The sequence below is a fragment of the Ptychodera flava genome, unplaced genomic scaffold (assembly GCF_041260155.1).
Source record: "Ptychodera flava strain L36383 unplaced genomic scaffold, AS_Pfla_20210202 Scaffold_85__1_contigs__length_474606_pilon, whole genome shotgun sequence".
NCBI lineage: Eukaryota > Metazoa > Hemichordata > Enteropneusta > Ptychoderidae > Ptychodera > Ptychodera flava.
The window spans coordinates 399912-472000 of NW_027248407.1; the positions used below are offsets into that span (position 1 = coordinate 399912).

The 72089-nt window shown below is 38.4% G+C and overlaps 1 protein-coding gene and 1 long non-coding RNA gene across 2 annotated transcripts; one reads left to right on the plus strand and one right to left on the minus strand.

The window, feature by feature from the left end:
• Positions 1–43162: 43162 nt before the first annotated feature.
• Positions 43163–46632, plus strand: LOC139129029 (uncharacterized). Its single transcript, XR_011551489.1, has 3 exons — positions 43163–43245; positions 45418–45510; positions 46559–46632. It is a non-coding gene; the product is annotated as an uncharacterized lncRNA (long non-coding RNA).
• A 4979-nt stretch (positions 46633–51611) lies between these two features.
• LOC139129018 (uncharacterized) lies at positions 51612–57167 on the minus strand. Its single transcript, XM_070694696.1, has 5 exons — positions 56881–57167; positions 54768–56165; positions 53789–53951; positions 52769–52948; positions 51612–52339 (listed from the first exon to the last, which is right to left on the minus strand). Exons 2-5 carry the CDS (start codon positions 55004–55006, stop codon positions 52073–52075), a joined length of 849 nt encoding a protein of 282 aa, XP_070550797.1. The 5' UTR covers positions 55007–56165; positions 56881–57167; the 3' UTR covers positions 51612–52072.
• Between the last annotated feature and the right edge of the window lie 14922 nt (positions 57168–72089).

The window sequence follows — 72089 nt, forward strand, 5'->3', positions numbered from 1 at the left end:
TTAAAACTGTCTACTGATTACTGATACACGCCATTTCTGTGGAAATTTACGTTATTTTAACACCCTGAGAGCGAAAAAGGAAGCATGTTGTAAGTCGCCGATGAAATAGAGCGCATGCTCTGTGCATTGGTAAATGCTCGCTAAGTTCGTCATGGAAACAGTCCATAGCGTCATTAATTTGACCTCCTTTATTCGTCCGCTCGGGTGACTCATTGCGTCAATCTAGAAGTAAGTTTGATTCAATTCCATGAAATGTCAACAGCGTATTTTTGACTCTTCGTATGATACCCTCTTAAATCACTTCTCAGAACCAAACAGGTCAATTAAACAGAACTCCGATGAGTTTTTTGGAAATTTCACCTGCAATTGCGGGCTTCATGCCAAATGCCTGCAAACCAAGTGCTAAAATAGAAAAATTAATAACATTTGCGGGTAGAAATGAAACCATTTTGGCGAAGTCTTAGACTTTGTTCCCTGTGCCGTAAGCATGAAGAAAAATTTAAAAAATGATAAATATATGCTATTTTCGTACAAATTTTGAGTCGGAGTTTTCAAGAGAAGTGTTAATACGTGCATATTTCTTTTCGTTGAAATGTAGAAGTCAATGTTGGTGTTTGTATCGAAGTCGTACTCGTATCTGTTGTCTTTACGCAGCAGAGTATCGCAGAGAGAATCATAATGAAAGTTCCGTTCAATGACCAACTTTATTTATATCTGAGCATTTTAAACAATTCTATCCATACGCAGGTAAATGTTCTGGGCAATAAAATGCTCAACATTATCCCTCCGTCTTGACTTGCGTTTACCGGTGAACAAGGACGATATTTTGAAGTATTCCGCGTACTGCCACTACTCACCTATGAGTAATGCAAGGTTTGACATGGACCATTTGTCCGTGGCGAGCATTTTTTAAACATTGGCCTGGTCACTTCCGGTCAAACTGAAGTCGTAGGGTCCGGGAAAAAAGTTTTCTGTACAGCTCTGTCCAGCGCTTTATCCGCGACGAAGCTCAGTGACATTAACACATTATTTTTGGCAACGAGGTTCACGGTTACGCGTTACACAATGCGCGTGCTCAAGCCGAGTCTGACGTTTTCCTTGTTTCTCTTCGACCGCGTAACTGATCATTGAAAACTCGGCTTTTAACCAAGACAACCTGATAAGACTCGCGGAGAAGAAACGAACAATTTAGGAAACACGATAAAAGACATTAATTATTCTGCTGGCCTCTATCTCTCGAAAATTTATTTTTTTCCAGTTTTCATCATAGGTAAATTTGAATGATGTACGCTTTTGTGAAGGCCTACATGGAAATCAAAGCAGTTCTCAACGCCGGTATTTTCTCTACTGACAGCTGTTTGCAAAGTCATTCAACGACAAAGTGTCATCGAGTGAGCCGATGGATCATAATGACGTCAGTTACGTGAACGTGGGTGTAAAGTGGAATGTCATATTATTCCGGGGATCAAAGAAAAAACTTGAATAAACCTAGAACTATGGATTCACTTCGTACTGCGGAACAAATCAATCATTGTGCCGGAGAACGGACGCAGCGATGCGTGGACGTGGTGGGCGTTCATTGGAATGAACGTTGCCTGCCAGCCCGCCCACCGACCACGCATCGTGGTACACGAATAAAAAACCCTGACTAGGAACAAGAGAGTGGCATCCCATAAAAACCGCACATAAATCCCTTTGAAATCTTGAAAAATAAACGATTTATTTAATTGATTGCTCGGAGCAAATTCCTATGAACATATGTAACTTGAATGTGCAGATGGCTCTCTTTGTAACCCGAACTGGGTCAAATTAGCGTGCAATCTGTGGAGTATTTTTGCGATGCTCTTCCACAATCACCCATTACTGTCGCATGGGGGCGCAAGACATAATTTGCTACTCGGGAGAGGAAACTACTTGTACGTAAATATCAGTTCAATGTGACACATTTCATTACAGAAACACATTGTCAGTCAATTTTTGAAAGCTTTTTCACATAGAGAAGAATCTCTAATTCAAATTTCCAAAAACAACAATTGTTATAAAGTTAGACTAGTCCCAAGTCGCCTGGCTTTTCTCGACAGCTGAGTTACTAGCTGGCCAAGGCGTTCACTCTATGATCTACGCAACAGCCTCGGTCTGCTGATGTTTAGTCCTTCAATTTATTATATGTTTTGATACTTATATGCCCACAGACTTGGAGAAGGTCCATTACAAAGTAAGTGGAACAAGCTACGTTCAAAGGTGTGGCCTTGTACCTTAGATTAGTTCTGTGTGTCCATATGTCGTTCTTTTCCTGACCTGAAGTCCTAGACCTTTGCAGCTGAAAATATCGCTCTTAGATTTATACAAATGCGCAAGTATACATACGATAATAAGGTTTCAATTGCTCACATTGCTTTGTCTTTGTGTTCAAAACCAGGCCCATCGTTTATTTTTGGCATTATTATCTTTCGCCTTCCTTTTTGACTACTTTGCATGTTTTAACCGTACAAGTAGCCGTATTTGAACGGTGCGGCTGTGCGCATGCGTTCGTTACCGTCCAACCACCTGTTGATTCTCGTCATTGGAGGATAGAATCGTTGACTGGTGATGCTGGTGGATTGTTTCGGATTATCGGATTTTGTATTAATTTAAATGTTTTCATTAGTTTGTATGATCAAGATGTGGACAAACCAGACTGTAGAACAATAATAATATATTTGGACGGATTAAATGTCTCCAGTCGGCGGTTGTTCTTGGATACGGATAGGTGGCAAGGCATGCTGGACGCTTTGGTGGGAGTTAGCACCGAAACCTTGTCAGACTACAGTAACGAGTGGTGACGGCCTGTGTCAGACCAAATTTCAAAAATATGCAAAAGAAAACCTTCAACTTTGGACTTTATCAACAAAAGATACGCAAAACGAAAACCTGTTGCGTTCTTTCTAAGCTAAAATATTACCGTGCAAATCCAAATGTCTGACGTAAATTGCACAACTCGTGATATTTATAAAGTTATGACTTTCTTGAAAAAATGACTATGATTCAAATTGTGAATATATTTCCGAGATGTAACAAATCCTGTTTCTCTGTCTTCAAACCCCGTCTTTCTTCAAAATCTTCGGAGATTGTTGGCTTTATGACACTATGTTGCTATAGTCGCCGAGGGGTTGCGATATCGACCTGTTTACCTATCAAAGGTCGGAATTGTTCCAGAAATATCGGAAAACACGGAATAAACAGTCTCTGTAATCTATTCAAACACGCTGTTCCGTAATCTGTTAATTCTCCAAAACATTGTATAACACAGGATTTTCGACGCTAATCTATTTATCAATGTCTGTCGCATCTCTCAAAGCCGGCGACTTATTACTTGACGTAAAGGTGGGGACTCGATCCCAGGGATCAAGTTTCTTCTAGTCTGCAAGAGCATTATGGAGGTATCACAATAGCCTTTTTTCCCACTGAAATTGTAATCTTGTGGGCAAATTCCCTGGCAAGACAATCTCAACGTCTGACACAAGCCTATAGGTTATAGGTGTGTAATAGATTCCACTTTGTTTACACGTATTGTTATTATTGATAACACTTTTTGAATTTTACGGCAAGCGTTATACTTATGAGCTGTTGTAGATTTTCAATGCCCACTATGTGTAAGAGTTGAGAACTGACAAACATGTCACATCATCCTGGAACATTATACAGTGTTGGAACATGGTTAACATAAGGTATCCCAACTTGTCATTGAGGTTCATCAGAAAGAAAGCATTATTCATTGTTAAATACCTACAGTAGATGACATACATACTAATATCTGCATAAAATGGAAAGCTCTTCGATCTTACTGTGCTCTTGAAATAACTATTTTTTTATCTTGATCAAGTTATCGTATTTTTCCATTAGATTATTCAAATTAGTTACAGTGTCCAGGTACTCAGTGATTGAAGACGAGGATGATATCATTATTCTTATCGTGATATAATTAGGGAGTACATAGTCTTGACCTTGATACATAATTTGATTACAATAAATCATGTATTCATAAAAATCATTAGGCATAAAGTCTACTCTATAATTGGCATCAATGAATCGAGTCATTTGGATTTATCTGACCGGGTAGGAATTTGTGAATCAGTCTTTGATCACGAGGTCACGATAAATAACGCGCGAAATTACAGCGACCGCGCCATCTTCTGATCGATCTTGTTATCTCCTCTATGTACACATATTTGTTGTTCACTTTAAAATTACCGCGAAATAAGCCTTTGAGTCGGCACATAACCGAGTTTTACTGGATGTAGATAAACAATGCAGATGGCGACAAATTGCATCTTGTACTGATCAACTATGATATCCCGCGTTTGACTTCGTTCATTCGCACTGTACAAATACCTTGGGTTTGTGAACAGAGTCAAATTCAACCTCTTGACATGCGCGACAAATTTTATGTGGTTCCTATCGACTCTGCAATATCTGTTTCATTTCTATGAATATCTGGATGAGTGCAATTCGAATTATCCACGGAAATGTAAAATTTACACAAATTTACACGAATTTGCCCAAAGTGTTGTATTGTGTCATGTATGAAAAATACTGGGGCCACATCAGTACATGGACTATAAGGAGTCACTCAGCGCAGAAGTTTTTATAGGATATTACGCAGCCTCTTTGCACGGACCGCCTCCAAGCATAGATCTTCGAGGGTCAATGGTTGCAGTCACGTGATGGAGAGACAGAGTTCCAAGTAACCGAAAACTCCGGATTACGACACGCGTGGATTACGACTAATTAACAGATAATAGCGTCTTAATTAAAACAAAAATACGTCCCTTGGTACATGGTTGTTAGATTGCTGCCCGGTAACGACAGCTCTCTTCGTTTGTTGTTGACCGGCAACGGGTACTGCGAACGGGAGATGGTAGCGTTAATACCGACAATCCGCAGCAGTATTTTAAGAAGTCGGCAGACTGTCTCGGCGATTCTTTATGATTTGCAGACGCACTGGAGCCCCGTCACAAAGACATCGCATTTTCTAACAGCATATAATAACTCTCTAAGAATAGCATAGCTAGAATTTACAAACTATGTGAGGTGTCTTCTTGGTGATCTTATTATAGCAATGTTCAAAAATACCATTTTCAGAGGATTTCACATCCTGGGAAAGCTAAATGTCATATTGTTTTAGAAAAAAAGAAGAAAACGTGGATGTCTTAAACTTTACATCGTTGAAACTGTGGCAATGTGCAACCTTTAACAGTAACATGATATGATATGAAGTTTTTCAATAAACTTGATCCGAGTACGAAACGCATTAATTAAAATTATGGCTTCAATCACGAATACTGTATATCTAGGGATAAACTCTCCACTATAGACGTTTTTGCAGGATATCAATTTATAGGCTGTGAAACGTTGCACCTAACAAGTACACTATCATCGGTGTCATTATGTCTGTCATTGGATACTTTCTGTAACCATACTACCGTATACAGGCGACATACGGTTCCTATTCCCACGACATCGTACGCTGTTGGCATGGACAGATAGTTGATCCATCGAGTTTCATCATCGATCTGTTTACAGTATCAGGGAGGCAGATTACACCTGGTAGAATTAAACTGTCTTTGTGGTCTTTTCAAAACAGACCCTAATTTCCCATCGAATTTTTCCTATCTCATTATGATTATGTATCGATTTGTCGACAGCTTATCTTCTCAGCAAGATCACACCTGAACAACTGTACTTTCAGCGGCAATTAACTCGAAGCTTGTGTTATCTTTGCTGAGGAGGACACACTTGTCTGTCGGTGCGCAATTTTGTTATATCACAGACTATCTCACAGTTTGCGTTATGATTGGCATTAGTTTGAAGAAACTTCGAGTGTTTCGGTTTAAGCGCAGTGGTGGAATTAAAACCAAAAGTCTTTCTGTCGTTCACCGAATTCAAGCGCTGCAAGTCGATGACATTGTCTTCGTCCGGAGAAGTCAAAGAGTCGGCACGCTTTCTGTCTGTGAAAATCAAAAGGTTATTGATCGGTAACAGACACAGGGGTCTAATAAACCACCCGCGTAATTATCCACCCGTATTATTGTTATTCAGAATAAACGCTTTAACATTGAAATAGTGTTCTCTTTACGTTTGTTCAGAACATTCTGACCCCGAAAACATTAAAAAGGCAATAAATGTATCCAAAGATTCCATAAGAGATTATTCATGTTGCTTTACACGGATAGAGGCCTACTTGAGAAAACCGTTTCATGTCTCTCGTATTACAGAGGTTTTCTTCATGCGTTGTGATCGCAAGAACGCCCTAGGTTATAAGCTGAACATGGAGAATAATTGGTTACAAATAGTACGACCCTCACTTGTGGAGAGAGAGAGAGACATTATTTTAATCGCTTCTTCAAGCAACCGGCTTCGTGGCACTTTCTCTCGAAAGAAAATCTAAGATGTGTAATCAAGATCTATTTCGTCTTGTTAAAGTCTTTTGTCCCTTTCACATTCCCTCCAACAATTACAAACTCTGAGATCATTGACCTCCGTGGTTTTCGTCACCAATTATCATCTCTACCGCTAATTGTACAGAACGTTGTACCGATGCTCAAGGAATTTAGGTTTTTTTTACATAAACAAGGCACATGGTTATGAATCGGCTGTACGGTTTGATCAATGACCGCCGAGGAATAAAGTTTATGTCGTCTATCTATTAAATGATGAGTGACGATAGTCACGACTCATAAAGACCAAAATTTCCAATCGACGTTATGTTTTTTCTGTGATGACGAAAGCGAAACCGACACAGGAAGGTGATACAAATATTTACATGGTTATTAACACCAAAATGGGCATTGTATCGATACCAAAATAATGAAAAGTTTTTGTTAAAATTTCTTCATTCGGAGGACCTCCTGACTTACTCCTGGTTTTCTGAAAGCCTTGTCCGCCAATCTTACCGCCCTCAACGGTCACTTCTTCAAATTATCCATCACAAAGACATCCCCGACACACGGAGGCGTCTGACTTGTGTTGGCCATCATTGACTTCAATCGTAAATTGTATTCAAACAGTTTGACAGATTCCTGATGAACAACAAGGACAGTAGCAACTGTCGGTGATACGTAGGATCAAATTCCTAATAATTGCTCAAAATGTATCTCGATAAACAGTCGTTAGCGGTCTATGTACAAACTCAGACGATGACATTTGGTAGTCGTCTGACGTTTAGATGAAAGCTTTATAATTTTATACAGTATTGTGATGTCAATATGCTGCAAGTCTTCTATAACAACATTTCTAGATCCTGGAGTTGTAAACTTGATGTTGTTTTGTTTTGTTTTGTATTAGTAACTTATTGATTGGAGACTGGCCAATGTTTTGTTTGAGTGCGGAAAGTCGAAGTAGTCTACATTGCTAAAATAGTCTTCTTTGCATGAAGGCGCGACATAGGCTTTTTCTTTATTATCGGATAATATCGTCTAAAATTTCTAAGTTAGAGAGTTCCAGGAACATGAGACCAAAGTGATCTAATAGGGATAATATTATCGATTTTATCCGATAAAACAGCGTTTTTAGAATTTTCCACCCATCTGCTTCTAATATTAGACTCTAACTTAGATTTTAGACGATATTATCGATTTTATCGGATATTATCCGATAAAACAGCATGTCGGGCATCTGCCTCTTCCCCACTCGTCTAATATTAGACTCTAACTTAGATTTTAGACGATATTATCGATTTTATCGAATATTATCCGATAAAACAGCATGTCGGGCATCTGCCTCTTCCCAACTCGTCTAATATTAGACTCTAACTTAGATGTTAGTGTGTAATATTAGACGAGTGAGGTATGGCTGATGCAAGACATGCTGTTTTATCGGATAATATCCGATAAAATCGATAATATCGTCTAAAATCTAAGTTAGAGTGTAAATATTATACGGGTAGTGGAGTGGCAACTATATTATCCAATAAAAGAGCATGTCTGGCATCTGCCTCTTCCCCACTCGTCTAATACTAGACTCTAACTTAGATTTTAGACGATATTATCGATTTTATCGGATATTATCCGATAAAACAGCATGTCGGGCATCTGCTCTTCCCAACTCGTCTAATATTAGACTCTAACTTAGATTTTAGACGATATTATCGATTTTATCGGATATTATCCGATAAAACAGCATTTCGGGCATCTGCCTCTTCCCCACTCGTCTAATATTAGACTCTAACTTAGATTTTAGACGATATTATCGATTTTATCGGATATTATCCGATAAAACAGCATGTCTGGCATCAGCCACTTCCAAATCCCTCTAATATTAGACTCTAACTTAGATAACTTAGAAAATATTATCCGATAATGCCTATAGTGCCAATGTCGCGGTGTCCTCCTTCTTTGGTCGATAAAAGTAAAGAGTCAGTCCTAGAATCTCACGAAAAGATAACATACTTTTAACACATCATGGCAATTGGTTTGTTTCAATCGTATTTTAACTTTATCACCAGTTCAGAAGACTGCCTTTTGTTGTCATGGAAAAATGACTTTACGTAACAATTCTTTGGTCGTCGATGGAGAATTGCTTTCACACTGAACTTTTTGTGGACAGGTATTTCCACTCTTTCACAGAGTGAGCCAATGCGAAATTTCCTTTCAAACGTTGCTTTGACTAAGATGGGTATCTGCAACATCAGATTATTCATCGATAACTTATTGACTTGTAGGCAAGCAAGTCGAGATAACCGTCATCTTTCAAACGGTTGGGTCACATTATCAATATCAAAACAGAGTATATTGAAGCTTGGAGGTAACGTAGCACACAGATCTGCATCATACCATGGTACCTCCACAGTATACTCGAGCGGGTTGTCGCGTAGATCGTGGCATGGCCGGCAGTCTCTGAAACTGCCGCATACGCCCGAGAAAAGAGAAAGGACTACGACCAGTCTGACCCCATTGCTGTAACGATTGTCTCCGCGCGTTTGGAGCAGTAATGTTTTGTACAATCTAGCCACACGTGCCTTGTTTGGAAATGCGAGCCGCGGTAAACACCTTGGGGTCGTGCCGATCGACACGCTTGCGATACAATGCATGATTGTCTGCAGTTGAAGCTACTGTATGCACCACTACAGGTGGTACACATCAGAATATTCCAAACATAAAAGGGAAACACTACAAACAAAATGTGGAAAACGAAAAGAAAAGATCGTTCACAAGAAAGCAGCAATGAGAAGTAGTTTTGCCGGAGGGTTGGACCAAGCAGGACATGAAGAAAAAGACCGATGCAATTGTCATGCAAATCAGGATGCATGCATACCTAATCTCATGTTACAATATTTTCATTTTTCGAGGGAGGTTGAAGCGCACTAATCATTTGATTATTGTTTGTTGGAAAAATTAGGTGTTATGCGCCAAAGTCAACATCCGGGCGTGTCTGCAATTAAGTAAATACGCTCAGCTTGGGTTGATAGAGGAATGAAAAGCATAAAAGAAAGTTTTACAAAACCAATAAACTTCGTATTTTCCCTATGCTGTTGATTGTATTCTATCAAACTGCTTGTGTTTGATAAAATCATATTTATGTACTTAGCCGACTGTAGGCATAGGAGAATTCTATGAGAAGAATATTTGCCTTATGTCACGTGATAAACACCCCTAGGGCTAGAGCTTGCTATGTATCCATTTGTATTTACTCAGTGAAATCAGAAAGACACCGATGGCATAATATTTTCTCCGTTGCTTTTACCAATGTTGGAAACACAGCTACCACTGTTTGTAAAACGGTAGACCCTGGCGTTGCGGGGTCTGTGTAGAGCCAAACTCTTATGAATAGTTTTGTGAAGAACAAAACGTTTTCAATTTAAGTAACAATAGCGCAAAAAACATGAACAACACCATTGAACAGACACATCCAAGGGGGAAATTGAAACATTGGGAGAGAACCAACCAAATAAAGCAGAACAAAAACGAGCAAACTTTCGAACTTTTGTTGATCAGAAATGTCGCGGATGTAAAAAGTAAGTTTGTAAGTTTGCCAAACTGTATTCATGTCTTGAAAACAAGAGAAAATATAACATGTGTACACGTCACTTACACCTGCCGAGATGGCGTCGTCGACATAGACTCTAAGAAGTTAATATCTCCTTATCAAAGATACCCTTTAATAAAATGTAGTTGTCTAGAAATTAATGTACGTTTGAAATAGAAAATCAGTAAAGATATGCCATGCAACTTTCTTAGATCTGCTTTCTTCCACAAACGATATGTATATCGAAATTTGACACTCATAGAATCGTTTTAACGAGGCGTCAATGTTGTGTTTGACACGATCTTTCAAAATGATATTGAAAGAGTGGGTGCTAAGTGATTCTACATTTCACTCCATGGTTCTCGCAATTGTATCTCAGCCCCCACGACAGCTTGTCTATTTCATGTAATGGGGTCGATCATTACCTCATCCATTTTCTAATTAACAATGAATTTTAATTAATCTAGAACTTATTTTACAAGAACGATGGTGATTTTTACCGATAGCGAAGTTCAATACGTAGAACAATATGTCTAACATCGATGTAAATAGTTATTTTGTAAATAAAGGTGTTATTATTATTGGTTGGCATCAGCGGATGGTCTTTGTGGAATATAGTTTATCTTGGAAACGAATGTTCCGATCAGCAAAAACAAAAAACAAACCAAAAAACACACTTCAAGAAGGTGTGATTTTTCCAGCCTATTCATCGACAGCTTGGATACGTTAAACCGATACAACAGTCTGACGGCGTCCCACTAGTATCCTTTCTGTAACGCGCGTATGTCGGTACTTTGTAAGGAATTAGCGCCCACAGCGGCAGGTCTGACAGGTACAGTCTGATGATACTGACAAAATATTTTTTAGGTTGGCACATAGACAGTGGAGGTAGTTCCCCCTCTCCTGACCATGGTGCGCTTCTATATGTACAGATTACGAGTTCATCACGGCAGTCCAGGGTCCATGTTTATCGGATTAGTTTCGATCCGCCTAATCAAACACGCGCAGTATCAGTGTTACATTGCGTCCTCGCTGATTTGAATACTTTTACTATTATAAGAATTTAAAATTGCATTATAAACGTCAGCGTGCGCCATCGTTTCAAGTCGGTAAATGGATAGGGCAGGAGACAACATATTAATCGGCCACAAAAGTCGGTCGTTGACCCAGAAAAAGAAAGGCATTTTTGTTGATTTACCGCAGCGATCAAACACTGTGTTTACGATTTTACGCCATCGTATCAAGTACTTCCCTGACTCTACGGAAATATTTATTGGCAACCAGGTGTAATCGTATAATAATTCAAGGTCAACACGCGATTATCGCCACAAAGTAGATTAGTAATTTTGTCCAAGTGATTATGGTCCAAAGACGTAATCGGCTTTCCGTGGCACATTTTGACGAGCAATTGCTAAAACGGGTTACTCCACGTGGTTAGCTGTTTCCGAGTTGGTAGCATTTCGAAATGCCAAAATTTTTACTTCGCTTTTTCAAAAGAATGAAACCCCGGTTAACAAATTTAGTTTTACCTGATGCAAGGATATTACAAAAGCAGTTTCTATCAAATCACGCGTATTATACAATACCAAAATGGGCCGCGAATGGCTGTATTTTGCCAACAAGTGATTAACCTTCGCAAGTCGACGCCTGACATTTCAACAATATGTAGTTACCAAAATTATCTATCTTTGGCCATTCGCTTTTAGACAAATAAGGTCTTTTAATCCCATTCAGTTTTGATTACATCGCGTGTACGTCAATCAGTTCTATACTTCGCTTATAGCACACACTCGCAGTCGTTACATTCCCCTGTGACCCTTTGGAAATTAACGTATTCAAGTGCAAATTTCAGTTTGACACGTGTTTGTCAAAGTTATTACAAAAGTGGGTGCAAAGTCTTTTTCAATGTTATCTTTTGGTTTGACTTGTATTGTTACCCGGCCCTCAATACACTGTACTAACTCCGTAGAATAAGCAGAAGCAAAGAAATCATCAACGTTTTACTGTCCATGGTTCCATGGAGGTAGTAGAGACTACCTCCATGATGGTTCTAATACATCAGCATGTTATATAATTAGCCTTTCAAGTTCATTTATTGGTACCAACGACCATATCTACGGCAATGTAGGTTCGTTCGTGTTGGATGTAAAAAGAGACATTCATGCTGTATGAAAGCATGGCGGTGTGATGTGTGTAGGGGGATTTTCTCATGAACTAGCTCTACGTCTTCGGTTTCCACTCAGAAAATTAAACGCTTTGCATTAACTGCAATGCACAAGCTCGAGTAATCATTGAATTGCAAGTTCACGTTATCTTCTCGCTACAACGCGTATGTTATGAACAAGTAAAGATAATTGTAATTGCTGAATTGTCACCGTATCAAATCTTGTCAAGGCTCCGTGTCATTTAGTTTCATTTTCGGATTAGCAACAAAGGAAAGAATGCACACAATTACATGACTGTTTGATACACAAACCACTCGTCTGACTTTTGGTGAATGCCCTTTTTGTTTTCGTTTTGATTTCTGCGTGAGAGAGCGATGCTTTGGAAACTATGGTGGCAAGTCAGATTTTTGTTTGTTTGTTCTTTTGACCGGTGTTTGGTTGTAAGGTTACCGACTTTCTCAGACTCACCGCAATCGAAGACAGTAAAACTTGGCATACCGGGTTGAGAAACAATGTGTGTCAGCAAGCAATTGAACAAACGATAAAAACACTGCAAATGGTGTGTAAAATCGTTCGGAGATTTTTACGTTTTGAACAAAATGAACACCTATCGCCACTTTACGTGTGAATGCGTCGTTTAGATGTATCTTTCCACAATGCACATTAGAAATGGTCTGCTTCAGGTTCACAATTTGAACAATGTCATACATTTACAACTTCAGTTCTGTTAAATTGAAGGCAGGCCACGAAGCTATCCGTTAAAGACATGGTTTCTCACAGATATAATCATATCGAGTATGAAGGTTCAACTGCGAGAATGCAGATAACATAGGGCCAAAGTCCCTGAAGCTACTGTAGACATGGATACAAAATAAGTATTTCCTGACTGTATGGTCTTATCTCACTAAGGTCATCCTAGGGACATGTAAACCAAATATTAAAGCTGTCTGACCAGCGGTTTTGAAAAAACAAGCGACTCAACAGTTGACAGAGCTCTGCTGTGTTATGTAGAGATAACCTTTTGTGACACATGTATTGATGAAGAAGGTGGATATCTTTGATAGCTCATTTCAGGATGGCCTGACCAAAAAAGGGAAAAAATCTGTAAAAATACAGATTTGCATATTTCATCAGACTATATTAGTCTATAATAGCAAATAAACGAGAGTTAATTACATTCTAATTAAAGTAAACAAGACTTGCTTAAATCAAGATTTACGTCATAAAAAACAGCACATCTGTCAGGCTATTTTTTTCCTCAAAAAGTAATCTTATTTTATCCTTACCAAGTCAACCATAAATGGAAATTAGAACTTTCTCTATCTCTATTATTTGACCACCCTATCATGACAAACTATTAGAGCATTTATTTTAGATAACATAAATGGTGGTTCAGATTATATCAAAGTTGGGATTCAGGAAAGTTGCCTTTACGTGTTTAATCCTCAATTCACTATGAACTGTCAAAAAAAGTTGAACTTTCTGATAATTCCACACTAAAATTATTTTGGCTTTGATGATTTCCTAATTAATTCAATTATTTAAAATCATATTAATTATTTTTTTCTGGGTGAATTGATAGGGTTTATACAGTACAAGAATTACATACAATGTAAGTCAAACTTTGACCAAAAATGACAAAAAATTTGTTAAAAATACACATTTGCATATTTCATCACAATTTGAACAAATCTAAGTTGGGTTATCCCTAGAGACCTGTATACCAAATAACAAAGCTGTCTGACCAGCGGTTATGAAGAAGAAGATTTTTTACCAAAAACACCTTTTTTGGCATTAATTTGCCTATTTTCAACAATATCAAAAAATTAAAAAAAATAGTTTCTCAAAATCATATTTTTCATCTGCACAACAAATATCAAATCAGTAAGTACTGCGGTTCTCAAGATATTTGAGTGGACGGACGCCTCACAAACGGACATACATACATACATACATACATACAGACTGACGACGGACGCCGGACGGATACCCATCCCAATAGCTTATATAGACTATAGTCTATAGTAGCTAAAAATGCATATTAGTTTCTTTAAAAACATCTCGGGTAAACTGTTACAACGGATAACGTTTATATCGGAAGCGATTTTTAACACTAAAAAGTAAGGTACAGAAATCCTCTTCGTCTCGTAGTTTATTTTGGAAACGTATGTTCGGTTCAGCAAAAAAGACGTACTTTAAGTAGTTGTCACTTTTTCACTCTATTCTCTGTCTATGATTAAACCGATACAACAGTTTGATGGTGTCCCGCTGGTATCCTTTCTGTAATCGAAGGACGTCTTTTCCCCATAGTTCCTGGGAGAACAGCGGGGTGCAGCAGAGCTGTGATATTGTTCATGCTGAGCCTAGACATCAGAGGAGAGGAGAATAATTGATGTTTACTATGCAAACTTAGCACGATTCTTCAAAAATACACAAATACACTTGCTGTTTGATATCGAGATGTGATTTTGATCATTGAAATTGAAATTGAAGGTCGGTATATGTGGACCGGGGTTATCTGTTTGCCGGAGTTTTTTTGAAGATTCATTCTACAGTTTACGAAACTAACGATGCCTGCCATTGTCATGGAAGCTATTGTTCGGGTTTTCCTTAGTGATGCCGACGATCAGCGATGTTTCTATGGAAATAGTCACATGATGAGATATGGGCTAAGAAGGTGGGTTTTTAAAATATGTCTGGGAACGCCCTTGATGTGATGAAATGGTAAAGTTAGAAAGATAACATTGCCATACATATATTTATGTCCGTAGACAAGAATGAAAATAGCAACAGAACAAGGGAAAACACCTTTCCAAATTTTAGTTTACAACATGATTTCAAATGATCTCACTACTTCCGCTTTGTACAATTTGAAAGATTGTTAAAGCACCATCATGCACTTCCTAATTCCTGTCTTTGTTCGACAGGAAGTGCACCACTCTGAACAGTGTTGGTTGTAAATGCATAGAACATTCAAGTATAATCCACCAAATCGAAACGCCATAGCTTTGTTTTCAAGAACCTCTGCATTATTTTGCAAAGGTTGGAGCACAGGAAGGACTGTGTTTGAAATTGAGATTGCAGGAAAGTTGTCTCAACTTCCATGGAAAGAGTGAACAGCGTTTTATTCACAGAGGGTGGTGATCAGAAGTGACCACGTGACACCCAAGGTGCGAATGAGACAAAATGTAGACTCATCAATCCCATTAATGAAAATAATCAAGTTTGTGGCTTCCATTCAATGTTGAAGTGTATTTTGAAATTATGGAAAAAAATTGCTTTTTGTCTATTTGTCTTGGTGAATCTTATCAAGTTGTGGTAATCGCACATACGTTCAGTGACCTAGCGTCGCGGGCCCTCAATTTGACGCTTAGCTCGACAAAAAAACTGAAGACACTCTCAGCAATGTTAACTACATGTCAAAATAATGATAATATTTCGTATTTCGAATGACCATCGTTGCCTTCAAACTCCCAAAGTTCATTTTTTCCTTTCAGACAGCCCTCCGAGACACGCCGCTTGACGCCCCGTATCGGATCAAGCTACACAAAGCTGTTAGGCTGTTTCCATCCACTTCTGGACGAAGCCAGCAGGGTGCAACACAAACTGTCGCATTGTTCTAATCTGTGCGTGAGTCATACACCCTCACAAAATAAACTATCACCTGATTGAAGAGCACCTTTATGATTCCGACGATTATGGTTTTGGAATAACACGACTTTCACAAAGAACATCCGCCCGGAATCAATGAACAGTCGAAGCAGACATCCGTGATCTTCACCGCAACAGAGATCTTCCACTCTGTACAGAATAATTTTTTCTGATTTTGGAAATAGATATCTTACTGTTATAACACAATTTATACTGATGAATTTTGGATTATAATACATTTTCACTTTGCTAAGTGCCCTCGCGTATCTTAGCAAAATTACTTTTTGGTGCAGCACTATGAAGTAAAAAAAAATAAGAGTTTTACCAAGCGGGTTTTCTGACAAGAGAACGCCTCGGGTAGGTACGGGAACGCAGTATTGTCTGCAAAATCCAGCAATGGATTCTGAAACTGGTGTACGTTAGAAGGAAGAGGGACATATTTACAGATAGAAAGATCATGACATTAAAACGTACCCTTTCATTAAGTTTTTGATAACATTTTCAACGGTTCCGAGGAGGAATAACTTATCATATGAGGTGCTGATGGCAGCAATTAAACTCGACACGACATTGTGAAGACGGTGTGTGAAGACGGTGACAACGATGTGACGGCAACAAAGCCTTCAGAATTATACCACTAATGGCTAAATTCACCCATAATATGTTCGCCAATTAAACTGTTTAAAATGGGTAGGACTTAGAAATACCTTTTCACCACCATTTTAACATTGCATTTAGAAAGAAGGTGATAAACGAGCCGATTTGTCAGGTAGAATTACCATTGTCAGCATTGTTCGTTTTATATAACTTTGAATTTCTAGCAGACACTGTGTGTAAATACTGCTGAAGAAGCCTGTCCGTCTTCTTCAAATACAATTTCGCCCCATATTAGTGAGTGAAAGGGGCTGAATATTAATATTTTCGGTATTTCCGGTATTTCTTCATTTGTGTACTTCAGATCCCAGAGTATATTATCAAACAATAGCAAGGTAGACGGACGCCACTGGTGTGCACACTGTATATAGACTATAGTCACATAGAATTCTGTCTCGGCAAACTTCTTTAAAGGCAAACGCCAGTTAGGTTTTTCCCTTGGCTAAAAAACACCACGGCATTCTGACCAATTTGAACTCTGCAATATCTATGCAAAACAATAGCACTACATGGAAATTGAGGTACTTTGATATAATGAATGTGTGGTGCAAAATAATCCTTTCATTTGATTGCTTCTCGGAAAATTGAAATTCAGGTTTTGCTATTCAACATTCGTGTTAGCGTTCTTTCCAATCTATAAGTCTCCAGTGTTACTAACAGTCTATCATGCGAGACCTCCCGCCTAGACAAGCTACTTGACGCCTCATGTGTGATGCACCATCACAAAACTGTTGGGCTATTTTCCCGATCACGCCTGGACGAAGCATAGACTCTCGTTTTTCTCGAGAGTCTATGGACGAAGTCAGCGGGGTGCAACACAAACTGTTGTCCCATACAGATTCATGCACCCTAACAAAGTAAACTAAAACCTGCATGGGGTGTGCCTTTATGGTTCCGACAATTCAACGATCGACTTGATAATATACAACACACAGAGAACATACCACGACATTGGCACTTTAGGCACTATGGGATATTATTGTCTAAGTTCTGTAAGTTAGATTCTAATATTAGAAAGGGTTGGGAGTGGATGATGCCCGATATGCTGTTTTATCGGAAATTATCGGATAAAATAGACAATAACATCTAAGTTAGAGTCTAATGTTAGAAGAGTTACGAAGTGGCCGATGACCGACATGCTGTTTTACCGGGTTATATAGGATAAACTCGATACTATCGTCTACCTTCTAAGTTAAAAATCTAATATTAGAAGTGGGTCAGTGGAAATGCCAAAAACACTCTTTTATCGGATAATATCGATATATTATTCATGTTAGAGCACTCTGGTCTCATGCTGCTGGAACTCTCTAACTTAGACATCTTCGACGATATTATCGGATAATAAAAAGGCCTATGTCGCTCCTTCATGCGACATAATGCAATAGATGAGTGCATAGCATTATACAGGCAAATGACATTATTTCCCCTTTCCTACCTATGTCACAAATTTGGCATTACTGTTCCTTTACCAAGATTTTAAAAGCCGTTTATAGGGAGCTCATCGGCAATTCATAACTCTTCAAGTATTTGGATGTCATGATTGGATTGTTCAATCCTATGGACCTCGGCAAGTATACTCTCGACAGAAAGTGTTGATTTGCATCACAGCTCCCTCCCCCTCCCCATAGAGGGACTGTGTTTTGATACTATTCTAGCGTTAGCCCGTCAGTCTCAGGGCGCTTTTCAAGGAATAGGATTCTGTGTTATCGGGGAATTGTACGCAGATTTATCAATTGATGATATTTCCGCTAGAGGGCGCCATCGCTTAACGTTCGCTTAGCGTTCAGAGATAGGCAACCCACGGTCGCGGGCAACCTCAAACTTTAATTTCCGTGCAATTAGTTTTCGAGTAACCGTGCTTTTATGTCATACGATATTTGAAACATAGTTTGCGCTAAAATCCGACTAGCTTTGGCAAATATTGTTAATTTTGTCAGACTAGCGGTAGCCACTTACAGCTCGTTTCTTGTTACGGCAAAGACGAGTTATCGAAACTCAGGGAATGATAAATAAGGCCGCAAACTAATAACGAATGAGAAAGTATTCATTTGTTAGTACGAAATTCCTCACGACTGTCACGGTTTAACATTTCCAATCCTGAATTGTCACACGTGAAATCTACTTACCAACGAAATCCATTAAAATTTTCAGCCAGCGCGAAAATAGCGCCCTCGATTATTTTTGTACGTTTCGTTCATTTTTGTCAACTTTTAACAGAGATGAATCCCATCGAATTACACATGTAGTTTCAGATATTTTTTTTTGAATGTGAACCGACTGTAGATTGTCATGCAGATATCACATGTGAGATAACACGATAAAAACGAATCTTCAGACTCAAATGTTTTCATCAGAAAATTCTTGCTCTGCCAATGACGTTTATAATTTACCGTGTCTTGGAAGCCTATCAAATTGTTAGTCGCTTTTAAACAAAGTAGTTCTTTTGAAATTTGAACTCGGATCCCGTCAATAATCTTGTAAATTACACCAAAAGTAATCCCACTGACGACGGTAATTACGTGGAACTACAGGGAACTGGTTGCAGCCCTTGTCAACATGTAAATCACATGGACAAGTTTTGCAAGTACATTTTCAACAGATGAAAGCAGTAGCGAGAATCCAAGAGGTTTTATATATACACTGTGTATGTACTGATTACGAGTATAGAATTAGCCGCTTTTCCTTCTTAGACTGCGAATTTTATTGTTTACCTAGATGAAATTTCTAATTCTCTGTTCAATGGTTGCAGTTCTGGGCGCTTGTCTGTGCGATTTGACATTTAATATAATGCAATAGATCGCTTATGAATTTGTCTCTAAAATGCAAGCTAAGGAGGCAAGAACAATTGGAGACGCTATTAATATTTATTTCAATTGTTGGTGTTGCAGCCTAAAGTAAAAGTGAAAACAAGCCTAAAACACATATACTCAAAAAGCCAGAAAAACAGACTAATTGTTTTCGTTTCTTTAACCATTCTGCCATGATAATAAAAGTTTAATTATTGCTTATTGTGGCAGAATATGAATATTTTGTTCAGTAATTCAATGTATTTTAAATTGTCAACTCTCCTTTTGTTTGTGTCAAATCGACAAATCTTATTTTTGTTTCTATAGCTTTGTGGTCACGTTTGAGTGATTCTCAGCAATCGATGACCTCTCCGACAGAGGGCGCTATACATAGCCTCATCATAAGGATATGATTGACTTCGTAAGGTGGAAAAAATTGAGACTACTAAGATTGAGACGATCTTCCAAAGAGCGATGTTGGGAAATTACTTTATTGTGGCTGGTGTATTCAATATTTTCACTCTAAAGTGCAACATTTTAGTGATAAAAGTTCCTTGAAACAGGTTTGGTTAAAGGAATTTTATCAAGAAACAGGGGGTCATGATGATCTATCCATAGAAAAACTGACCTGGGCTTGTAAAATCACGCTATGGCAGAGATATTTGAAAAGCAACATCTTTTGACAGTTTTCTACTTTCTCCCTAGTCGATTTTTTCTGCAAGGGCGCGAAAGAAACCTTGCAGAGATAGTACCGTGTCAAAGGTCAAATCATGTTCGGATTTCCCAGGACAAATGAGATACGAAGATTTCTCGAGAGAAGACACGCAGGACATTACACAGGGAGCAACCAAGCCCCCGAAAATGTTGACCTATCGAGAAAAGCTGCTCCCTCCGTCAGCGTTTTCATTTCTGTTCTGCCTTCTATAGCCACGTTTCAAAGTAAAGTGTATAGATATTACGTAGTTACATAGAATTTCATTTGATGTGCACTGATGATGAAATGTTGCTATGAGATTTCATGCGGGGTTAAAGTTTAAAAGCCGTGCGTCTCAACGATGATGACGAAAGCGATCATCCGACTCTTGTCAATGCTGAAGAATCGTTAGGGGACGAAATCTTACAAATGAGAGTGTCTAGCTACAAACTTAGCAGTACAATGTACTCAAGACTCCATAATTCATGTTCAACATCTAACGAGAGTAATTTTTGCAAATAGGAACTCGGACCCTGACAATGATGTTGTGAGGCTTGCCTCTATGCTAATTACGCGTCCAAAATTACTGCATCGTATCATTCACTCAGTTAGGCGTTCACAGGCTGGTGTTCGGATACCTACCCACAGAGACATAATCGTGTTCACAGAGTCATGCAAACATCCAGAAACTGGTAATTAGCAAAGTAATTTTAATTACGCACGGAGCCATCAAGCCAAGTTATTAATTTTGTAATTTTTGCAATGTCTTATGTTGATAATTACCACTCTGTGAACGAAAAATACAGACAAAGGTACCTATGTCGACAGATGCACAGAAAATATTATCATAGGGACAAGCAAAGACAGGCAACCTTCACACACAAAAAAGTAATGACACATGTAAAAGGAAAAACAAGGAAGACTAAATCTTTGATTAAGAAGAGACGAAACAACACAAAGACAAACAAAACTATCATCACCAGCATTTTGCCCAATATCACGGTTTTTGCAGACATTGATTCAATTTTCAATATATTTTTAACCCAAGATTGATATATTAGTACTGTTTACTTGTTTGTATGACGAGCAGTTATGAGATGGTTGAGAAAGATTAGTATATTTCTGTGTAGTCAAGTCACCGGATTTCAAGACCTATTTTTTAACATTTTTTGAACATTTAAAAAGAAAGTAACTGCACTCTTCTATGTAAAATTGTGTGGAATTTTCACATCATTATTAAAATAGTATGCAAACTGTGCCAATTCTAGGCAGAAATTTATATTTTCAATTCGCATAGAAACAGAACTGTGAAAACTTTATTTACCCCACTGACGTCATCATAAGTCCATACAAACAGCAAACCAGAACAAAAAGTGTAAGAAATTGTGAAGAATCACGGATTTTGGATAGAAAGATTAAATGATACAAGACTACGGCCGAGTTGGACATTTAGCAGTTGATTTCTATGAGCGAATTCTATTGTTTTAAGCAGAACGCAAACAAGACAAAAGTTGACGTCGTTGCCCTGGAAGTTTAAACATTGGCTATAATCGCAAACATTTGAACTCTTAGAGTATTATAAATGCAGACAAAACAGGCCCTCTGAACACATAGACAGAATACGTTTGCAGTAAACGATGACCGCATGAAATTATTGAATGCACTTTATTTTGTTTTTTGTTTTTAAATTTACGATGATTACGTCCAACGTATTTGCATGACAACAATAATAAAGTGATTTATAAGATCTTGCAGTAGCAGCAGTACTGGTAATAAATACCGACGGAAGCCTGAATGCTGGCAAACAATCTTGACTGTTTTTTTAAACAACATGTTTCCATCACAGGCTTTTGTGACTCTGTATAGAAATGCGATTGATTTACGATGAATGATTATTATCTTCATGGACACGTGTTGTCGCGATGAAGAGAATACTTAGACTACGTTATCCATGAATACAATTCAAAAGTAACGTATTCGTGGTGATGACACACACAACATAACCTAACAGACGAACAAATATTGTTATTTTCTGGAACTGTATTCGTGACACTTGTTTAAGTGGCGCTGTTACGGCATTTACGTCACCAACAAGTTTACAATCGAATCTTATAGAGGGCGTTACGTTCGATATATGAGGCATGTACTAATAGTTATTTCCTTATAATAATTACTTACAGCACAGACTATATGCAGTATTTAAAAGGCAAAGTAAACAAAAACAAAACGATATGCGACAAACTTCAATTTAATTCTTCTCTGTGATATCTGCAAGCGAGAAGGGGGAATATGACCGATATTGTGGGATATTCGGGCATCAACAACTTTCCTAAGTTAATGATGATCTGATTTGGTATCGAATTATATAAAACAGTTAAAGGATATCAGACCGTTTCACACAAGCTCTTTCCAAGTGATAATTTCAATCTTTCTATCTTACTTAACACAGGCCAAAGCTAAGACTGGTCAAAGTTATCGGGGTAATTAAAACAGACACGGACTGTATTGCCGCGCTTATCAGTCGGATATCGTACGTGCACTTTACTCTTGTACAGTTTTGTTCATGATATTGGTTCTTGGCCTTGCCGTAGGTGGCGCACTTTGTATGCTCGGCAAAATCAAGCTTGAAGCTGTTTACTACACGCAAATAGAAAACTGTTTATTCAGTCGTTTTAATTTAACAAGAGTTGAAAGCATCACTGTTAATGATTGAAATCAGAAGACATTCCAAGGACTCTGAGACCGAATCACAGGAAGCTTTGCCGAAACTTTTAATTGAATGAATACCAACGGAGATAGTGGTTTTGAAGACTCCCTATGTATTTAAGCGACGTGAATAAAGTCACATATATTGCCAAGATGAAACTGCCGTACGTGTTGAGTGCATATATGAAAAATAAATTTGGCACTCACTTTGTTAGACGACAAATTTTCGACAACAACATTGACATCAAAATTCGATTGTACAAAGTATTGACAGTGGCAACAGTGCAATCTCAAATATTATTACTGTATTAGGGATCGTCTCAGATTGTCGCATAAGTTCAAAAAGCGAAATGCGTTCGTAGGAGAGGGTTTGACCTCGATTCAATTAGTGAACTTCACTTTCGCAATTTTATTTTGTGATCACAAGTTCTTTGAGTCTAAAAATACACAAAAACTGCACACTCGTGCCAACGGAATTTACAGTAGCTGTTTCCAACTCGTTCGCGTCCCAAACACAGTAAATTGTATCGTAAACATTTTATTCACCAAATCATAGATAAAACTGAGTATCATTTTTAAATGTGCTATAAGCGTCTGCCTGCTCTAGCCACACCTGGTCATTTCACTCTCACTGTGTTGACGATACAGCACTGAACAATGCAGTCTTCACGAGATTCATAATTGTCAGTGAAAATGTTGAGAAAAAACCACCCCATAAAGCAGGACAAATGACCATATTTGGTAAAAGCAGTTGCCGGCTCAAAGCAATTCTTCGAAAAGTACCATAATGACTACGAAAGTTGGTGGAAGCCTACAAGGTTTTTAAACCAGGGCGACTTGTCAAGAACTATAAAAAGCACAGAGATGCAGAGGAAGATTGGAAAAGGGTGTACAAGTTTGACGCTGGAAAGCCGAAAAAATGCGTGACTGACTAAACGAGAAAAAAGGACGAGAAAAAAATGATAGTCATTAGATGCAAAAGTTTAAGGGGGGTCCGAAGTAAAGGAAATTGACATTTCTATGCGGTATAACGCCCCATTTGTTCTCAAACTTGATCGATTACTTGACACTGTAATGTGGCAAGGGGATACATATTCTTCAGTAGCTATAGCAAAATGCGATATTGTACTTTTAGGCAGACATCAAAATTTATCACTTTTGAAATTTCGTTTAGGGGAGGGGAGAGGGTTTTGATCTAAACGAATGAACTTCGTTTCTATTTATGCGACAATCTGAGACGGTCCCTTACTTACTATGTGAATACTCAATTTGGAATACAAGATGTTCAATTTTTCTTCATGGAAATTAGATCACCCTTCAATATCAGGTAATTTAACTAAAACTTGTCTTCCTGGATAAATACATGGTTATTTATTTTCTGTATTTTTCAAGATTGTCTGCAGATAAATTATCGACGAACTTACGACCTTTTGATTTGAGACATGCGCAAGCCCACAGAGTTAGTCACTGACGAGAAAGCGCGGGAGAGAGAGGTTTTGAAAATATTAAGTCTGAACCGATAGTTTGGGAGTAAGAGTTTGAGATTTTATTCCCCTACATGACAATCAGTGTTGACGCCCCAAACAGACACATAGACCCGCTGGAAATTCCATCTGTAATTCTAGGCTGCTGCTCAACGATTGATACATTAATTGCTGTTTGAAACGCTTATTGTTTTATCATTAAGAAATTAGAAATAATGGCATCATGTGAAGGCGCTACAATAGCTTTCCCGATGCAAAGATAAATTTCAAATTTAATTTAAAGAGTCGTCATAAATCTGAAAATTAGGCGGGGTGAAATCAAAGGTCTGTTGGCAGAGAAAATCCATACTAAGAAAAGTGATTTTTTGTGGGAAAAGTGCGAAACTGAGGGTTCATGTTCATATGCAGATGATATGTGTTTTGCTTGAAAATCTTACCATAAATGCCATGCGTAAGATTTTCATGAGCACACTGAATTCCAGAATTTTAACGTACACGTATTGATTAAGTTGTCGAAGTCCACCAAACGTTTCCCTTAGCGTTGGTTCTATGGCCATCGGCATATGTGATAATGTAAAGGTACGTTTACACAAAGCCCCTCCAGGTGAACTGTGGTTTGCATATACTTTTGTTTCCAGTGTCAAACTCAAAGGCCATGAAACCATGACAGCCTTACTTTACATCCGGGACATTGTGTAAACATACGCAGCATGTACCTGAGGTAAGCTTTATCGTTGTTAACTTAACGCCTAGTATCGGCCATTCTAAGCTTCTCAGTGTTTATCTGCCTGATTTTGTTGTGTTTTCGAGAAAGCTTTGCATACTTTTGGTGAGCAGCGAGTGCAACGCGAATTCACCTACGTGTCAGAAACTAACCGACTATGGGTTAGCGGAAAGGTTGCTGTGATCATGGCGGTAGAAGTTTCCACTCGCACGCTGTTGTAAATGGCGTTTCGAGCCCTTACAAAGAAATGTGGAGTGGTCTAGTTTTATAAGCATTGCATGCACGTAGTAATGCAAAGGTACTGAGCACAGTCGTCAACGTCGGCCAGGATTGTGTGCCGACTACAGAGAACGACCTTTATGCTGACCTTAAGCGTACTATAAAAAGAAGCACGGTCCCTCCACAAGACTGTGAAAGAAGGAAATAACACACGACCGGTTTCTCATTTCCATGTAGATAGGCTAGCTTAGCGAGATATGCAGCACAGTCAGTTCCGTTTACAGTGCTGTTGTTATACCCATGATAGGTAATAGTTCTCATGTCCGTCCCCAGGGGTGGGGGTGTCTTGGTCTCAGCACAGGTTTCTTCTTGCTACCGTTTATTTTTGTACCTTGGAGTACGATGTGAATTGCCGATAAAGATTTATACTACCAACCTTTCGGTGCCTTGGTCTTTTGTTACGTTGGTTTTAAAAAGATCATTTTCTACATTCAGTGTGTTATGTATTTTTCCAAGGACAAGTTTTTGTTTTTGCCTGTGATTTGTCCTTTGATAAGTTTAAGATAAGTTTTATCACTGTGTCGCGTATGCGTTTGATTGCCTAATCAAAGCATGGGTAAGTACCAATCTGTGGATCCAGTCCCCAGATTAGAATCGATAATATTAATTAAGTCAACAACGAACGCACCAGAAAGAATGTCGTCTGTTATACCCTTCGTTGGTTCGTTGTTGACTTTGACAAAGTTAATCCGGTGATCTGGTTATAGCGTCCACAGATTAGTAACATACCCTTGCTTGCTTTGGCGCATTAGGCAGTTACACACATTATGAAACAGCGTAAGATTATCACAGGACAAATACATGACACTATGCATACACTCATAGCCTGTAGAGAAAACTAGGGTCTATGATACAGTGAAGAGAACAACTTCAACAAGAAATCTTCAGAAAACCAGTTTGTAAGACCAAGACACTTTAGGTTGATAGACAAAATCTTTATTGGCGATACATATTATATTCAAACGTATAAAAATAAACGATAGCAACAAGAAACCTGTGCTGAGACCAAGACACCCCCAGCCCCACCCCTGGGGACGGATATGACAACTTCCCTACCTACCCATAGACGTAGAATCGAGATCTACCTCCATAAAACGTAAGTACATAACACTACACAGTCAAATGACATTATTTGCCTCTTTCCTACCCATGTCACAAATTTGGCATACATATTCCTACCGACATCACAAAAAGCCGTCTGTGGTTAGTGAATGGGTACATCATAACTCTGCAAATATTTACCTTGACTAATATATTATCTTTAGAAAGTGTTAGTTTGCACACTCTCCTGGGTTAACCCGCTCGTCTGTTGGTGCTTGTTCATATCTTAGCTAAGATCGTAACGGAATAGGATATGTGATCGGGATTTGTACGCAGCGGGAAGCTGATTTATTGATTGATGATATTTCGGCAAGAGGGCGCTATCGTTTTGCGTTCAAAGACAGGTATTAAACTCGATGTCGCAGGTAATATAAAACTTCAATTCCGTGCAATGGCTTATATGCAAAAGAGTATTCAAAGAGACAGTATATACAAGACAGTATTAGTGTACACGAAGTCCGGCTAGCTTTGGAAGATTATTGTCAAACTAGTCACTTTCACCTCGTTTGCCGTTGATGCAACTGAAGGCGAGTTTCGATACTCAAGGAATGACTAGTTTTCTTACATGTTACTACATAAACTGTTAAAAACAGAATGAAAAGGAACTTTATTTTATGACTCTTTCAATATTTCCAGTTCTGACATGTCACACGTGAAATCGACTTATCGAGGAAGATCATTGAAATTTTAAACAAGCGAGGAATATTGCGCCCTCAGTATTTTTTGGACACGACTACGTTCGTTTTGTCAATTTTTCATAAAGCTGAGTGCATGGCGCTATAATGTAGTTTTTGGATATTTTTTTGAATTTAAACCGACGTTAGATTTTCATGATAAGATCACAAGTGAGATTACAAGCTTTACGGAAGTCTCGAAATTCAGGCGAGACGATTACGGCTAAAACAAATCTCCAAACTCAAACGTTTTCCTTAGAAAATTCTTGCTGTTCAACGGACAGCAAGAATGTCTTGCAATTGATCGTGCCTAGGAAGCCTGGTAAAACCATGTATTAAAGGCACATTGACTGTCGTTAGAAATCAAAAGCTATCATTTTAAAGCAGGGACTAGGATCCTGCTAATAATATTGTGAGTTAATCGTCAATGGCAATACCGTTGACTAAGGTGATTACGTGGTTGAAAGTAAGGGAAGAGAACTTTTGGCCCGGGGGGGGGGGTAACTGACATAGAAGATGTACGGGTATGTGCCGCCCGAATAGACCACCTTTTCACGTAAAAATTCCTAAAATTGGGCCGATTTCACATCCAAAAAACCTTTAGCATTGGTAAATAACAAAGCATATTTCCCATGCTTCAGGTAAACCTTCACATGCAACAGAATAAAGTTAAATATCCATGAAATTTCTCAAGCCAATCCCTAACGATGGGTTGACCGTATTTTTCGAATATATACATGAGTAGATGTTTTCGACTTAGGCGGCACACCTCCGTATGAAAATAACAATAATATGATATTTGTGTTCAACAGCATGAACGTAATAGCGAGACGTAGTAGCGAAACTTAGACTTATAGAATTCATAGTTTCGTAGATGAAATTTGAAAGTCTCAGCTAATTGTTTTCAGTTCTGTGTGTTTGCCCCACGAATTTTTATAATGACGCTAAAGAGATGGCGGATGAATTGGTCGCCAAGCGAAGGAGGCTCTACGACGAGAGCCTATTATATGGAAGACGCTATTTACATTCATTTTAATAGGTAAAAATTGTGGGTGTTGCAGCTGAAAGTCAAACTGAAAATTAAGCAAACACAAACACACACATACGAAAACACACACACAAACAAAGACATACAAACTGTCTCGGGAAACACTTCGCTTTAGTACCATTCTGTCATAATAATAATAGCCTAATTATTTGCTCATTGTGGGAGAATATATTTGTTCATTAATATAATGCAATGAAAATTATTTACTCCATTTTTGTTAATGACAAACCAACAAATCCCATTTGTCGACGTTGCTTCGCAGTCATATTCGGGTGATCTCAGCAATGGATGACATCTCCGACAGAGGGCACTATGCATTGAATCATCATAAGGCCATATAGGGCCCGACCTCGCTTTAATTCTGTGGAATCGACGAACAGCCAGAAACTCGGTTTAGTTTCTTTGCTCTTAGACTTGGTTCAAGTCTGTGATTTGTGAATGTTTGAGTGGAGTGAACGCAATGATTTGTATTTTGCTCTCATGTGAAACGCGCGCGTGAGTGGACGCGATGAGTAGGGTGAACGCGATGAGTGGAGTGAACGCTATACAGCGGAGTTTCACCCGGAATCACAGACTTGGCTTTCTTGCAGGGTTTGCGTTGCTATAAATTATTCATGAGATGACGTTTTCTTTACTCATATTTTATTCATAAGATGACATCACTAAATTTTACACATTGGGAGGAGTTACCAATTGACCCAAACGAGACGTGCATAAAACTCACACGGCGTTGTTGACAAAATGTCGAGTGCGGGTACGACCTCTGTTCTATCACCGAAAAAGCGTGAAAATATCTGTGTTGTTTGTTGGGCGCATGTTACAAAATGCGAAAATCGTGGCCGTTATTTAAGGATGGAAAAAGACACCGTCCTTACAGTTGTAGCCTGTTCTCTTACGTGCCCAAAGCGATGGAAATCAAAACAATGTGGAGCGACTTCGTATGTCAGTGATTTTCCGCTGCCGGTTGGTGCGCAGACGAACACATATTTTCCTTCAATGTAACTCTCAACAAGCTTTCTTTGGTAATCTCGCATGATTAGCGGTGGTCGACCGATCAGTTGTAAACGCGGTTGATGTACGAACTTGATGCCATTATTCGCCCAGATATAAACGTACTCGATGTCTAGCTTTGCACGGAGATGACAACAAACTTTTTAATACATGCAGAGGTTTATTAGCAAGCGTTCTTCTTATTGGCCAGAATAACGGCGGGGGCTGTCAATCATTTTGTATTTGCTCTACGTCACTGTGTACACAGTCCGTCTCACCGCCTGTACTTTGCAAGAAGTCCAAGTCGGTGAATCCGGCAGAAACTAACTCACTACTGCGCAGACTCAAACGTGACGCATTCAATCGCTGGGAAAACCTGGCGTGAGCTGCCAAATTCCGGATAGGTTTGTACGAAATAGGAGAGACACAAGAGAAACTATTATAAATGATTTTATTTTTTTAAAATTCACCGACTTGACCAAGTCTACTTTGCTCTGTAAAAAGGGAGATAAGGCAAACATAGACAAATGGAGCTAGACCAATAAGTCTCCTCAATGTAGAATGTAAGATTCTTGTAAAAGTATTGTTAATTGGGTACGGAAGGTAATTGGTAAAATATGCAACCTACATCAGTGTGGTTACATCGCGGACGGAAGATAGGTGATAATATTGTCTTCAACAGAAATGTTATTGAATGTGTAAAAATTACAATCTTTGGCAGTGACTTCATCAAGCAAATGAAAGTTATTTACAACAATGCTACATTTAAAATAAAGTGCAATGGCTTTCTTTCTCGCAGTATTCAACTTCATAAGGGTGGTGAGACAAAGGTGCCCCTTATCACCATTACTGTATATTATGGCAGCAGAAGCGCTAGCCGAAAATATTCGTAAAGATGACAGCTTAGCAGGTTTCATTCAAAGCATTACACAGTCTTTGAAAATGTTCAACAAGTAATAAAAGCAATAGGTGCAAAGCTGAACAAGAAGAAATCTAAAGTTTTCTTGGCAGGGAGTTTAAAAACCGCACCGATTCAGCGGAAGTATAGATTTTTCAAAAATAAGGTTTTGCAGATATGGGGCGTTGGGTTTGGAAACAAGGACAATAGAAGTGAAAACATTTACAAATTGCCTTAAGATACGAAATAATAGAAATCTTTTCTTTAAAGGCAGCAGGGCAATAGTTAAGCAATAAAGCACACCCAGTGATGGTACCACGAGATTTTGACCAGTTCACGACATATATTCACGAGCGATAGCGAGTGCATATATGATGTACCAGATATGAACTGAAAATGCTCACGTGTTTCATACAGTTATGTGTAAATTTGAACCTTTGCCACATGTTTGCAACTTCATTGAAAGTATTATGATCAACATAATGAACAATAATCACCGCTGATTAATTCTCAAAGGTCATGAAGTATACAAATATGTAATTAGCTGAAATAAAAATATTAAAGTTCTTTGACTGCTGTCATTTATATAGCAAGTGTAATTACCGTTGGCCAAGTCCTTCAAGCCATATATGCCGAGCTGTGAAAGCTCATTAGATATGCAAATTGTAAATTAGCTGACATGAAAATGTGAATGACTTTCGATATTGTTTTAACCAGGTATAATCATCAATGTTGTCATGTTTTGCCAACTTTGATCAAGTAAATCCCAGTATATATCCCTAATAAGCAAAGTTCATTAAATATGTAAATTAGGAATTGACTTAAGTAAAAATGCCTAATGATTGTCAATAATGTTGTATCATGGTATCTGCAATATATGTAGCAAGTTTTGTCAACTTTGGTCAAGTCAATTCAGATATATATCTCTAATTAGGAAAGTTCATTAAACATTCAAATTAGGAATTTGCTGAAGAGAAAATGATTAATGACTTTTAATAATATTGTATTACAGTGTCTGAAATGTACATAGCAAGTTACATCAATTTTGATCAAGTCAATTCAGATGAATATCCCTAAGTATGAAAATTCATTTAATATGCAAAGTAGGAATTGGCTGAAGTAAAAATAGCGTCAATGACACTGTAGCTCCCATCCTGGACTATTTAGTGTTTGTTCTCTGGTCAGATATTTGAACATGTGTGAAAGGGATAAAGTGCATGAAGTGAAAATACTTAAATGAAATGTACTGGAGACAGTGAAATATGTTTAATGTAATTATTCAGAATATTAAATGGAAAAAATACAGAATTAGATATATCGAATACTGTGATACAACCATTAACTCAACAAGTCATTTACAATGACATAGTCCCCACTTGTAATAGGAGTACTAGTCTTGATGGGGCAGGAAAATGTGGTCATTAAGAAGTATCATTGGAGTGTATATGTTGAGATCTATGGGCACATAGGTCTATATCGTTGTTCCCATTTAAAACACATGAGGCATGTCTAAGTTACGGTTCTAAATCGGGAAAAAAGATCAGACCTCTAGCAGTATTGGCCAGCCAAGAAATACATATGCGCATTATAAATGAGGTACAAGATGTGACATCTTAAGGTCTAATATCCTATCAAAATTGGAGGGTATAGAACTTGTGGTTACTGAAATATGCATATATATGTATATGTATAATCAAGGTCAAAGGTCATCAAGGTCACATGACATTTTCAAAAAAAAAATTATATTCCTAATTAATCCCTATATGCCAAAAAATGAGATCTCTAGCTCTATTCGCTTGCCCAGAATTAGATGTGTACATAATTAATGAGGTAAAGCGTGTGTTGTCATAAGGTCTCCCATCCTACTAAATACAAAGGACATAGCATTTGTGGTTACTTATTTATTGACATAAACATATATTTTAGGTAAAAGGTCATCGAGGTCACATGACATTTGGTCAAAAAATTTCTCTCCTATAGTTATCCCTATATACCAAAAATCAGACATCCAGCTCTATTGGCTCGCTCAGAATGAGATATGCGCATAATTATTGAGGTACAGTATGTGGCGTCATAACGTGTCCCATCATACCAAACATGAAGGGTGTACATAGCACTTTTGGTTACCGAGTTATGGAAAAATATGTATATTTGAGGTCAAAGGTCACCGAGGTCACGTGACATTTTGTCAAAAAAATTGTATTGCTAAGTTATCCCTATATACCAAAAATCAGACCTCTAGCTCTATTGGCTCGCTCAGAATGAGATATGCGCATAATTAATGAGGTACAATATGTGGCGTCATAAGCTGTCCCATCATACCATACATGAAGGCTGTAGCACTTGTGGTTACTGAGTTATGGACAAATATGTATATTTGAGGTCAAAGGTCACCGAGGTCACGTGACATTTTGTCAAAAAAATTGTATTGCTAAGTTATCCCTATATACCAAAAATCAGACCTCTAGCTCTATTGGCTCGCTCAAAATTAGATATGCGCATAATTAATGAGGTACAATATGTGGCGTCATAAGGTGTTTCATCATACCATACATGAAGGCTGTAGCACTTGTGGTTACTGAGTTATGGACAAATATGTATATTTGAGGTCAAAGGTCACCGAGGTCACGTGACATTTTGTCAAAAAAATTGTATTGCTAAGTTATCCCTATATACCAAAAATCAGACCTCTAGCTCTATTGGCTCGCTCAAAATTAGATATGCGCATAATTAATGAGGTGCAATATGTGGCGTCATAATCTGTCCCATCATACCATACATGAAGGCTGTAGCACTTGTGGTTACTGAGTTATGGACAAATATGTATATTTGAGGTCAAAGGTCACCGAGGTCACGTGACATTTGTCAAAAAAATTGTATTGCTAAATTATCCCTATATACCAAAAATCAGACCTCTAGCTCTATTGGCTGGCTCAGAATTAGATATGCGCATAATTAATGAGGTACAGGATGTGGTGTCATAAGGTCTCCCATCATACCAAATATGAAGGGTGTAGCACTTGGGGTTACTTAGTTATGGCCATATATGTATATTTGAGGTCAAAGGTCATTGGGGTCACATGACATTTGTTCAAAAAAATTGTATTGCTAAGTTATACCTATATACCAAAAATCAGACCTCTAGCTCTATTGGCTCGCTCAAAATTAGATATGCACATAATTAATAAGGTACAGGATGTGGTGTCATAAGGTCTCCCATCATACCAAATATGAAGGGTGTAGCACTTGGGGTTACTTAGTTATGGCCATATATGTATATTTGAGGTCAAAGGTCATTGGGGTCACATGACATTTTGTCAAAAAAATTGTATTGCTAAGTTATACCTATATACCAAAAATCAGACCTCTAGCTCTATTGGCTCGCTCAAAATTAGATATGCGCATAATTAATGAGGTACAGGATGTGATGTCATAAGGTCTCCCATCATACCAAATATGAAGGGTGTAGCACTTGTGGTTACTGAGTTATGCACATATACTCATATTTAAGGTCAAAGGTCATCGAGATCACATGACATTTTGTCAAAAAATTTGTATTGCTAAGTTATCCCTATATACTTATTTTCACTTTGTTAGTGTGATTAGATATTATTTTAGCTGAAAAAAGGGTCCAGGGAAAGTAAGGAAAATCCAGTATTCCACAGTGTAACAATTGGCTGAAAATATAAAATTTCTTTCAGTCTCTAGAATCCGAAACCGAATCCGAAACCGAATCCGAAACCGAGTCTAATTTCAGCATCGTCTAGCCAGAGTGTAACGTGGGGATAGCGCCCTCAAACCACAGATACCAGCTTCCCATAGACTACCATGTATCAGAAAAATTAAAACTGTGATAACTTCATTAATATGCAAGCCACGCCCACCAAAACCTTTTCAGTTCTAGCCATTTGAATTCTGAAGATGTCTACCAAATTTGACTGAAATACGTTCAGCCGTTTTTGAGAAAATGGACCAACAGACAGACAGACACACAGACACACAGACAGACAGACGGACAGACAGACAGACAGACATCGCTGCGACATATGCTCACGTGTGTGAACACGTGAGCAAAAAATGGTCAAAATCGAGTGGTATACTGTCGCTGGGTGTGATTTATTGCTATTATATCATAACAGTATATTGAAAATCTGGCGCGGAACGTCATAAAAGGACTTTTCCTCAATCTGAGAGCTAGTGCGCATGCCAGCCGTGGTATATCGCCAATATACCACGGTTCTTTTCGCTTCTCGACCTGTCAGATCGCTGTATGTGCACCATCAATATACTGGTATGATATAATAGCTAATATTTTACAAAAAGACCTTAGAAGAGGGATAAAACTGCAACAAGTGAAAATGAATACAGTAAAATATAGGCCGACTGGTCGGCCTATATTTTACTGTTATAGCTAATATGCTTGCTGCATCAAAATTGGTGTACCTGGCATCATTTGGCACGTACGTAAAGAAGTGACTAACGAAGCAAATAGGAAATTACGGAATATTATTTAGAGAGGCAAACAAGAAGTTATAATAGGGGCATTTTCATTCATAGATATGACTATTGTGGTCAAAAAAGTTGTCCGAAGGATTACGAAATGATTTGAAAAAAGACCGATAAGGAGAGCCCTAAATGGGCCAAATTATTGAAGTATTTCGTTGCGAATTTTGAATAGTGATTGTCACTATCTCCATCCCAATTGAAAGGTTGAACCGAATCCCAACGGTATACGGGGATATGCGTGAGCAGTAAATTATCAACATTGTCTTTACTTCGTTTTGATTTCTGTCCTACCACAAATTATACACATATTTTCTTAGTACCCGCCAGATTAAATTATGTTAACACACGCAAAACTAAAAATACGACAAAAACACATGTTAGCAAACCGCACATATATAAAATCATCCCGAGTCGTTTGGACATTAAAGACAGACTAGCAAAGACAGACAAAGAGCGAAAACTCAACCTTTAACACTCACCACATAGGTACAGAAACATGTCAAAAAAACCACAATTGAGACTTGATGTTTAGGTACATATCACCAATATCGTTTTTTTAGCAAAATATCGTCTAATTTTCAGTAACTGCTTCACTTGTAAAGAGCTTTTTTGATGAAAAACTTCGTTGGTTGCTCGCCTCGCCGCTGGTGGCGCACTTTGTGGGCTCGGCGAAATAAAATTACCTTGCAATAACATTGTCAAGTGGGGGGGGAGCAAATTACCAACAATTACAACACTTTATTATTCAGTCGTCTTGATTCAAAAAGAATTACAAGCGTCACTATTAATCGGGTAAATTGAAAGACACTCCAAAGAAGTCTAATCATAGAAGGCATGCCAGATGGAAAATGCCACGTTCGTAAATGAAAAGAAATTTAGAAAAAATGTACCTCCTACTTTGTCAGACCAGAAATTCAAAACAACAAAACCGATATCAAAATTATGGCATGTGTCGACAATAAAAACAGTGCAACATCAAAATATTACTAACTGTATTACGTATTGAATGAAATGCACAATGTTTAATACAATAAGTTCAGTTGATGAAAATTCGGGCACCCTTCAATCACATATAATCCACCAAAATGTGACTTTTTATACGGGTGAATATTTTGTGATTTATCATAAGGGATAAGAGAAAAGCTGAATATTTTGTGGCTAAATGTTCAAACTTGGTGAGCCTTCAGGTTTAAGGTAAATGGTGTTACAGTCAATAACATTCAAGGTTTTCTTTCTTTCTTTCTTTCTTTCGGTGCTGTTTCTGATCACTTCCATTTAAATTTTCGATTACTTTACCTATTTACAGTTGTCATGACACAACAAGTCATATTTATCGTGGATAAGTGCACGACTATGTTCGAGATCTGGCAAGCGAGACTATGCTTGTATGAGCTGATCGTCACACCTCTGAGAGTTCCGAGTGCAGACAGCGATTAAGAACAAAATGGCAACATCTATAAGGAGTGTAAAACTCTTTCTGTTTGTCATCGATACAGCGAAGTCGAGGCTTCTTTTTAGGAAAACACCAAGTGATCAACAGATACATTGTTTCCTTCTGTGTCTGTCTTTACTTTAGACGTCAACGATTGGCCCTCAAAAATTCTGTGAAGAAAGTGTATATGTCCAAGCGACACAATCCCGAAATATTCTACTGTTTTATCGTGAAAATAAAATATCATTCGACAATTGACCTGGAGAATTGCTGAAATAAAACGTAATATTAAAACAAATTATTTCGCTGAGAGGGTTGTGAAAAGTGAGGTGTCTGAGCCACAATATAATGACACCCCTATGATCTATGTCACTAACCAGGAAATGCATAAGATCACAGAGTTCGTCACTTGTAAGGGCGGGATAGAGTGAATTAGAAATCAACGATTCTGAACCGATATTTAAAAGTGAGTGTTTGAGATCCCACACTATTCTGCTAAAGTCGAGGCCTAAAAGTACTGATCCCGTATTGCCATGAGGCTGTTACTTTTCGTTTTTGGAGAGTAAAATCCTGGATGACTTATTTATGTCGATGAATATCATATGAACTGTTTTATTAGGACTGGTCGATGGAAACTTCACATCTGACATAGTGGGAGATGTTTTAATCTCCCATTGTTCTCTCATTAAAAAAAACAAAAGAATAATGTCATCGTGTGCGAGCGCCATTACAATTTGCTTTGAAAAGTTTTCTCAAAGCTTTAAAAATTGAGGAAGAAGAAATCAAGAGGTATACGGTAAGAACATATCCGTATACTGTCCCATTTGAAATATTTTTTATTCCACGGAAATACATGCGAAAAGGAGAGTCCAGATTGTGAATTGACACAAGCTTAATAACAGGGAAAATCCTTTTCTGATAGTACTTAGTAACATTCTGCTGATGTGCAAGGTGCGTCAAGTGGTAACTGGCGTATTTTTATTAGATACCTGTAGATATCAATAATGACGTAAAGCGAACCTGGGATTTTTATTGGTGAAGAAAAACGGAAAGTAATGAAAGACGCCGCATTTTAAATCAAAAGTTTTTACTCAAGAAATCATGAATCATACAAAGGCTGATCGTATGCAGATGAATTAAGTCTAACTTGAAAATCCTGAAATGCTTCGATTAGCAGAAACGATAGCCTTTAAAGCTCCAAACAACATCAGATGATTTGAGTGCACGATGACAGTTTTGATTTATTGTCTAAGCTTTGTGACCTCTCCGTCAGGGTTACACAACAACCCACGGCAAATATGACAACGATAAGGTAGCGTTTACATGCTTCTGTTAAGTTCTGTTTCAAGAGCCAAAGTCCATGACAGACGGATATAACATCCGGGACATTAGACGACAGCTTTACTGTTGTTAACATGAACGGCTTGTACCAGACATTCTGTGTCTCTCATTATTTATATGACTGATAATGCTGTGTTTATGAGAAAGTTTTGCATTCTCCTGAAAAATAGTGAGTAAAACACACAGTATAACACATTTTTGAAAACTCAGCAACTACTTCTCTGCGGACAGGTAAAACCTTTTACTTCCATGTCGTTAAGTAAAACTTTTACTTCCATGTTGTGTTAAATGATTTTTCATGCAGTGTTTGACATATGTGTCATGATTAAATCAAGTTTCGCCGCCGTGCTGTGTTCACAACGTAGAAGTAAACGTAGACGACGTCCTGCTGGGTTAGCAGTGCACTGCAGTCTTATACTGAGCACAGTCGTCCATTATGTGGTGCTGACTCAACGACCTTCATGACCTTTTTACCATTGTATTTACCTGCCATAAGAGAAAGCAGGAACTGACACATAACGAGTGTCACTGTAGATATGAAGAGAAAAGTAGTTGGAATCAAAAAAATAAAAGATTTGGCTTCTCCTCAGTCACCGCGAATTTCGAATTTCCCTTTTATTAAGAGCCGCAAAGCAGTCGCAAATACTTCACTGCCACTGCTGTTTATATTGTTCAATCAGTGGAAATATACTCTACCTGATTTAGGAGCCGTTATTACTCATGGCGGCCTCGGAAAAATAGACACGCGTATTCCGAAATTTTGAGTAGCTCCCTCCTCACATGCGAATGTTTAATTACCCCGGCTTGCCGAATCGAAATTTATACATGACTCACCTCTGCCATCAAAACATGCATGTATGTCTCTTATTTACCAGGTGTGTGGCTGCACTGTTTATTTTACTCTTTATTGTATTGAGACGTGTTTGCAGTGCATTTCAAACAAATTGTTGTCCATAATGATATTAGATCTGACAGTTGATGTACATTAGCTTGGCACTTAGCCTGTGTAAATATTAAACCTAAATTTGCATCAGAATTTTGTTGCATAATATCAAACCATAGACTCTCGTTTTTCTCGAGAGTCTATGATCAAACATACAATATGAATAACTGATGTATTTGTCTTTTAAATTCAACGAATGCTATGAGAATTCTTTTTTTAAATTAAGTCAAAGCTACAGAGTGCTGAGACAACTTGAAGGCGGGGTCTACTGAAAATTAAAGGGATTTTTTATTTTCTGATTTTTGTATATGCTCTTCTCTAATGAATTAAAAAAAAACAATGTAAATAAAAAATTGGGCTGGAATAACCCTTCTTTTTAAATTAAACAGTCCCGAATCACCGCTACCCAACAGATTTGTACTCTCAACAGCTTTTAGTCCATTTTGCGATGATTTTAACAAGGACACACACAAAACTTGTCAGAGAGTCGAGCAATTTTTGCTGACTTTTTGTAAGGTACAGTTAAAAGAAAAATGACGAGAAAATGTAATGCTCCAATCATATCTTTTTAGATACATCTTTAAAATATGCCCTCTCCTTTGACTTTATGCAGTATTAAACTCTTTTCATGTGAAATATTTTAGCCATCAAACATGTAGAAACAACAAACTTCAAACAGACGTGTAACCATTTCCTGCAGAGTAGAGTTCTGAAACATTCCTGTATGAGTTACTTTCAGATGACATTAACAAAACTGTGTGTTGCTGATCACACAATGAATGTACATAATGATACATTTTGCAAGAGAGCAAAGAAACTGCTCAGTCAGCAGTTTTTGCAGTTTTTTGGCACAGAAGGGAATAATATTGCCATTTAATTTTGAAATCTATACAAGATGGAAATCTAGCATAATGACACTACTTTTTTAGAAAGAATTTTCAAAATTGTTAGTCTTTTGTGAAAGTTTCAAAAAACATGACAACACAACAAAGATGTTTGCTTGCACGTCCAACGGGCAAACAATTGAATGGCAGGCCGGGAAGGGATGAATAATTTGAACTTTATTTAAAAGAAGAACAAAGTTAACGATTTTGTAGGCAACACTTTCAAGTTCAATTAAAATGAGCCTTGAACTCGTCCTTATGATTGAATGACAGTATTTGTACTTCCTTTCATTCTCTTTTTTGATATCATTCTTATGTAGATGTTCGTGTATTTTAAGAGATGAACAATGATGCCCAAGAACCATTGGTGTGTCAGCGAGGCATATTTCATAGACATTCTTTTATTTTGAATTATTACTATGTCATTGCAAGTGTCTTTGAGAAATCTAGATCACATAAAAATGAACCATATAATGACGCCAAAAGTGTTGTGAAAAACGAGATTGTCTTCGCTAGAGTATTATGGCGAGAAGAGAGCACATGATGTTCGCATACCAAAAAAAAACAGGGAAATTCGCAAGATCACATTGTTCATCACCTGTAAGTGTATAGTACAGAGATTTAGTAGTATATAATTCTGAATCGAGAGTTGTCACGTAGGACGCCACAAACGGATAATGAAACCTGGTGGCAAATCCCTTATCGGTGAAATTCGATTTGTATAAATGGTATGGGTGATTAACGCATAGCCTTTGTGGTTTGATTGATGAAAATTGCAAACGTTAAAACCGCCCATGGTAGAAAACTAGGTCTACGGACCCTGCGACAGTTTTTGGTATCTCAAATGTTAATATCAACGTGTGAGGGCGCAATAGCAAAACTATCCATTAAGGTAGTGACTCGGGTTCCTTTGTAAATTTTAGCGATTTTATGATTATTTCATATTCTGAACCCCTGAAATATGATCTTTTTATTAGAGAAAACTGTGAGGTAACATTGTACTGGAAAATGTCTTAAATTTTAGTGAAAACACGGCCTTCTAACCACTGCGCGAGTTATTATTTTCTTTTTGTTTTAACGGTCCGGATTACTGTCAGCGTTATCATTATACCTTGAGGAGATTATGTAAATTTTACGCACCATGTTGCGCATGCGCGCACGTCTTCATAAGAGACGCTATCCAACATGGCTGATGACTGCCGGCAGTATAAGCAGTGTAGAAAACGCAAACGGGGGCCGAAGAAGCAAAATGGAAAGCTGATGGACGCGATGTTGTGTGTTGGCCGCTACAGCTAACACACAGCATCGTACACAGGGCTAGCGAGAGAGTTGCCGACATCGACGGTTATTTACGAAAAGTGAATAAAAGACTGGCATTTTTGGAAGCGATCGAGTAGCTGAGCCTCAGCTGAGGTAGGCAGGGATACGACTTGGGCCCAAGAACGCTGAATTTCGACAGTAATTTGGCTTTTACGTCAAGTCCCAAAATGGATTTGAAGTCACCGACCCTACGTACGGGTCTTTGCAGGGTTGTGGTGAGCGAGGCGATTAGCTGTAGCGGAACACATAGCATCGTACGCCGGGCTATAGATTACACTGCCGTCCACAGACAATCTATTTAATCTTCACTGGAAAATATGGTTCTATAACAGCAGCCCATATCTTGGACAGGTGCAGCCAACGAACAATGCAGTTTTAAAAGGTCCTTACTATGATAAGATACATTGTGCATGACAAATAATGTGAACTGACTAAATTTAAGTCAAGAGGGTAATTAATTAGCTGTTCATAATTTGCCCTCCCACAGAAAATTTTTCGACTTACTCTCCCACTCTCAAACTTCATTTTACCCACTCCCCACTTATTTTTGCCTGTTTCCCCTTCCCACTGTGAATTTTTGAAGCTCCCTCGCCCTGTGGCGAAAAAAAATTGCCAATTTCCCCTGCCCTGGAAACAATTCCCCTCAAAAATTTTTTCGCCAAGCCCTGTCCCCAGGACAATCAACCGATATCCGCCCTGCCCTACAAAACAAACTAAAATTTGCTCCCCTACCACCTAAAAACATGTCCCCTGCCCTAGCAAAATTAAATTTTCCCTGCCCTCAAAAATTGCTCCTGGAATAGCTTTTTCGATGAATAGCTCCGTTGGCTGCACCTGTCTTGGACTTAGTTTGTCCATGGATGTAGGAAGCATGGTTTGTCCATCCGACACTGTTATGTCGGTCTAGAGCACAGCAACGTACGCGAAACGTCGCTTCACGATCGTTGCCTGTCAATTTCTATCTGTGGTCAAGAGAGTGTCGCTGGGTGTCGCGATATGTCGCCGTTTCAATTTTACAATGAGTGAATCTGTCGAGTATCGCCTCAGTCGTTTATTTTAAGTCATGAAGAATCGCTTTTACGTGTAACTGCAGTTGATTTTGGTTTCATACCCGAGGCCATAATAGTACATGTCACAGTGGAAAGCGAAATAGCGCACGAAAACCCGGTCATTTTTTATGGTGAGCAAAAGGACTGCAGCAGATCACATGTGAAAACCACAAAAACAAGTGCGACTTTCCCGCATTCCTTGAACTTCTCAACTACAGAATTTTTTAGAGCATCGAGAGTTGGTCGTCTCATCTCCGAAAGCAAGCAAGCAAGCAAGCAAGTGACGTCTTGTACTATAGGCACAAAAATCGGCACTAAAATGAACTGGGCAACCATTTCACACTTGGTACGTGCATAAATTACGGGCTGTGAGACCGGAAGTCGAGCGCTTGCGAGAGAGCGAGCGCGCGTCGTCGGCAGAACCATGGAATCTATTTTTACATCCATGGCAGAACGCAGACCTGTAAACCATTCCGGCTGTATGATTTTTTTAAACTTTTCTCGTCTTGTAACCAGACTCTAACCGTTACCAAACAGTGTACAGTTAATATAATTATAAGCTAGATACGTATTTGACAAACAGATTATGCCCTGAATTATCTCTCTAGTGTTTATCGTGTAAATAGTACCCACCGCTTACGCTGACCAGCCTCACGTTTCTACGCACAATTTTCATCATTTTTAGGCGAACTAATGTTTAGGACTTGTCAGAAATTCTCTAACCTGATGCCCAATATTTAACCTAGACCCAGATCGAATAATTTTTTTGAAACGCACAAAAATCCGACTTTTTTCGGCGATTTTGTGTGAAAAATGGGACGTTTACACAAATCGTCGATTTCTCAGTTCCGATTGTGGCTATGTATGCGCACCTTCAAATGAGTGTAAGTCGGCGACGCGTGGGCGGATTTCCCCGATTCTTCGCATGCTAACACTTCATGAATAGACCTGAAAACCGTGTCTTAGATTTTTGATAAACTCCCCTGAAGTGACGATAACTTGACAAACATGAACAAAAGCCGATAATTTATGCGAAAATCCGACAGTTCACACTTCGAAGGCTCACTGTGCAGAAACAAAGCGAATTTCAAAAATCCAAAACACGGTTTTTCCCCTGTATATCCAGCTGTCTAGTGCCGTTAACAGATCACTTAGGGGTGCTGCCAATTCTTACTTATACTCTTTTAAGTGAAAAATTCAAAATCACATGTTTTTGACTTAAACAAACATACCAATGCATGTTTTGACAACTAAACAAAATTTTTACCTTCTTCAAATATAGACCTGTTAGAAAATGTACCACATGTTGGGTGTGAGACCCTGTTTTCTATGTGAAACTTTTGATTGAAAATATGTGTCAACCAAACTGAGTCACTACTTAATAACCAAAGGTCTGTCGACAGGGAGAAATGTACTGCCTCCAGTGGAATGATTGGGTTTTTTACTGAAAAGGCGCAAATCGGGAGTGGTTGCATTGGGAATTGGACCTACTTTCGCAAGTATTTACATATTGCCATAAGCTTTGTAAAATAAGAAATTAGAACACTTTATACAAGATTTCATTCAAAAGTGTATGAGAACATCCATAAAAAGTATTTATTAAATATTAATGTGTGGTCGTACTCGGATAATACACCTTCATCTTCAAAGTCAAGATGATGGCTCTTAGACCACAAAGCAACATTTTCGTATGATTTCACATGCACAGTTATTTGAGTTGGAAGATTTAGATAATATTGTCTACGCTTTGTGACCTCATCGTTAGGGTCAGCAAAACAGCCTACACCATGCAAGATAATAGTAGAGTATGTTTACACATGCTTCTGTTTCCAGTGTCAAAGTCCATAATACTAATACAGCCGTCTTTAGCATCCGGGACATTATACGACCCACAGAGTAGCATGCGTTAAGAAGGTGAGCTTAAATATTGTTAATTACTTACTAATATAAGCTTTTTTGAGCTTCTCATTAATTATACATGATCATTGTACGTTTTGGGATAACTGGTCGGTAAACTCTGCAGCTGAGTACTGTCCTGTACTGAGTATTGTAAGGTGTGGAAACTCACCGACTTGGACTCAGAGCGCAACGGTTATTGAAATGAACGTAGTCAATTGTGCAGCATATGCCATAATGTGTCACAATAAAAAGTTGACTCATCTCCTAGGGCTGAGTTTGTTGCTTAGTGTAACATTGTAGTTTCTTTAGAGTCCGTCCATGGAGGTAGTAATGGTACTGAGAATAGTTGTCCATGCCGGCCATGATTGTGAGCTGATTTCAGAGAACGATCTTGTGATCATCAATGTGAAACTATACACAGTAGAAAGACACACTACGTAATCCTACTCAACCCTCTCGATTTTTCAAAACCTGTGGAGTTATGGAGATTAAAGGATAAAAATCAATAACAATAACTAATTCAGTTTTCAACGTTGCTATTCTATTCCTCTGTGTCAATTAGTAACGGAGTGGTGATGAATGAGCCCGCCGATGATTTTCTTCAAAGATTGATACCAGAATCAAGGTTTTCACCGTTGCAGAATTCGATTTTTTGTCGTGAAGGGTATATCGCGCCTCGAGATTGCTAATTTTGGTGCCACCCAAACAAATTACCTTACATTTACCGATGCTTGAAGTGACCGCCATGCCTGTATTATCTCTACAGATAAAAATATAATTTTCGATTTTTACAAAAAATAAGCCGTAGAAAACTGTATTTACTTCATGAGCTTCAAAATGACCCCACACGTTTTAGACAAAAAAGTACAGTGTGTTGTAAACCTTTGAAAGCCCGAATATCTTTCCCCGAGGTGCATTCTACCCTTACCAGTGAAAACGGTCTTGTTGTTTCGTTAAATAGTGAAAAATATGTCTGGACAATATCTAATGCCGGGTTTTATCCTACGACATAGGTTACCCTCTAAATTTATAACAATTTGGCAATCAAAGTCATCACGTGATCAGGAAATTCATCGGATATCGTCAACTTAGGCCGAACTGAAGACTTTTCCTTTTGTATCGTCGTATTTGTTCTTGTAAATAAGAGTTTACTCCTGGAGTCGAACCCGGGTCTACAGCATCAAGTCCTGCAGGCCAATTTGAATATCGGGCAATCGAAGTCGCTGATTGTTTCACCAAACAGGTCTAAACTTACTCTATGCGAAATAGACATGGCCTTGCGTTTTTGAAGGTCGAATTTACCGTCTATCAAACCATGTTCCCAAGGTCTGTAGAGATCTGATTAAGTAAATATCAATTTTCAACAAGCAGAGCCCTTTCACAAATGCTCCTCCATGCAAACATCATGCTGTCTCAGATCTCAGACAAAATGCTTATCGCAAAGTGAAACACCAACTTGCATCTCTAATTAGTTTGTAAGTAGAAAAGTGCAACATGTTCAGTTACTTATATACAGTTGTGTTCCGAAATTATTCGCAATACGTGATTGTAACAACATATTCCAAAGCAGAATACCTTTCACTTTTAAATTTGTAATTATTTTAAATTATTTGAAATTTGTCATTATTCAGTATAACAACTGAAGCGCTTCCTCTCGAACCATTTCATTGTATTCGTAAACCTGTTCGCATTAAAGCGGATAGCGCAACATGTTATAATCAGCTAAGGATTATTTAAATCTTTCTCATTCGAACATTTTCTTGAACGATGAGTTTACGTATACAAGCAACCCTAAAAACATAAACAAGAACAAAATATCAGGATTTAGATATTCAAATTCATATTTTCTGTTGATCTATGGATGTGTAGGAATAAAACATACTCCTATTAGCCGAATATAATATCATTCCTGTTGATTTTGTGTCAAATTCGATTTGTTTTTATCAGGGAAAAGTTAATGCATTTGATCATAAAACTGATAACGTCTCCATATTCCGCTTGTAAATGAATTGTTTAGCTCATCAAGTACTCAATGATATCCTGTGTGCACTGGTTCACGGCTGCTACCATTTTAAGTTATCATGATTAACCACGCTCTTTGCTATTGGGGTTAATGAATATTATAACATATCGCGCAAATTGTTGATAGAAAGTGAATATTAATGATTGCTTCGATTTCCAGCATAGTAACACCAAACGTAACCATGGCGACATATGAGGAAACGGTGTCTGAAGAGTGGCTGAAATTGAAGGAGAAACTTGCCAAAGAAATAAAGCCAGGTATGTTTTATCATCATATGGCAGCAATTTGTTTCTTATTGACATAAATAAAAATACAATATTCATGGCAGTCGCCAGAAGTTAAACGCTCGGGAGTTCCAGTTAAGCCTAACAGTGTATTGAGTCGAGGATGGTTTCTAGTGTTAGAAAAACGCCTGGTCAGAAACAACTGTGCAGCAAAAGTGGTCATATAATGTTGCTAGATTTATTAATCCACCATAAAACTTGGTTGTAAGGCTGTGTTTGCCCTCTTCAGGTCAGGGCAAGGGCCTAGTAACATTTTTCTTGGGAGTTCGAAGTTTAGAACTCACCGTTGTCTCATCATTTCATGACATCAAATAATTCATTTTGATCTAACTACACGATAAAAGTACCCTTTCCCCGCTTTGCATAGGGTAACAATGAAAGATACCCCTATAGGAGGAGCTATTCTATTTCTCAATGATTGATTTCTCCGCCAAAGTTGAAACCATCTAGATGTTAGAAGGGAACTAATACAGAAGAATTTAAACTCTTTGTACTCTTAGCCATGAATTATTCCTTGTAAAATTGTCACCGCATTAACTGAGAGATATATTTATTTATTTCACGTGTAGCCCGTCAGCTTCTAACAGAGAAGTCGTGTATATATTGTTGGATTATTATATAAATTCCGTCATCTAGAAGCAGCATATCATTCCTGCCATGGATGAAATCAGTCATAGTGATCATACTTTGTACGATAAAAAATTCCCTAGTTCAAAAGTATATCTACGGACATCTCGACTGTCTTCGGTTGAATATTTCTGATACCAATATTTCTATCATCGATACTAATCAGAAATCTGAATGCAAATACAGTATTGAAGATGCCAACATTACGATACTTATTGCAGCCAAGCGTGTACGAGATATTCATCGGCCATGTTTACAGGGATCGGCGGTACAAATGTCAAATGTACAACTATTACATGATTTACTATTGATTACCTTAAAAGGATGGAATTCCCTCTCATTCATTTCCAACACTCCATGTGACGTACACATTTTTATTACATCGCATTCATAGATGAGCTTTTAAACATGAAGACATTGAGCAGAGTTAAGAAAACTGTAGCAGAGACAGATCTAGGTCGCATTGGATCGACACTCATTCTCCTAGAGACACTGGAACGTCAGAATGTTGTTTCTAAACGGCATGTAGATAACCTGATTGAAATTCTGGAAGACATCGGAAGATCTGATTTAGCTCTCGAAGTAATAAAATTCAAAGGTATGATTTTTTAGTATTTTGTATTTTTGTATTACGTTGGAAAAATACTCGTCAACACAATACCAGTAAAATTCACGTAATTGCAAGATACGTCTTCGAATTCTGTAAAAATTCACCAACACTGTGGTCACATTTACAGCTAGCGATGAAGACAATCATGTAAATGCTCTTATCTATTTTCAAAGTGTGTGAGTAGACATGTAACAAATGAAAGATAATATGAATAAATATTCCATTGAATGGCAATTGTGACATCGCATCGATAACGTGATCAATAATTACTGATCGATGAAGTCGTATTCGACATACAATGGCTGATTATGTACCAAATGCATTCGCGCCTGTCACAGTGATAACGGTTTCAAATCGCATTATCAGCAGATCAGATAATGTAGGAGAATTTATTCAAAAGTACTTTGTTGATTATAGTTTTCAGCATCCCACCTCAAGTCTGTCAATGTTTTGCTAGTACTAGAAATTCACTGCTTTGAAAACAAAACAGCGTACATAGGTGCAATATGTGCTACGGATCCACCAATATGTTGTAATAAATTTTATTGTGACTATAGAGCTTCATTGCTGTTATGACCCTTTAAATGATTATCATGAATACGTTCAATCTTTAACTGTGTGTAAATAGTACACAGGTAAGGAAAGCAACACTCAGACCTTACAGTTTTGTCTTTCTCTGTCTCCTTCCTTGCTCTGTGCCTTTCTCTGTCTATCTTCCTTGTCGTCTGCATTTCTATTCCTGTTACAGCGGAGGTAAGAAGCTTGGCATTTTGTGAATCATTGAAAGCAAAACCTTCGTAGTTATATTCTTTCAGAACAAAACATGCAAAAACCCCCGCTCAAATACCGAGTTCATTGCGAAATGGGAAGAGCACAACAAATAACTCAAAGCAACTGAAGGACACAAAACCGAGCAAAATTAGTCTGTCGCCGAAATACAAGCGAACTAATTTTTAGTACTTTGTGCCCTGTGGGCACAAGGTACTAATGTGATGGCGCGGCCCAATATGCCCAACATAGTGGGCCGTATGCCGTGGACGCAGGTATCTCAGAAACGCTTCTGTAACTTTTTCTGAAATTTGGACTGGTGGTCACTTGGGCATGTATCTCAATCGGACTTTTTTCTTTTTTTGATTGAATCATTTTAAAGTCACTTTTTTAGCTTTTTTGTGAAAACCACTATTTTCAATTTTTCCTCAAAACCACCGATTTGATTATTGTGATGTTTGGCATGGGTGTTCGTATAGTTGAAATGCCGTCAGAAATGTTCAAATTTGATGATACATGCCTTGTATTATTTTTAAACAATATTTTTATCAATTTTTATTTTATATTTACTTGATTTTGACTCACTTTCGCTAAAGCTACTGGCTGCGCGTGCGCACAACTGTAGGACAAAATTAGTCTGGTTCCCTGACCCATTTCCCCGGTAGAGGGCGTGGGGAAATATAGGGTCAGGTACCGGGTAGCCATCTTGAACAGAATTTTGTTCAAGATGGCGGAGGTTAGTCACCTGACAGAACATGCTACAACAAATATGGCTGCTACCATGAAAACGCCGGTCAAAATTCGACTGGATCAGAATTATGTTTGAACACTGGTATCCGAACCAAAAACATTGGCACACGAGACGGGAAACATAAACTGAAAGGATTAATCCAGAAGTACGGGGAAATAGAGGTGATTGAAGGCTGGCTGTGATATCGCAGCAGTACTTGTTGCGTGTATCGAACGCGCTAGGGTCATTGAGGTCATCGCCGACTGTGGCGTGACCCCAATGACCCGAGTACGTTCGATACACGCCACAAGTACTGCTGCGATATCACAGCTAATTGAAAGCAAACTTTGTTGGAACTGTGAACGACGACTGATTTCGATGGATAGAATGGTGTCCCAATTTCGTGAAAAATGCCAGGCATCATGTTGACGTTCTAAAGGTATTAAGAGGTGTGCTAAATCACAGTGGCTAAATCATGGAGGTAGAAAGTCTTTCTTTCTAGCTCCACGGCTATGTGGTACAAACAAGAAGTTGGTGTCAAGTGAGCCTGAAAGAGCGAAACCCAAGAAAGATGAGAAAAAGTTACAAGTGTTACTTTCATCCAATCACAGCTTGTTTTATTTTAACTCAATAGCGTCCATGTTTACATTAGCCGGTACCTGACCCTATATTTCCCCACGCCCTCTACCAGGGAAATGGGTCAGGGAACCAGACTAGGACAAAATCTGAGTTGAAGAATCGAAACGGACGCCATCTTGTTTCTCGGTCGGGGCACATTTTTTACGTTGTAAATGTTTCACTGTGTATTTCAATATGTTCTATAGTTATGAAGTTGACAGTGATGCACTTTTGCGGCTGTCGTGTATTTTTTGGTACGAAAGGCGCCTTCGATCGACTGAAGAATGATGGCCTCCGTATAGGCGATAAACACCGGTACCGGCAGGCATATCAGTTCTACTTAGCAAGTAATCCACTGGCCCGTATAGATGAGGGGCTCACGTAGGGGAGAACCACTTGATTTCGGGGGGGGGGGTATGGAGGATTTTGAGAAAAAAAAATTGTCACCAGGTGAAATAAAAGAACAAAATTAAGCCTGTATTGGCTTGAGAAAAAAAATTCTCATAAAAGAGAGAAATAAAAAAGGAATTGTCACAATGCAGTTGAAATGAGCAAAATTTTGGAAACTTCATTCTCATGTATTCTTTTCAGGCATGCTGCCATAGGCAGCGCAAATGTTTTTACCACAAGCAATTCTTATGTGTTTTTTTCCAGCACTTATGTTATAAGCATTCGATGTTTTCCTTCCCTTTTCTGACCCAAGAAATATTTCAGGATTTCTGTTGCAATATCTCAATGGTATAGGCAATATCTAGATGGGACTATTTGAATTCTGTGAATTGTGAAATTTAAAACACAAGACAGGAGTCAATAAACTAGTGTTAAAACCATACATTATTCTCTCAATATAAATATGTTAGAAAGATTACAAGTTGACAATGAAAAATTGAGGAACAACACAAATATAATGAAATACAATGTGTGAGCCTTGTTTCTCTGACGACAAAAGATAACATCTCCCCTGAGAACTTAAAAGGAATTGACTGTTTTAAAGAAAAGCAGGTATAGTACTGATCTTAGTTGATTTGCCAAAAAAATGTTCTACAATTTAAAGTTGTATATATACTAGACTTTCCAATTTGTTTTCATTTGTTGGAATGTAAAATGAATACATAAAACCATCCTGTGATATGTGAAACACTGGCTTAAATTTGAAAAATTGCACTGCTACTCCATTTGAAAAAAATTGATGCAGGTCTGACAGTAGAAATAAAAAAATGCTGTCTCTCTGACAAAAAAGTTACCATACCCACTTCCTGCGTACCCCGAAATCAAATGGTCTCCCCTTAATATGCGCATGCGCATGTAACAAGCTAGCGTTTGTTTGCAATGACTTTGAAAAATCAAACCGACGCCATCTTGTTTCTCGCGTCTGGTGCGAATTGTGACGTTTTACAGTTTTTAGCGTGTATTTGATGATGTTTTGTAAATATGAAGTTCGCAGTGATGGTACTTTTGTTGCTGTCATGTATTTTTTCGCACGAAACGCTCCTTCGATAGACTGAAGAATGATGGCCTCCGTACTCGGTACTCCCCAGTACCGGCGAATCCATTGCGCTATATTTCAACTTTAGCGAGGCAATCCCACCGGCGGCACGTACTAATAGCTAGGTGAGAGCGAGGGAACGCTCTGTCCTTCTACCTCCATGTCATAACAAACTAGCGTCGTTTTATATATGTTGATGTACTGTCCTTTCGACACAGTGATAACTTTTAGTTTTCTGTTTCTTATTTTGGATAATTTTGACCGTTGTGCATTGATTTTGACATCATCGTTGACTTCGATCGCTAAAGACAGTGTGTGCTTATGTTGACCGATTTACTAAGGAAGTACGCGCACTTCAGAATCACGGCATAATCAGACATGGTAATTTGGCATGATCATCAGATCATACGTGATCCGAGATTGCACCTTAGCAAGGTCACGATATTTAATGTTGTTTGTTTCACTGTCGTTTAATACCTATATTTCCAATAAAAGACCATTAGAATTTCCACCTGGCTACTTTGATATCGTTCACTGGCATGCATTTAGTTGTCAACATCACTATGCTTGAATGTAGTAGACTTACTATGAATATATCGACTGTCACTGCATATTGCATATGTGTGCAAGTCACTCCATATCATATCAAAAATGTAGTATTGCGACGTTTGAGCTGCCAGAAGCCAGAATTTACAGTTTACGAGCAAATTATCTTACATGTAAAACTCAGTTCTACTGTGAACAAAATGCAAGCTATGTTGTATAACTATCGTGAATAGCATAATATTTTGTACCTATCACCGTGTCAGAAAATAAGAAGGAAACAACCAGTCAGACAAACTGTGGTCAGGATGATACTGTCCAATTTTAATATTTGTCGCTTGGCACACACCAGATATTCATGACTGTAAAACAACATTTCCATTATAATTGTATATTCAGTTTTTATATTTAGTTTGCTTTTCACCATATTGTATGTCCTTCCCTGCACTACATAATTCAAAAAATTAAATATTGTTTTTGGCCTATACATACTTGAGGGGTAAGCTTATTTAATCTCATACATTGAGATGCACTGTTGACCTACAGAGTCCTAACTTTTTTATCATTGTATTGTAGTGGAAATATGTTTACTGGGACGTTTGTCTCATCTTTTCTCAGATTGTAAAGCTCCCTGATAAGAATGGAATGGTTCATGTCTTTTCTTGCATACAATAAAATAAAGCATAAAAGTACTTCTACCACTGTACAAATATTTATTTTTTTAAAATTATATCAGTATCTAACATTAAGTACAACATTTCTCAAAGGCAATGAGAAAGTAGACTTCTTTATTATTTCACAAATCATCTCTTTCTACCTGATAAACTGTGGCTTTTTATTATTCTTGTTACAAACAATTGCCTAGAACATGAAACTGCAGTAGCATCCAATATAGGCCTACAATGTCTTTATATTTGAAAAAAAATTACTAAAAGTGAATGAAGTCCAGGCAATGTTCACAAGCAGAATAGTAGACAGTTAAACATGGAATAGAAAGTAACCAGAGAAATTGCACTTAAGACTTAAAACAAAGGAAGTTGTCAAAGTTACAGCATAGCTTAGAGTTGCAGCTGATGACCTCAAACTGTTTCTGTTTTCAATCTTCTTTGCAAATTTAAAAATTTTGTGAGTTTTCTACACAAAATGTTAGTGTCTATTGACTGGATGTCAGCCGTGTAGTTCTCTGTTTGTTCACTTCTCGTATAAAGCGTGTACCAAGTTGTGACGTTCCAGGTTCAGTATTGCAGCACAATTCTGTAACAGTTCTCTTTGAGATCACATAAGGCAATGGCAACAAAGACAGCCTTCGTTCTCGGGGTATGTATCTGTCATACATCTCTGTCAGGTGCCTGAGTTTTTCTGATGTCAGTTGACGGTTGCAGATAGTCTCTGCAGGCAAACCTTGCACAGAGTCTTTCACCTGTCAAAAAGTGAAAAACAAACTTTTGAAATTACTACTGTAAACATTTAGCAATCTTATTTGGGATAAAAGACAAACTGGAATGGGATAACAGGATGCAACCTCCACATATCAATGTTTATGGTTTTATATGTCCTAACATACCACTAGTTTAAGAACATCCATTGATTATGAGGCTTCAAAACATGTAGCTATGGGGGAGACAGGTTATAGATGTGCAATGTTTCTCTCATGTGAGTCATCCTTTGACAGTACATTTACTATTTACTACAGCTGATGGAACATACCAGTTCAGATCAGAGGATGCTACTGCTTTGTATTCTTCTGCAGATGAATTATTCAACTATTCCATTGACACAAAATGGAAACAAACAACATACACGATACACTGATGTGTTTCTGGTGTTCATGGTATATATGAATACTTACATTGAGTGTCACTTCCTTCCAGTCACCAGAATCCAAATTCTCTCTGACCAAAATAGCCACTGAGTTCTGTCTACGTTCAGCTCTAAAGTCATGATATTTGGTTATGCCATGCAAGACATATCTGCCATACTTGGATTCAAGGGACTTTCTCCAGTCCATGAAATCATTTTGTACTGTGACCTGAAGAACAGAAATATATTTCCAGCAGTGAGACTCACACATTGACCACTTTGATATTTTTCATTTGTGCTCCTTTTTAGTAAGTGAGTACATGGGTCATCGTACATGGTTAAGGCTGGGGAATGTGACCCATGCCTCACTCATTACACACAGTTCAGATAGATGAGATAATGTAAGTTCAAATTTTTCAAGATGTGACTAGACAGTCATCTTACTGCTATGTTACCCCACATGAAGGTCATACCATTTATTTATAAGGAAACCTACACCATATTGAGGGACAACATCAGAATCTCATTATTTAAAGCTCCTACACTTCTTTCAAAATATTTTTTTTTCAATACCACATCAAAAATTTTTGGAATATTAAAAATTGTATGTCACAGTGAAAATATGATTTATATTTTCACTAGGTGGAAATATTGGCTCTTATCTTCACTGTAAGAATAATAGCAGAGTGGCAATACAGACCCTTGTGTATGATAATACCTAATATGCACTTGAGCCATAAGTGGATTAGGATGCGCTCACTATTTTAGAAACACCTGACATCACTTCTTAGCATTTTTGCCAGAGGTCCATATATCTTCTTACGCGGATTTGACTTTGTTTTATGTACCGGTACTTTACTGTCTGTTCTATGCTGTTTTGTGTCTGTGTTTGTACAAAATGACCATGTATTAACGGATTTTGACCTATGATTATCGAATTCTGGATGGGTATGAGTGCGAGTATTTTGGTTGGTATGCACAAAACAATGTAATGAATTGTATTTTCAACAATTTTATTACACTGTTGTTATGTACCTGTTGCATTAATACATGCATGTTGATTACAAACCTGAGATTGGCTGTATATTGATGCAACATCAGCTAGTTCATCCATGGTGAATACATCGGTTTTTTTCATTGAGGAAGCAATAGACGCAAACACCCAATCCGGCATGGACTTAGTATGCCCAACAACCATAAAACAAACCCTGATATACTGCAGGGTTTGGTGCCTGTAAAAATAGAATAAAATGGAATTACTATGTTTCCTCTGAAAGAACTTGCTTGATAAGCTCATGTTTGAAAGTCACCAGTTGTATGATTAATAATTAATACCAAATTAGCACAGCAGTACATTTAAAGGGGAAGTTCACCAAGGTTGGCTTTTACATATGTGTTAGCATTTGGTCAGTTATTCAGGACAATGCCATACCCATCGAGTTGTTTATTCAGAGGAAAAATGTGCCAAGCTTGGCACTTTGATCACATGATCAGCAGGGACCATTTTCCAATGAGTATGGTAAATGGTCCCTGCTGATCATGTGATCAAAGTGCCAAGCTTGGCACATTTTTTCTCTGAATAAACAACTCGATGGTATGGCATTGTCCTGTTATTAAAAACTAACCAACTCCACAACTAGCACATATGTAAAATCAGCCTTGGTGAACTTTACCTTTATAGTTAAAGACATGTCAGTGCAATGATTTAAGTCACCAAATCAAGTCACATTCCACTTCAAGTGACATGTATAGATCATGTGCACTACTGGGCCTTTTCTTGCTACATTTTCTTAGCATATTTTTGCACAGTTTACATTTACAGCTTGAAACACACATTCTTATTGGGGAAAGTGATTGAGTGTACAGGTATGTGTGCTTGTGTGCTTGAGAATCTTATAGAATCTTATAAAATCCATCCAATCATTTCCATTGTGGCGTGACTGTGATTTGATTGTGAATGTGTGGATATTACATTCATCATAACACTGAGAAACTTGATATGTGATTTAATAACAGTAAGTATATATGGCAAGTCTGAGTATACTCACATGATAAGCATTTCATTCATCCAACATATTAACCATGAATTCTTATTAGTAGAAGGTGCACTATCCATAAATATGACAACTTTGGTTATCCATGATAGGTCCAATGCTGCAATGTGTTTGGTCAGTAATGAAAGGGTGTGGTTACTGTTCTTTGGACCAAGTTGCTCATCAAATATGTAAGTTGAAGCTTGGCCTGAATTATGTTGTATCAGGGATGCAATGTCAACAGAAAGTTTCATCTTGTAATATGCAGCTGCTGGTTGTGGTGATTGACCCAGTGAGGAAGTGTCCGGAGCATCATGTAGTCGTAACTGAAGATGGCAATATAGTTGGACTTTAACTCCAGTAGCTCAATTTCCTCTTCATACGATAAAGAGACTTCAAGTTCTAACTGTGAAATTCTGTCCTGGACTTCAAAGGCTGTGTTGCAGGCTGTTTTATAGAACTGTTGGGCAGCTGATGCTTTTCCTTTGTGTTCTTTCAGTAGACATTTTAGACTGTCTATTACTTGTTGTGAGTGTTGCCTTTCATTAGAAGTGATGTCCATCATCCGCTGCAATGCTGTTTTCTGAGCTGAGATCTGCTGACTAAGTTCCTTACAGGTATTGCAATAATCTGATTTATGAGGATGAATGGAATGTCTTGGTCTCTCATCATGGAGCCAGCGTTCTGCTGTAGTGCAGCCTACAGTTGCTCTATCTAGTTCAGTTTGTTGCATATTGAACACAGCAACTAATGATTGAGTCATTTTTTCTTCATAGTTGTTTTCTGACTTCTTTGGTATAGAGATGCGTGTGTATTGAGGCAAAAAATAATAAAGAGAACCAGAGCCCTCACTGTGTCTTCCTGTTGGCACTTTGTTAGCATCAACAAATGCTAGGAACTGTTCCTGAAGATCACTTTTCTTATGATTAGATGATTTACCCTGAAGACCATGTCTTGAAGCAAATTGGCGCACATCTACTTCATCATTCCCATCAACTGTTGACCACCAAGTGTCAAAGTTTTTGTCATCATCATCATAAGGCATTATGACCCATTCGTGAAGGTTCTCTTTTTCAACATCTTTCTTCCTAAGAGTCACAATGGGATTTAGAAACTCCTGTCTCTTAATTTCTCTCTGACGTTGCAGCCTGTGCCAGTGAATTTCCAAAGCGGACAGAATACACTGTTGGCAAAACAACAAGTTTCCTGCAGGATCAAACATATTTGCTCTAATCCATGTGTTCTCATCTCTGACATTTCTCCACTGTCTGACGTCAACCTTTTTTGGATCTGGATGACACTTCATGCGCTTCATCAGAGTTGAAGATTGATGTTTTATTGTGTGAAATGACACAGCTGCTTGGACAAGAATTGGTTCACATCTTGGGCAGATATCTCTTGATCTACTGCTACCTGTAAAAATGTTGTAAATACTTATTTTCAACATACATCAGATACAGTGATTTATTTGTATGCAGTAACAAAATTATTACTCGCTTTTGTTTCAATAAACAAATTGAAATGATACTTCTCAGTCATTATATAGAAAATATTTATACAAACAAGGAATTCAATGTTAACTAGCAATAAGCTTATGTAATTTTGTTGTTTCTTGTTGAGAAAGAAACCAACACCATTTTATCAAACAGGTGCTAAATCATTGCTTTGCACATGTTACTCAAGAAAATGTTAAGGGTTTACTGTAATATAAAGAAGACAGCTGTTAAAACAATATTATGTGCTTGAAAGACAAATCGCAAAATAAAATGAAAATACCAAATTACAACCAGCAAGCTTAGTAGGAGAGGCCTAATTATTTTACCACTGAATCGTTTGAGAACAACTGACTGACATGTCACTGTCAGCATTATCTGTGACAAACACCTGAATCAATAATACTGAATTTGAATGGTGAGACTACAAAAAGACATATCGTTGATGATTAGCCACCAAAAAAATAATTGGCCAGGCTACATGTAAATTCATAAACTCTGAACTTGAAAGATGCATACCTGAAACACTAGTGATCCCTGTACCCCTATTATATGCCATACGGTGGCAATGCCGTATTTTCGCTCTAAAAGTGCCACTTGTACGGATGATCAGACTAAAATAGTACGATTCTTACCTTCAGATTTGTTTTCAGTATCGTCAAAACTCTGTTGGCGGTCGTAGTCTCAGGCTGACAACTGTCGATGTCTGATATTAATTTGGAACTGAGGCGATAAGCTCGCTGTGATTTACCAAGCAAGAATGCTCCAAGTTGATCGGGAGATTCTGTTAGCGATTCTGGGGTGTATGTTGGGTCTTGACTCGACCCTTCGCTAGGTTCAAGACTACTTCCTTGGCTTTCGTGATTCATTGTTTACAAAGATCGCAGATCAGCTGAGCAATTATGAAAATGGCGCCCTTTGACTTCCAGTAGTCACGTGTCAAGGTTCACAGATCGTGCTCTCTGAGTCTCTCTCTCTCTCTGAATAAGATCGTGACTAATAAAGGCATCGATGCTAAAAGGCATAAATATTAGGTTACAACTTATTTGTATTTTGTTTCATGAAAATTTGATCAAATTTGAAATAGAGTTCTCGCTTCCGATCTAGAGGTCAAAGTTAACATGTCAGCTGTGGTCAGGTGATAAAAACGGAGCTCGGTCCATAATACGGTGCAGTGCAGTGTTACCGGCGGCAAATTTCACATCGTACCTTTCAAATTAGATGACTTCCTACACTTATAAAGAAGTCATAATTTTGGAGTACAAGTAAACTGGTGGTCGACAACTTTACTTCTGATATTTATTTCTTTTACATGACGGAATTAACCAAACTACAGAGACAATATGACAACTTTGCTAGGGAAACTATTCGCTCACCGCAATCGAGTCTGTGCAATCTGCACACACAGTGTGATTGCGCGTCGTACACTCTGCGTTTATCCTTTGTTTTTTTCAATTCTATAATGTTACAATTATTCGCGATTTCTACTGGGGGTGACCCATGTGGTCCTTCACACTGAACTTGAACGCAGACATTGACAACATCCTTGCAGATCGGACATTCAAGATCAACTGAAATGGGACTGCAAAATCTCCCTGTGTGAAAACCATGTGAACCTTGGTATTTTTCATAGACCGTTCTCTGACAGCATTGCAGAGCTCTTGTGTAAGGTGCTCTTGTTGTAATGTTGCCTCTGTTGACTCTGCTGCTTTTGATTTTTCTGTATCAGTTGGTGGCAAGTTTCTCGCACCCCCTCTCTTTTTCTTCCTTTTTCTGCCAGCCTTAGTAAGTGATACACACACAGTACACTGGTCTATCCTGGATGTTTCTCCCATGTAAAACAAATACGGCTTGATTGATAAGGCTTACCGAATTTCCTGCACTGTTTACCATAGTCAAGAGACCGTTTGCAATCTTTGCACAACAACTTTGGATGAACATCAGAGACATCAACAGAAAAACACCAGAAAACATCCTACACCAGCTCTGCCACCTCATAAACTGGGCCATCAAATTTCTCAGCACAGATTCGACATCGTGACGAAATTAACTTTTGGTGAAAATCAAAATCTCTCTCCATCTTTTCACCGGACATGAACGAACGACAAAACTGTGTTTGACGCCACTAGACACGAATGAACGACAGAATTATATTTGCCACCGGTGCTGAAACCGACGCTGTGACCATAGAAACAACATACATTTCACTCAACACAGATTCGTCACGCTCTCAAAATCAACCAATGCGCAAGAAAATCAGCCATTCCGCAAACACTTCACATATCCGGACGAACACTCAAGATAAACGACTCAAAGAATAAATTTGTTTTACGTTTCAAAAAATTGATTATTATTGCGAAATCGAGAAGAGAATTACAAGTCACGCCAAACCTCACCTTCAAAATGTCCGTCATGCTGTACAATACTAGTATGACTACTGGCGGCAAAGTGAAAAACCGAGGCCTAGTCGGGCCTAGCCGGGCCCAGTCGGGCCCTCTAGGTTGGCGATCTAAAATTTAAAGCGAATTCATGTGTGCTCGTGTTCCCTCTTCAGTAGATCGCCCGGCTACACGGTTACACACGTAAACATATCAATGCGCCTATCTCAACGTATCCCATATGCTTTTAGCCCGCTTTTAGGCATGTCTGAGTTTACAGTTGTACTGTCTAAAATGGGCGGAGAATGGCAGGGAAAAACATTAACCCAACATGTGCGATTAATTCTCAGAAATATCTTTTTTATTTGACAGAAAACTAATCTGTATGCGTAAATACTTCACATTCGGCACACAACACGATATGAAGAAGACGGTAACAAGTGAGAACGGCCCCGCGCGCCGAGAAAAACCCCACGCTACGTACGTTCGAGAAAACGGTCCCGGGACATAGAGCATGTCGAGCACACGTGATTGTCGCGATACGAAGTCTGCTTGTGCCCGGAAGAGAATTACCGTAAAAACCGTATCAATTTGACAACCCTTTTACGACCACCCAATTTTTTTCTCAAAACATAATTTTATTTTGCCCCTATCAATTCGACCACCGACGGAAACTGTGACTTTCTCAATCCCTATTAATTCGACTGAATGACATAGCTTTCAAAACAATTCCTTCAGTTAGTGAATGAACGACATTTCAAGACATCGAAAACAACAGCGTTGCGATTATACTCTTTCTGTGTGTAAATCAATATTTCTTCCTAATTTGACAGATATTATGTTCTAAACCACATGTTGCTTGTTCCTAAAACGCGTAGACAGATGTGCCCCGTGCACTAAAAAGGACAAGTTGGCGATATCTTTTGCGAAACGCTAAAAATTGCTGAAGAAAAATTGGTATGTTACATGTCAACAAGTACGGCCGACGCCGCCCCGTGCGTTCTTACCGACTGGGAACAGACTAATATTTTCAAATGCAAATGGGGACAGTGTCAAGGAAAGACGACGACTTATTTTTTCAAGCTGAAGAAAACGCTCTTTCTGGTTGTGTTAATGAATCAATCGAATGTTTTTGTTCTCAATTAATAAATCATAGACAATCTCGATTCTCTTCATTATTCTATTATAATTTCACCTACGGTATATAATATCCAACCTCCTGTGACTGGTTCCTTCTAAACGTTAACATACCTTGTGCACGAAAAGAGATGTTGTATCTTATGCGAAACAATGAAACTAACTGAAGAAATAACCATGTATCAGTCAGTACGGCAGGCGAAACCCGGAGGCCAATCATACCAATTAGGGACAGAGTAGATCGAAACGCAGGGCTGTTATTAAAGGAAAGGCAGTGACTTATTTTTAAAGCTGAATAAATATTGTCTTTGGTTGTGTAAGTCTGTCGATGGAAATACAGTTCCCAGTTGATTAATCGTGGAAGTCTCGTTCTCCCTTTATAGTTCGATATTTACTGACTCGTTCCTTCTCATTTTTGTCAATGGATGAAAGCATTTTCGTCGTCCATATTCAATCTTACTTTGAACAATGTTATATTCTGACCTTTACTGCCATAAGTTTTGACCAACGTACAATGATGTGGCCTATGCGCCCAGTTCAAATGACAAGATGTTTTGCGAAATTGTGAAGAAATGTTTGAGCTAGGCCATGTTCTATGCATGGGGGCCCGGCAGACATCGATGTCACAGTCTTTCCGGACTGTTTACATATAGCTTAGGGGATGTCAAAGGAGATGAATCATGCAGTTAGTTGAACAAAACAAAACTTTTCGGACATCATATTTTTATACCAATTTTGTAAATGTCGGACTTTGGATTTGATTGAAAACCGGAATCACCTGATGTTTGCATTAAACACGGACGCACAATTCGAATAGTTTGTTGTGCCGCTACTGTCGGTCTCAGTCGTGATGTCTCTCCCATAAAATTTCAAAGCTAAAGGCCTACACTTGTCGTTTCGATGCGCAACGGTACACAGATGACCAGATATTGTATGTTCTTAAAATTAGTCAAAGCATTTTACGACTGTCTTTGACATCGTGTCTCCTGGTGCATGTCGTTGAACCTATGGCCGTGACCATTGTTTTACTGTAGACTGTAAACCCCTGCTCGTCCCCAGCAAAGGATTTTTTAAAACATTATGCTGTACATCCTTGAACACTGTGTGCATAAGCCCCTAAACCTCGTTTAATTCTATTATGGAAAGGTAAGTAACTTTAAGAATAAAGGGTCGTTACAGTTGCTAAAATAGGGAGAAAAACAGAACGTTTTTCCAGTAGCTTTATAGTTCTGTGCTTTCCGTCCCCGCCACTAGAATAGAATGTAGTCCCATTCCCGAGCGCTATCGTTTTAAAACACGTCCACGATGTGCTGTTGATTTTCATTTTTTCGTTGTGCAATTTCATTCGTTTGAAGCAATTATCCTTTCATTTGACTGCTCTGTGGGACTCTTCTGGAAATGTGTTTTGGATAAAAACAACTCTACAATGAAAGACATAAACTTCAACGGTGATAGGCATACAATATCGGTTCGATGTGCGAAGGTACACAGATTACAAGTTATTTTAGAAGTTCTCAAAACTAGTAAAAACAATTCTGCGCGCCACTCATTGATAGTGTCTCCTTGTGTGAACGTCCTTGAATCCGTGGCCGCGTCCATTATTTATGTGTTTCGACGGTTGATGATTGGTAGGTTAATGTATCCAAATTTGAAGACTGAACACTATTATGTGATCGATTGTTGGCATGGTTAGGTAATAGACGGTGTAGAGGCGAAACAGCGATAGTCCACGGGCCAAGGGAGCTGTAGCAGGAGCAGTACATCGCATGCTTTCTTACAATGAACGAACCGTCGGTTCCATAGCTACTACGTGAAATCCGGCCTCACCGATGTCCCTGTCCTGATTCGGAGAGCAACTTTCAAACTGCGAGTTTCGGTTCAGATGGCCGATTTTTTCATATTCAAAAGGCTTATTGATTACAGAGAACGCCTTTCTTGATTTTACATGTAGTTGTAATTATCACATGAGTGCAATTGAAAATTCAAAGCCAAATAGCCAGCGGGGAGAAAATTCGACGACTCGGTCTCACCAGTGCTCGCAATGAAAGAAATTCGCAAAGTCTCCGAAGTCGGTATCATTGCTCCACCATGTTTATTGTTGGTTGTACGGCCAGTTTAAAAGTCATGGACTTTCTCCACAGAAAAATTCATATAAGTGCCATACCACGAAGTTCCCTATGCATTTCAATATGTCTATTTGGAAGCAAATGCGTCACAGACATCACCAGTTGCGAACTTTACCGGTTTTCGATACGAAAGATGCAATATATTATCAGCGTTGTTCACATTGTGTTTTGAGTCTGTATAACAGGAAAAAACTAACGATTGGAGTCACGACAGAGACCATGCCCGATACGGGAAATAGACATCAACTATTGCATTGAGCAGTGACCTGAAACTTCAAACTGATATTTAAATGTAGACAAAATAAAACATCGAAATGCCAGGAGAGAGAGAGAAAGAGAGAGAGAGAGAGAGGAGAGAGAGAGAGAGAGAGAGAGAGAGAGAGAGAGAGAGAGAGAGAGAGAGAGGTTGGTTTACGCTGTCGCGAACTGATTATAATCTTTCGGATGTATGAGGTCAGTATAAACACTACACAGACATCGAAAATGACATCTACTTTCCAGAAATTATAATAAGAGTAGAAAAAATCCAAAAGTTTTGGTTGAAGTAAATCTTCAGATGTTGGTTTCCCAACTTTGCAAAGTCAGACCATTCTTACAGAAAATGACCGTCAGAGACTTCTTTTAAAATATTATTTTCAACACCATGTTTCTTATGATCGGTGATGTCAATTTTTATTATTTTTACAAAATTTTAATGCATTAAACGCTCTTAGATTATCTTATCTGCCTGTCACGGAGTTGCAATATATTTCCAAAGGCTGGACCAAGATGTCAACCATCGTGTCGTCCATCGAGTGGCCGGTGGCAAAGTGTCACAGATCGCTCCGTCTGTAATCGCGGCCTCTTTGATTGTGATATGACACCCATGTGCTTTTTAGGTTTGAGGTTTTTTTTGTAACCTACAGTATAGACGAATTTGTCGACCCCACAAATTTAACAGTCAGCCCAGTCTCCACATAGCAAACATGTCTCGCGTACATTTCATTATCGTCGTTTCAATTAATTCGACCACTAAATTATTTCGGCAGTTTTCATTGCCTCTTAATTCGACGATTTCAAATCGTAATTATTTTTTTCTGGTCGAATTGATAGGGGTTTTTACGGTAATCAACCCTGCGCTCGCAGAGGCATGGCAGGCTGCGATCGATGCAAATTGCAAGTGGCTATTTCGCCTCACAAATTACAATAAGACAAATAATAGCAAAAAGCAAAATCGAACCTGCACAAACTATATTCTGTGTTCGGTGGTAAAAAAGTAATCATCATTGAGGGTACGTGAAATGCTTGATTTTGGCAGCGATCCCTGGCGTCGCGACAGGGCCAGCTGAGGCCACAATGTAGCTTTGCGAAACTCAGTCTCTCCGGGAATTCCAACGTGTTTGAATTCGCGCTAAATTTTAGATCGCCAACCTAGAGGGCCCGGCTAGGCCCGACTAGGCCCGATTAGGCCTGGGTTTTTTCACTTTGCCGACTACTGGCCGCGTATAATCGTGACTCTCGCTCATATTTGGCTCCATATTGTCGCTAGAACGTCTCAAACAGTAACTAATACATACATCCACTGGTATAGCATTCAAATCCGCGTAAAAATGCAACGAACACAATTACCGAAGGCAAAATACGGCGATCTACCGAGTTGATAAAAACAATGGAGCAAACTCACGTCACAACTCCACGCGCTATGCGAGATCTCGCTTAGCTTTGCCTGTTAGTTGCCTGTTAGTTTCCTCCACCTAAGTTGCCGTACAGCCTAGCTTAGAATGGCATGTGTATAATGTAATATGGTGGAGTGGTTCAGCAAGAAAAAGTTTTTCCCGACAGGATCGCAATACTTCTGCAAAACGTCCAATTCACCTTTGATTATCGTTTTCGTTCGTTTCGAGTCCTTGTTTGAAACCAGAGCATTCAGTTCTTTTCAGAAAGTAGGATTAACCGAGAAATTTCTCGACTATCGTTTTGCTCGGCCGCAGAAGACATCTTTGTCTACATTCCAGTTCAAGCATGCGCCAATGTTTTTTTTTGACGTCAGCGGCCATCATTTTTCGGAACTGATGCCTAGCAGGCAACAGTTCCGACAAACGATGCATGATGACGTCGTTTACTTGGATCAGCACAAAAGAACGCATCCCACGTGACTATCAATTGACGAATTAGAACGCAGACAGCGAATGAGGTGTGTTATAATACTGCCTGAAACCAATAATATAAAACCTCTAGATACTTGATTAATTATGTCTACTGAAAGTACGATTAGATATTTCAGAATAAATTTCAAAGAAACTATTAAAAAACGGTAAAAGTCACATTCTGCAGGTACTACAAATACCATACTTTTAGGCAGCAAGTTATGACAAACTGAAGGGGTCATTCTCTAAGGAAACTTAACGTGCAAATTCCTGTCTTTCTGTTTGGAAAAAATCAATATCATTTTGTTTCACAAAACAGGTGCAACTGGTCTCCCTACTTTTCATTACATTATTCTATATGGCTGAAGACACAATCAGTGGAAATTTTTTTCAAAATGCTATCTCCTCTCTCAATCAAGCATACTTTTCTAAATCTTTTAAAATGGGAATCCAGACGAATGGTGTCCTCACAAGTACGGTTTGAGAATTTAAAAAACTAATCTGTGAATTTGTGTACACATGGGAAACACAGTAGATTTCAAGGAGGAGTTTCCGTGTGTACAAATCATGATGAATTATGGGAAATCTTCAGTACTGTGCGCTGGCAAGCTTACTGTTTTGTCGCACCAGAACGAACTAGTTTGTCGCACTGTAGCTACTCCGTAATTGCATATTGTTTTTTCTGCACCATAACAATCTAACAAGGGTACAATTTTGTCGCACCAAACATGCTCATTGCATATGGTATTTTCCCGCACCCTACATTTTTGCAACAAACTGTGTGCCATCAGAGCAGAGTTTGTCGTAGCTTAAAGTTGTATTTTTTTGCACAACGTCCGTACGTTGTAAGTTTTGTCGCACCGCAATGCGAGTATATGAAGTTTCCGTACCGGTTTCATATTACCAGCGTCTACGTTTATTAATGAGCGAGTAGAGATTTTGCGGCCGCAAAAGACGATACGATTGCGGGATGGGAGTTCAGTGCAGAATCGTTATCATAGAGTTTCTGGGTCCGTATGTTGATTATGAGCAGCAGGAGATTTCGCGTCCGCACGAGCTTTTGTTTTTTTCGCGCACTCGCAGTTATGCATTCGCCGCCAACGTTATCATTCGACATCTCACAAAGTGCCTCATAGATTGTTACCGCTGAGGCCAGTGTTGCTGATAGGTCAAGTTGCACAGTGTTAGAAATGTTGACGCTGACTGATATTTTGTGGTCGCAACATAATGTGGTTTGAGTTGTTGTTCTCGCATTTGAAGTTGAGGGAGGTATGTTATGTTGTAGCCGGGAGGTATTTTTTTCGTATATTTCGACGGAAAACCTTTTTGTTTTCGACCTATGCATTGTAAAAGGGGAAAGAGTTTTCGCCGAGGGGTCCCCAACGGCTTTCCATAAGGTAGATCGCGTAAAGATTCCGAAGTCGTGGAGGTGGATCCCTGGTCCGATTTACAGAGTGAAGTGTGATGCTTTCTATCACATTTGCGGTATTTTCCTTTGGACTTACAGTCGCTGACTCTGTGTTTCCCGAGACAATCGGAACACAGCCTGTTTTGTTTGACAATATCGTGTCGTTTCGAAGAATCGGTGACCACAGTGCAATCGTTCGGATAGTGTCGTCCTCGGCAAAAAGCGCAACTTTTCTTTCCGCTGAGTAGAGCGACGCATGGCTGGGTTAGTCGCGGTACTTGAGTAAAGGCGGTGGTACTAGGCATTGAAGCCTGAATTGATTCGTCCAATTCAGCAGCACGATTGTTGGAAGACATTATCCTTATCTCGCGTTTGAGAGCCTCGCGAAATTGTTTGAACGTGTGAAATAGTTCATCTTCTGATGGACGTTGAAGCATCGTCAGCAGATTTGACGGAAGTTTTTCCAACACTATGACTAAGATTACCCATTCGACTCTTTCTTGTGGAACGTCTAAGTGTTCAAGATGGTGAACATACGTTTCTAACATATTGTGAAATGCGGTCAAACTTTCGACAGCGTAAGCGGGGTTTTCCAATTTGTGAAAAAGCTTTGATGTAAGCTCTGTGTATTTCTTCTTGTCTGCCATATTTATCATGTAAAAGTTCTATCGCATCAGCGTAACTTTCGTTTGTTGATCGCAGTCCATGTATTACTGCCGCGGGAGGACTGAAGAGGTTTGCTCTCAAATACCGAAGTCGTTTGTAGTCATTTAGCGTGGCGTCTCCATGTATGAGAGACCTGAAGTTATCAAAAAAGCTTGTCCGTTTCATGATTTCACCGTCGATTTTTTCAAGAGTTAGTTTCGGCAGATGATTTCCTTTGTGTCTATTAGCGGTGTAGAACTTGGCGCCGGCGACGATTCGAAGTCGACGATACATTCGAACTAGTCGGCTCGTCAGTATGTTTTCCAATAAATTGTCTATAAAGTCACTTACTGCTGATGTGATCTTCATATTCGTTTGTTTCAAACTGTTCTTGAAACTTTTCGTTGTTGTTTTTGATGTGTGAAGAAATTTCATCGTCCAGTTTCTTGATGATTTCTAGCTTGTTCGAGTTGTTGTGGGTGACTTTGAAATGGCTTCAATTTCTTCTCGTGTAGGGTTTTCCTTGGAGGTTATGTTTTCCGCTTGCGTCAGAAGTGTTGTTATCCTATCGCGTCTTCCATTTCTTTGGTATTCCAGCTCTGCAGATTCCTTGGATCTGGAGGACCCAGAGGAGTTTCCGTTTCTTGGCATCGTTGAAAGTATGCTGCAGGCTGTAGTAGGTAATCTCGCAATCCTGGTCTCGGCACCAGAAATTATGTGTGGAATATGACCAGTCTGAGTAAGCAGTCGGGAGACGAAGTCGTCTAATAAATGACTACTTTATTCTATACTAATAATAGACAGTGGCTAATACAGTGAAGCATAAAACTTGGTGAGAGACCGTACATAGAGTGCAGTGACGTGAAGTGTCTCTGTTGAGGGTGGAAAAGTCTCTGATTAGGGAAGGCAAGATTCCCGTACATAAAGCACTTTTGGCGAGAAAAGTGTCTATGAGTCACGAGAAAGGCACATGATTGATTATAGGTCTGTAATTCAGTAGTATTTTACATATATTTATAACTGTACAAAAACTGACAGGAAAAGATAATATACAATATTACTCTTTTAAAAACTTTGCATATCACTCAATTCTTTTCTCAATCTCGTAGCATGAAATACATAGACAGCTAAACATTGTAGAGTATTTGCACCATCTGTCATCAAGATTCGAATAAAATTTATTTTTGAAGGTGGATTTAAATACATTGCTGGGATATACTTGTGTCTCAGTCTTTCAAAAAGTGTACAAATCAAAAGAAAGTGGTATTCATTTTCAATTGTATTTCTATCACATAGTAACAAACTCGCTGTTCTCTATCAATGCCATGTTTACGGTCTGTCTCAATGCGTAGATAGTGTGAAGAACAACCTAGCCTAGCAAGTGATCGAATGTGAGCGGTAACTTTTACAGAAAATAACAGTTTTCAGGCTCTAGAGAAAACTTGATTTCTCTATAAATGATAGCTTATTTAGTGAATAAACTTCACTATACCATTTAATATACAGATATTCTTTGAACTTGTTTACAAGGTATCCATAAATCTATTTATATCTTCAATTTCCTGTATTTCCCATACATCTTGTAAATAAATATATCCAACAAATTTTTATGTGGCTTACCCAAGTTGGTATGATCTAATGCCAGTATATAGTAGAGCATATTGTAACATTTTCTGGGATATCTATTTTGTGGCATTTTAATCAGTTTTGTCCAGTATTTAATACACTTTTTTGCTGTATGCAAAATATACTGGGTACCGCCCTCTAGAAGGAATGCTATCAGAGTATCTATAGTAAGACACTCTACTAATAATGACGTAATACAAGAATATATTTCCTAACATTAGCTGTAAAGTTACTATGTTTACGATATTATTCATATTCACGGGCATCAAAACAAACCATTACTGTGTATTTGTGGGCAGTCACGTGGTTCAGCTCGACCAATTAAAACGCAATGGACAGGGCATGGTAATATAATGACGTATGGCCTTACGTACAATTATTCGTTATATGTGAAATGAGCTTAATATCAGTAAGCCATGCCTCAAAACGTAAAGCAGAGTAAGGTTATTGGACAGTTTTGGCAGTTTTGAGTACCTTCACGATTACATAAAATTTGGTTTGGTAATTCTTGAGATATAGTCAATTGCACATCTTTTTCATTGAAACAAGTTGTGGTAGAATACAGAACCGTGAGATAGACAATTCTGAAGTAACTGTTACATACATGCTTTGTAGGCAAATTTCAACAAAATTAATTGATATCGCAGTGCGATTAAGGCTGCATTCACAAATACTGGTGAAGACGGCTGGAGGAATTCAGGGACGACTTGAATATATATTCTAAGGGTAGTTGAGGGGGGACTTGAAAGTTTTGTTCAGGGTATAAGTGCCTGAAAATGTTTTGTTCCCTATATATTTTTTACAAATCCTAGTTTGTTAGGTACTTCAATGAACCAGATATGAACTGAACGGTGCTCACGTGGTTTACAACAGGTTTATTACAAAGTATTGCTCTTCACGGAACAATCAGATATCTGTCAGATCATTATATGTTTTATCAACTTTCGCACAGTACTATCGGAATTAAAAGACTAATATCTTAATTTCATAAAATATGCAAATGAGCTGTTTATTAACTTGACACTGCTCAATCCTTCATGGGAAAATTAGATTTCTATTAGATAAACATCTGTAGCACGTTTCATAAAATTTAATGCTGAACTTACAGAGTTATATCAACAATTACAAACGTCCTTAAAATATGCAAATGAATCCAAAAAAAACTTGACACTGCACAGCGCTTCAGAGTTATATCACTAATTGCAAAGTTCATTATATATGCAAATGAATCCTTAATTAAGTTCACACTACTAAATGCTTCACAACACAGTCAGATATCTGTCTGATGAGTATCTGCCGCAGATTTTATCAATTTTGGTGCAGTCATTTCAGAGTTATATGACTAATTACAGAACTTCATTAAATATGCAAATGAGCTACTCATTAACTTGACACAGCACAGTACTTCACATGACAATTACATATTTATCACATCAATATATGTAGCTGGTTTCACCGAAGTTGGTGCCATAATTTCAGATTTATATCACTAATTTTCAAAGTTCATTAAATATGCAAATGAATCCTTATATAACTCAATCTACTAAATGCTTCACAACACAGTCAGATATCTCTTGGATCAGTATCTGCAGCAGATTTCATCTAATTTGGTGCAGTTGTATATGAGTTATATGACTAATTACAAAACTTCATTAAATATGCAAATGAGCTGTTTCTTAACTTGACACTGCTCAACACTTCTCAGTTCAATTAGATATCTCTCAGACCAATATTTGTAGCAGGTATCATCAAATGTGGTGTAGGAATTTCGGAGTTATATAACTAATTACAAAAGTTCATTAAATATGCAAAGGAGCAGATGCTTGACATGACACTCACAGTATCATCATAATGTTCTGAGATTGTCATCTGTGAAAAATTTCATGAAATTTTGTGCAGTATTTCTTGATATATGTCGACACTGTCATTACTGTCTCCAAAACTTGTATGAAAAAAGTAATTTTTATAACTTTATTGAAGGGCCTATGACATCACTTCCAAAGTTTTTAGGGTTTCCCCGTAAAAAAACTCAGCAAGGGGACCAGTCTATGGATTGTATATTGTGTCAGTTCGGAAAGATGTGCGCGAACGGCGAATTTGACTCCTTTTTCATGCCTGGTGATCAGGGTGCAACTTCGCATCCGAGCCAGGCAGTGGTATTTGTATATTGACCAAAAGGTACAATTGACATCGTCATTTGTTCCACGCTATTGACATGAAAGTATACTTAGAGGTCCTTGTATAAATTAGACCACAAACAAAGTCAGCTGTATAAACAGTACTCACAGACGCCCAGTAAACACTGGCAAGACAGCCAGCGTTTACACCGCGGTTTTAGCTGTAGAAGCTCTTTTTATTAAATAAGACAGTATCAGTCTTAGTTTGATCCTTTCACGGTTGATTTTATTTTTAGTGTTTCGGTTCAATGGGTAAAAATGCATCGCATGTTGTAGCTGCACTTCAGTAGCTGTGTTAGACGTCGATCTTTGACAGAATTATCATATTCTTGGAGCATAAGACAAATGATGCAATCAACCCATGTTCCCGTTCATTTTAGAGCAAACGAATCCTGCAAAAAGTGATGTGTTAGGCCTCTTTTCAGAACTTTTGGACGAATATTGCTCGTGATACCCTGTGGTTGGTGTTCAACATGGGGCACTTGTTTCTCCAATGGCCAAACTTCCCATGAGCAAAGCACGATTCTGATTGTTCTCTTATGTTTTGCCGCTGTAAGTTGCTGAGAAAATAATCTTTTTGTCCTCGTTTTGTAAGGAATCCATCGGAAATTGCCCGATATTACCCTTCTGGCGCGTTGCTTGGCCAAGTGCTCATATTTCTTTTTTTAGCTCTAGCTTAGGCCTTATAAATTCTGTTTTCGTCATCAGATCCTTCATTAGCTCGTGGGTCTCATATTCCTCCACCATAACACCTAAGATCAGATTTATTGGCCATTCGTACTAATGTATGTCAGAGACATAGTGTTTTATCATCTAATGCTACACTAGATATGAAATCAAACTATTTCTGCCCTTCATTGTTATTAAGGTAGTGACTCGGTTCGTGGACACATTTTTCAATCAAAAGTTTCACATAAAAAACGGGTCTCACACCCAGCATGTGGTAAATTTTCTGTTAGGTCTATATTTGAAGGAGGTAAAAAATTTGTTTAGTTGTCAAAACATGCATTCGTATGTTTGTTTAAGTCAAAAACGTGTGATTTTGAGTTTTTTGAATTAAAAAGTAAAGTAAGAAGTGGCAGCACCACTAAGTGATCTGTTAACGGCACTAGACAGCTGACTTTTAAAAATTCGCTTTTGTTTCTGCACAGTGATCCTTCAAAGTGTGAACTGTCGGATTTTCGCATAAATTAACGGCTTTTGTTCACGTTTGTCAAGTTATCGTCCCTTCAGGGGGTTATCACGAATCTAAAACACTGTTTTTCCAGTCTAATCATGAAGTGTCAGCATGCGAAGATTTGGGGAAATCCGCCCACGCGTCGCCGACTAACACTCATTTGAAGGTGCGCATACATAGCAACAATCGGAACTTAGTAAATCGACGATTTGTGTAAACGTCCCATTTTTCAAACAAAATCGCCGAAAAAGTCAGATTTTCGTGCGTTAAAAAATTCATTCAATCTGGGTCTAGCTTAAATATTCGGCATCAGATTGGGGGATTTCAGACAAGTCCTGAACACTAGTTCGCCTAAAAATGATGAAAATTCTGCGTAGAAACGTGAGGCTGGTCAGCGTAAGCGGTGGGTACTATTTACACGATAAACACTAGAAGATAATTCAGGGCATAATCTGTTTGTCAAATACGTATCTAGCTTATTATTATATTAACTGTACACCGTTTGGTAATGGTTAGAGTCTGGTTACAAGACTAGAAAGTTTTAAAAAATACAGCCGGAATGGTTTACAGGTCTGCGTTCTGCCAACGACGCGCGTTCGCTTGCTCACAAGCACTCGACTTCCGGTCTCATAGCCCGTAATTTATGCACGTACCAAGTGTGAAATGGTTGTCAAGTTCATTTTAGCACAGATTTTTGTGCCTATAGTACAGGACGTCACTTGCTTGCTTGCTTTTAAAGATGAGACGACCAACTCTCGATACTCTAAAAAATTCTATAGTTGAGAAGTTCAAGGAATGCGAGTAAGTCGCACTTGTTTTTGTAGTTTTCACATGTGATCTGCTGCAGTCTTTTTGCTCCCCATCAGGAATGATACCGGGTTTTTCGTGCGTTATTTTGCTTTCGACTGTGACATGTACTATTATTATTTCAGTTTTCTCTCTTCTCTCTCTCTGTCTCTGTCTCTCTGTCTCTGTCTGTCTGTCTGTCTGTCTGTCTGTCTGTCTGTCTGTCTGTCTGTCTGTCTCTCTCTCTCTCTCTCTCTC

Excerpts from the sequence above, each read along its gene's own strand:
- LOC139129018 (XM_070694696.1), bottom strand. The coding sequence starts at position 55,006 with ATGAAACTTTCTGTTGACATTGCATCCCTGATACAACATAATTCAGGC. Across the intron at positions 53,952-54,767 it reads ATGAATGAAATGCTTATCAT|GCACCAAACCCTGCAGTATA; the intron begins GTGAGTATACTC and ends CTATTTTTACAG. Across the intron at positions 52,949-53,788 it reads CAATATACAGCCAATCTCAG|GTCACAGTACAAAATGATTT; the intron begins GTTTGTAATCAA and ends TCTGTTCTTCAG.